The sequence below is a fragment of the Calypte anna genome, chromosome 6, assembly GCF_003957555.1.
Source record: "Calypte anna isolate BGI_N300 chromosome 6, bCalAnn1_v1.p, whole genome shotgun sequence".
NCBI classification, from domain to species: Eukaryota; Metazoa; Chordata; class Aves; order Apodiformes; family Trochilidae; genus Calypte; species Calypte anna.
Window position 1 is genome coordinate 5,653,695 of NC_044252.1, and position 61,255 is coordinate 5,714,949.

A 61,255-nucleotide genomic window follows, 5' to 3' on the forward strand; every position below is an offset into this window, starting at 1 on the left:
CACAGAGCAAAAATTAATGCTAGTAAAGCACAGATAGGCAGTGTTGAAACAAAGTGTGATAGTGAAATGTTTGTGTTTTGCTCTAGCAGAAGAAAGTTGCGCAGACAAATAGTTCAATGTAGTAAGAGGATTAAGAGCTTAACACTAAGGCCCTGATTAGAGTGTGGCTGTAGCTCTCCTAGATAAAGTTTACTCTCTGCCCAGCTACTTAATTGCCACCTGAAGTTGCAACTGAGGTTTGCTGGCATATGGATTTGATTCCTAGCCAAGTTCTGTCAACCTGACCCAGATTGGCATCACCACTTTTAACAGCAGGGTTCTTCTGGTTTTCTACCCTGCATGTTCTTTTAGCAAATGAGGTCATGGAATTTTTCTTTCAGATTTCAAATGTTAAGAGCATCTTACCAGCTGTTGGAGATGTATAAATTTGTTAGAGAAAACCAATTTCTTTTCCTTAGTGCTTAAACAAATAATTCTTAGAAACAGCTGAATCAATCACTAAATCAAGTTATTTTAAACCCTACAGATTGGTCACCCCCAAGCTTTACATACTTATATATAAAAAATACACCAGTTTTTATAGCTTCATACAACCAGCTTGGCAAGATATGTTACCTGACTTAATTATAGAATTGAGGTGTCTTGAGGCCAATGTGGTACCCTTTAGTTGTATTACTAACACAAATAGTCTTCTCTTCACTTCAATAAAGACTTGTATAGATTACAAAATCTGTAACTACCATTGAAGCTCATAGTAAGGAGTTAAATGTGTTAGTTTTACCCCAAAAACTTAACACAAAATAGCCTAGAAGCATGCTGAGTGCCTAGATTTTGATAGAAATGATGCTGTAATTGTAAGTGATTAATGAGGACCAGTGCAGACTGACTGTTCTCCTCTGATGTCCTGATCTTGCAGAGTTACAGCTACTACCTTTTTGGAGATAGGAGTTTGGGTATTCTGGGATGTCAAAGAGCCTGTATTTTTTAGATTGTGAACCTTGATCACTTGTTCTGGTGGTTTCAGTTGTAATTAAAAACTTTTAACTAGGCCTCAGTGTACTAAGAGGTATGAGAGAAACTAAGAAATAAGAATAGAATAACAGTGTAGGTAGCAGTGCAGTGAGCAGGACAAAAAACCCCAAACTTGTCCATGGAGATTGTTGAAGACTGAAGAACAAACAAAAGGACTAAAGACATCATCTTGTCTTACCAAACACTTTCATTATCTGTTGTATTGATGTAAATGGTAGGGTTTTCTGTGATTCAGTGTTTATTAGGCTGTTGCTGAAAGAGTTCTCTATTAGCATCTGTATACCCATTAAAAAGATGCTTACTAACTCTTCCTGCTCTTGTCCAGATGGAGAGTGTTGCAACAATATCTTCTATGGGTTCCACTGTGTATCACTCAGGCTGGTGAAACGATTTCCAGAGACCTGTAGGTCCTCTGGTTTCTTCAGTGACTGCTGCACCCTGATCTCATTTAAGATAAACCAAAGGTCCAGGCTGCAACTTTTCTTTCCTGAGGATTAGGATGAGGTTGGAAACACCACCATATGAGTACTTATCACCATACAGCCTCCAAAGAGGAGATGGCTTTTGTCTGGTCTAGCTGAGACCAATGTCACTCTGCATCTGTGTGGATATCCCTTTAGAAGCACATGTTAAGAGTTCAAGCTGTATTTTTTTGTATCTGCATCCAATCTTACTGACTTAATATAAAAAAACTTTATTAGTCTGGAAACTCTCTGCAGACATGGGGCACAGATCCTGCCTTAGCCCACCACTTTCAATTGCCTTGTTGCTTTTGAGGTCTCCCATTTCCTGATAGAAAAGGCAGTTTGTTTAGTATAAGGCATTTGTCTAACAATGCCCTTGGTCTAAAACTGATCTATAGAAGCATGAACCAACAAGAAATAGAAGTAATTAACTTCTAAAATAACACACAGATTTGTCATTCTTTACATGAATCGAAAGTTTTGTAATTGTAGATCATGTTTTAGCATAGGTTCTGATACAGTGCATGTTGGGTGACTTATGCACAGGCATGTTAGGGAAATTTAATTAACTGATACACAGCAGTTTGCAGAATGATATTCTTCATTAACTGCTGTACAACTGAGTTATGAAAGCAGGAACAGAAGGACTCAATGTGTTTGTAAGAGCGCTACTAAAATCCTGAGAATTAAAAGATTAAATCTTGGTGTATGTTGCTCTGTGAAATGCTTTTTGTGTGTGTGTGTGTGTGTGTTAGGGACCTCGTTATTCTCTCTTTTAACAGGAAAATATGTGGAAAACATCTGAATAGGTGTTTGGAAAAGCTTAGCTGTTATGGATCAACAACATGATTTTTATCAAGAGAGACAAACAAAACCAAAGCACTCAAATTTTCATTTAGCTTCCCTTTCAAAATCTCATTACTATTCTAAAGCAATGAAGGCAAAAGTAGTCTAATGTGGACAAAGTAATTGTTGCTGCAACTTCTCTACAGCAACATAGTTGATTTTCATGAAAAGAAGCTTTTCTAGAGACATACAGAAGATTAGGTACTAGTATTTTAATGTGTACATTCAAGGATTTCACTGCACTGTAAAGTAGGAAAATATTCTTGGGTGGAATCCAGATGTGTGGGCTCTGATTTTTTTGTGTTTTTCCTTTTTACAATAGGGATGGTGAAGCCAGAGTCACTTCTGTGATTAACTGCTAAATATTCTTGTCTGGTGCATTGTCATGGGCTCAGAACAAAGAATAAATAGAAAGATTATTTCATCTTGTGATAGGTCATGTGGGCTTTTTTCCACAGGAATACTTGCTACCTATGAATTGTGAAGGCAAACTGGCACTGTTGGCAGTGTAAGGTGCTGAAGTATCATCAAAAAGTTGTTTGGTTTTTTTTTTTTGTGTACTTACCACAGCAACTAAAATAATGGAACTACAGTCCTGCCTTTGCCATTTGTTACAGGCAAACGCTGACAGGACAACCATTACAAAATTCAGAAGAAAGGAATGCTGACAGCCTGTAGAAATAAGGATTTAATTAAGTGATGATGGCTGATTAAATTCTTCAATAACTTTTTTTCATAATTATGTTTTTCTGAAGATTGCTGTGTTAACATGGCAAAGATGCATACATTCTAATGCTGATTGTGTTTCAAAAACAGCAAGAAAGCCACTTCAGCATTTTAAGTTTGGTGTTGACAGAGACCCTTACTGGGGTCTCTGAAGGTTAAGAAGGAAAAGTAAAGATGTTATTTGGTTCCATGTATTTCCAAGGAGAAAATGCAACCCTGAACCCTGCAGCCCTCCTGGATTCCCCAGCTCTTTCAGGTATTGCAGTTAACATCTGCTCTGAAAGTTCCTTAAGTTATTTTTTTACTGCTGCTAAGTCTGAGTGACTCCAGTGCTTTTTATAGTCTGATTTCTGAAAGACCCAGAATCTTTTCCCTGCAACTACCAGAGACCCTGCAATTCTGACATGTATTAAGTGACACAATGCCATGGGGCTCTCTTCCAAAGCTGCTGCTGGGTGTTTTGTCCTGCAGCAGCACGGGGGTGCTGGGTGCTCCTGTCAGAGCAGGGAAGTGTGACAGGGAGCACCCAGGCTAGGGGAAGTGGTGTGGTCCGGAGCTCCCAAAGGGGTCTGTCAGCCTGCTGGAGTGCCCAGACAGGCTTCCAGGGCATATTTTCTGGTGCATCCCAGCACTCATGTTGCCTGCAGTTTGATCTGCATTAGATCAGAATAGTGCTGTTGCCTTCAGTTAGTGGAGACCTTGATTTGTGGCGAGATTCCTCAAAAAACAAACAAACAACCCCCCCAAAAAAACCCAAGCTCTGTACTGAACATCAACAGACACTGCAAATAATGGGCAAACAGCATGGGTCTAACCAGAGGGGCTGGCGTGTCCCAGCTGAGAGATAGGAAAAGGCCATTTGGCGTAGATAAGTTTGGGACATGCTGAAGAGCAGTAGCTCTGAGTTACTTGGGATGTAGACAGTCCTGTACCAGCAAAGAGGTTGTGTTACTGACCAGACCCTGCTGTCGTTGCTGCTACCTTGTTTGTGTGTTTGGTTTGGTTGGGTTTTGGTATTGAAAGTATCAGGTTAACTCAGGAAATAGTTTCAAGGTAGAGTAGACATGAGTTTCTGGCTGGAGCAGCGCCTCATGACCATGAGCAAGTGAAGGGCGCGTTCGGTAAGCGATGTTGTGACATGTTACTGGCTGGCTTATCTGAGCAAGTAAATTCTTGAATGTCGTATGTATGTAAGCATCTAAAGTGCCCCATTAATCAGACTACTTTAATGATAATGTCACTACACTCTCGAACTAAAATAGTTATGTTGGGGTTTCTTGGTTGCGTTTTTGTTGGTTTTTTTTTTCCTTAAATATATTTAAGTACTGTATATTATAAACATTTATTTCTTCGCTTAGCCAGAGGCTAAAAAAAAAAATCCCAGTGAGAGGAAAATGGGTGACGGGAGTGAGCCGAGGGTTTTTATTCATTCCAGTCCCTCCCTGTGTTGAGCCTCGGCACAGCCCTGGGGCCGGCGGTCCGAAGGGCACCCGGTGCCGCCGATCCCGGCTGCGCTGCGGGGCGCGGTGCCTGCGCGGAGCGCACTGGGGGCGGTGCCTGCCCGCGGAACGCGGTCCGGGAGCGGCGGGACGGCAGCGTGAGTGCGGGGCGGTGCGAGGGCAGGGTAGCGGGGAGGGGGGTGCGGTGGGGCCGGGGCTGTGCCCGCTGGGCCTGCGGTCTCTCCTCCGCCTCTCAGCCCAGCCCGGACCCGGCCTGCCCGGCGTTTCGCCCCCCGCAGCGGGGAGGAGGCGGCGGCGATTGCGGAGTTGTGAGAAACGAGGGGCTGGGGCGGCCCTGCGGGGTCAGGTCCCCTCCCGCCCCCCGCAGAACGGCCTTGGCGGCCTTATAGCCGGAGGGTAAATGTCCTTCTGCTGCCCCCGGCGTTCTGAGGTGTGGAGTTGTGCCTACGCTTGTCCTTGTGGTTTAATGTTGTCACTTGATCCCGGCTTGCTTACCGAACCGAACCCGGGAGCTAGTGGGCAGTGTAAGATGAGTGAGTGGAGGAGCGGTCTGTGTGTGCATCGTTCCTCCCGGCATTCCGAGTGTGCTGGTTTGGGAACACACAAACTTCAGAGCTCCACTGAGAGCACCTTCAGGCTGGTGAAATAACCAGCGTGGAGTCCTGCCAGCCTGGAACCACAGGGACAATCTTCCCCCAGACCTGGTTCCCAGCAGACAATAAAAAGCATAAACTAGGTTGGAGGAAAATTGTTTTTAGCTGGGAGTATCTGCTGAGAACTTACAGCTCATTTTATGCATTGAGCCACCCCTGCTGAATGGGTTGGCATTGAAGCTTAAATTGATTGTGTTGTACTTTAAGTAATGAACAATTTTGCTGTTAGGAACTATATAATGCAAGGAATTTGAAAGGTAAAATACAAGCAAGGCCTAAGAATCCAAAAAGTTGGAAAAATAATTTTCAATTTAAGATGAAATTTTCAGGAGTTATGGCTAGGTTGGAACAGGAGGGGCTATTTGCTGCCTAGCTGGTCCCTGTGTTTTTTGTGAACACTTATTTGCACTGATTTTTGTTTCTGTTTATACTCTTGCTTCTCCCACCTCTGTAGACTGCCACAGCATGCAGCTTTCTTGCTCTGGATCTCCAGCAGACCCAGCAATGAATTTAGCCTGTTACATCTTCACAGAAGTACTTTTTTGCAGTTCTGTGCTCCAGTACTTCCTCCCATCTCTATGGTATCTCGATTTAGTTGATTGAGGAGAGATTTGACTTTTCCCATACATGTATCTAGCTTCCTACTCCCTTTGAATGCACCTAGAGAGTTGGAAGATTCTCAGTGTTGTGCCAGAGTTCTTTGCTCTTCCTTGCTCAAAAGAAAAGGGATATTGGTTTTCTTTGGAACGTTCTTAGAATAGGAGGGAATTATCTGGTCTAACAACTAACTTCTTTTCAAAGGAAGGAGTATAATTTGCTTGCTTGATGCAGCAGCTTTCTCTTAGCTAGAGCCAAGCACAGCGTTGTACTAGATTCAGCAGTGAAACATGCACAGACTGGGAAATAACCTAAAAAGATGACTGTTGTTGTTGACACAAGGAGTGGTTTGTTACAGGAACTTGACAGTCGTTGAAAGACAATTAAAAAATCCCTCACGTTGTTAAAATTCCTTACATTCATGACATCAGAGATGTTAGGAGGCTTCTTAGTGCCTTAATTTTACCATTTAAGTGACAGTTTAGGTTGGAAGTGACCTCAGAAGTTTTTCCAGTCAGATCCCCACTTAAAGCAGGGCTAATTTTGAGGATCAGTCAGTATGCTGTGTTTTGTAATCCTTAGTGGTATTTAAAAGTTCACAAAATCTTGATGAGCGTGTTACCAGGCCATTGTGAGTTGTAAATGTTTTTTATAGGAGTTAGATTACAAAGATATTTGTAATCATATGATGCATTTCTGGGGAGAATGTCTCATAAAAAAATCGTCAGCTGAGCTTAGGTTTGAGATACGCAAGTTGTGACAAAGCTCTGAGTGATTTTTAGGCTCAATATGGAACGTCTTGGGGGAACTGGAAGTGGGGGAAAAAAAGGAATATAAGTTATGGTCAAAACCATTTCAGAGTAGGTCTATGGGCTGATGCTGTCCAGTTTGTGAGAGTGCCCACTGAGTGTTTCCCACTTTTGCTCAAATGCCTTATGAAAAGCACGTAAGTAAATCTGTGTGCTAGCCTGAGCTTTACAGACAACTTGAAAACACAGACACTAGCAGTTTTCTTTTTTGACACAGCTGCAGTGGGTCCTGTTTACACTGCTAAAGTAAATGTTTAAGGGTAGCTATCCTCTTAATGACAATTTTTTTCTCTGATTGTGGGTGGGATGGAAATGAGACATCTAGAAAACCATGTTTTAAGTGCTCTTCTTGGCACAGAGTAAAGTCCGTCAGCTGGCACTTAGAACAGGATTAAGACTAATCTTGTTTAAATTCAGTTTGGCTAATTACTGACAGACCATAAAATTACTCACTGTTACTTTGGAGATCTCTTGTGGTCACCACAAAAAAACCACAAAAAGGTCTTTTTCCATTTTTTTCCTTTTGCCTCTGCTCTCTGTAAAGAGAAGTGCTAATTTCCTTCTGGAGATTTTAGCAAGAAGTGTGAGCTTGAAGATCTGAAGAGTTTTAGAAAAAATGATGCTCTTTAGTGAAGGGATGTTGCCACTAAGGCAGGTAACCTAGCAAAGAAACACAGCTTAATATTGAAGGTTTATTTCTAACACTGTGCAGTTTGATGGATTTTTAATTGTTTCCAGGGTTGCTTAATTTGTTCTGGTGTGCTCTGTGTGTGTGTGGGGGGGGTGTTAGAAATAGAATAATAGGCTGAACTAGGGAAAATGTTAGTTGTAAAAATGGCATGGTTCTTCAGAAAGGCACAGTTTAGCATGCAGATCCCAGCTTCATAAAAGCTTTCTGTAATTCCCCTGTACCCAGCCACCCACCTCATAAAGAGACCGTGTGTTTAATTTAAAAAAGTAAAAAAAAAAAAAGCTGAATGATTAAGATACCTTGCCATCAATCTTGCTGTGGATTGGACAGCTGTTCTTTCGTAACTGCTGTGGGGGAGTGGGTCACACATTGCTCAAAGACTCTGGGAGCCAGGTCCTGGCCTCAAGGCAAAGGCTGCAGAGTTGGACTTCTGCCTAGTCCTGCCCACTGGCCACTGGTGGGAGCCCATTTGGTCTTTTCTCCTGCCCGTGTTCAGTGTCTGGGGGAGCTGGTGGTGGCTGATGCACAGGCAGGCTGCATGGGATCTGGTGAGTGTGTGCACAGCAATGCTTCAGGTTTATGGGATGCTCTCTCGGATCTTCTCCTTGTGGACTATGGTTTATGGGCTGCTTTGCTGTTTCTTCTTATTATGGTTTGACGTTTAAAAATGCATAGTTTGATCACAAAGCAGTAGCATTTGTATTTTAGTGGGGAGGGCAGAGGGTTACGAAGTTATTCTGAGCTTCAGATTTCCCTAATAAGCAGCAGCTAAACAGAAATGAAACTGCTAGTTGCAAACACTCAGCTGCTTTCCATGTAGGCGTTTCACTTAGGGTTCATTGGCACGTATGTGATAGGGCTCAGCCTCTTTTGTTAGCAAATGTTTTAATAATCCTGGCTGCTGTTCCCCACGTGTTATTTTTTGGAGTGGCCCACTATGGAGTTTGCTTATCAGGGGAGGAATTTCAGTAGCACCACACAGACCTGCTTCTTCCATTCCTCTGTTTATGTAAATAGCAAAAGATGTGCATATTTGAGTAGAGGTTTTTTTTGTCACCAAGGGGAGACCAGTGTTGGTTTTTTTGGATCCTAATAATCCTAACAGTAACGATAATGCTAATAAAAAGCTCTGTGAGAATTATTCATTAATCGGTTGCCACAAATTAGGCAATATTTTTGTATTCAAGGGATTAATACTTGTTTTTTATAACCCCCTCTCGTAACTAAGAATTAAGAGAAAAACAGCTCTTGACCAGACAAGATTCAAGTCCAGAGAACAGTTGGGTAACCAGACCCTGAGGGGGAGCAGGGCTATAACCTTTGGGTACACCACAGTTGGGTACACGCAGCTAGTTTTAAGAATGGAAAGGGATTTTCTCCCAGAAAATTCTGGGCACCGTGGCTCTGATGCAAAATCGAGGAGCTCCCTCTAGTTCTTCCTTTCAGAATTCTGGCAACAACTAGCTGTGGGGATAAAGATTGTGTGTGTCTTTGTTGTGTTGGTTTGTTTGTTTTTACAGTTACAGTTCAAAGTGTTAGTATTTTCCTATATTTATGAGGGGAAGAAAAACCATCCCAGACAGAAGTATATAAAGATGGCAATATTTACCAAAACAGTCTATTGGGGAATAGAGTTTTGTAGATGTCTCTGGAAAAAAAATTGATTCTCCGTATTGTGTAATACTAATGTTGGGTGACTGCAAATCTACAGCCCTTTGTAACACATAACTGTTGTGTTGTAAGTGTACAGTGACTTCTTATGCTGCCAAAACTCCACTGACTCTTGTTCCAGTTATTGCTCAGAGCTGGGTCTGGATTCTTGTCCATGAGGTATGGCAGAGTGTGCTGTCCTGCCTCCTCAGAACTCAGTTTTTCACTGGGAGGTGACTGTCAGCCCTTTCCAGGCTTATAAAACACGTGTGACAGTCAAGATTGGGCTGTGATGGGGTTTGTGGATAGATGGTGGTTAAATAAAATTGCCAACAAACCAGAGTTTCTGGTAACAGCAGGCAGTGTTTGTACTTCAAGACTCAAGCATGTGCATTGGCTTCCACTGCAATGTTATCAGTTCTAAGTGCTGGGTGTGAGTTTAAGTTGTTTGTTCCTGATGTTGTTTCTGCTTTAGCAAGAGTGGTAGTTGGTTAGCATATAGGAGGTACTGTCCAGGGCATGTTTGTCATGTGGGACTGCTGGGTCTAATAAAATGGTTGCAAGTCTGCATATTTCTGTCTGCAAACATGATTGATGAGCTCTGATTTTGGCTTGATGCCTGCTTTGGTTTTAGTGTGGAACTACAAGGAGCAAGAAAGGTTACCAGTTATGATGCACCACATTGAGATTTATTTGTTTTTAAAAAGTCTTCTGTGATACCTTTATGAATTTCATTGTTTAATATAGATCGGGGGGGGGGGGAACTAAACTTCAAAGTTCTCTTTTTGAAAGAAATCACTGTCTTAATGTAATCATTTAGGTTCCTGGCTACCCTGTAATCATTTAGGTTCCTGTAGGTCATCTTATTAGAGACTCTGTATTACCCACACACTTAAATAATCTTTCTCCCCAGTGCATCTGAGAACTTTAGTTGTGAATGCTTTTGTCAGCCCAGTAGCAGGCAAAGGTAAGAGTATTTTGTTAATAGTGTTGAGGTGAGTCAAGCGCACAACTGGGATGTAATCCAGATCTTCTAAAACACAGTACATTAATACTTATACCATAAAAATACCCCTGTAAGCTTTTAATTCTTTTAATCCAGTTCTTCCTTGTGTGGCATCAGTGATATCCAGTGTTAGAGCTGCTTTCTCTTTCCAGAAATGTCCTTCCTGCCTGACTTCGGGATCTTTACCATGGGCATGTGGTCTGTTGGCCTTGGAGCCATCGGTGCAGCTGTGACAGGGATCGTCCTTGCTAACACTGACTTATTTTTGTCCAAGCCAGAAAAGGCCACGCTGGAGTTTTTAGAGGAGATAGAGCTGAAAACTTTGGGAACAGGTAAGATTCTGGATGTCTCAACCCACATTCTTTGAGAACTGGGTTTTTATAAGAACCTTCAACCTTGGGTGGAAGAGCTTTTCTTTCCTCAGGCTTTCCCAGTGACAGTGTGTACTCGGGTGTCCTTGTGAACCTTCTGCTGAAAGCAAAGCAACCAAACCTGCTATTTCTGGCTGAAACATGACACACTTTTAAAAATCAATAAAGCAATAATACCCTGTTATGCATATAGAAGTGTTTTCTGACTGGATGTGGGTTTCTCTGCAATGCTTCATGTTGGTTCTCAAAGCATTAAGCACGATGAACTCTTAAGAATGGCTGATATTATTGTTGATGCTCTTTCTCCTGTATAAGCAGAACAAAGAACATTCAAAGCAAGTGAACTATGGAAGAAAAATGGTGCAGTGATCATGGCTGTGCGGAGACCTGGATGATTTTTGTGCAGAGAGGTACTTGCTGGGCTTGGGGATTAATTTGGAAGAGTTGAGTTCTACTTGCTTAGATTATTTTTAGATTAATTTTTTAAAGAGGGAGGGAGTGAATAGGACAGTCATCAGATACATCTGAAGTATCTGAAGGGTCTTGTTTCTTAGTCCAAACTGGATGCCAGCTAACTGCATAGGTAGTTTTATGGCAGCTGGTTTGTATTGTCTATGTCCTGAGCATTTTCCTTCTGAAGGTGATGGTTACACTATTTTTACATCTGCCAGGGACCTAGCCCATGGTAATTAGAAAGGGAAATTACACAAACTCCATTTGGTAATGTGTCTGATGAGCTAGTTCTATTATGTATGCCCAAAACAAATCTCTCTGAGCCAGGCAGTCAAAAGTAGCCCAAGACTGGACTGGCAGAAAGCCATCAGATAAAACACATCAGCAAAAAATAGAAATGTGCATGAAGGAGAGTCCCTCACTGTTCTGGAGCATGAGCATGAGGCAGGAAGGTAAGGAGTCTGAAGACAAGGAGTTATTGTTCCATAACAGTGGGTTGGGAAACAAAATTTGATCCTTAATAAGCTGGCATTAGGTTCCTTGGGTGGAGGAGAAACTTAAAATAAGATTTGAATATACCACATGCCTGGGAACAGCCATAACTTACACCTTGGCCATTATTTTTCTCATAGCTATGGGGAAAAATAACTATTATGTTGTTACTCACTACACCATAACATGGAGCAACTTATTTTGCAAACACTTAATTAAGGGATCTGCTCCCATCATTAGTAACTGCTCAAGTATGTGTAGAATTCGTGGAAGGTTTAATAATAAAGGGCTTTGGTCTCTGAACATGTGTAGTATAGGCAGGAGAAGAGTGCATTGCCTGACTAACTTTGTGACTTTCATATGTAGTTAAGAAAGGAATTGGTTATTTTTTTTTCTTGTTAGCTTTCTAAGTAGAAACGAAGGGCCCAATTCAAAGAATTGTGGGTTGGTGGTTTTTTTTTCAAAGAAAAAAAAAATTAATTTTCTAATTCATATTTTTGGTTCCAAACTTTAAAATTTTAAGAGAGACAGTCACACTACTGATCAGTCAAACAGGGCAAAGAATTGTTTTGTATTTTAACTGTGAAAGTGTTTGAAAGAGCTCTTAAATTTTCTAACCTGAAGATATCTTTGATTGCTGTATACTCAAAGTATTTCTGTGAGTTGACTCTTGGCCTCTTTCCTAACAACAGTTAAGTTGCTGGGATTTTTTTTCTCCACTAATGTTTCTCCATTGCCTGAAAGCTGCTTCTTTCCCCACTATCTCTGGAATGGTTCAGTAGGGTGCCCTGCCATATCTGTTAGCTGCAGGCTGTAGGTTTGCTTTTGTTTCTTTTATCTAGAGACAAAATACACTTGGTTCCCACTATCTTAACACCTTGGAAGGGATGCTGAACTTTGTCCTTGTTGACAGCACCAAGCTGTAAGCACAGCACTACCCTGGAACATCAGTTTTCAGACATGTTAGGTCACAATACAAATATGTTTTGTTTCGTTCATGATGAGATTTTGAACCATATAAAAAAAAAAGCCAGATAAAACTGTTATTAACCCCTCTTTCAGGAAGATCATGAGGCATTTTGTTGACAGAAAACAGACAGTAATTATGGGAACTCTAAGAACAAAAAGAGGGGAATGACCTAACAAGTGTAAGCTATGATCCTTTAACTCTCATGCTCCCTACTTGCTATTTGCTTGTGTTGCTGCTTCTTCCTTTTTTATTTCATCTCAAAAAGACAGAGCAGTAAACTGGAAAGCTGCTCTTACCCTTTCACCTGCTGATGCCTTTATCCAATGTCTTAGAGATTAGAGAAATGTCTTTTATATTGTCTGTTCACCCAGATCTGCCTTCTACTTGATAACTTGATGAATTCTGGATGCCCTGCAGTTTTGAGCTGAGGTGTTCCAGTTAGGTTGCTGAGGGTGTTCACACAAACTGTGTCAGTTTTTTCAAGTGTGGAGCTCTTTGTGGGAGTTTTATCAAGTAAAAGTGGCATTTTTCCATTTGAGGTGTTAAGAAACGTATTTGTAGTGTGCACTCTGATCTGCTGGAAACCTTCAGAGGTCTTTGTGCAAACTGTGGGAGCTGGGATTTCTTCAGCACAAACAAAAAACCCAGCAGATGAGTGGTGACACCTTACACTCTTAGACACCAGAAAAAGCAGTATTGCTTCTGGGATACTAAAGGTGTATGAAGAAATTCCCTGATTATTTTCACTGGGGGATCTAGGAAGGAGAGTGCATCTTCATTCTACTACTTATTCTGGACTTGTATAGCCTGGTCCTGCACAGAGTCCTCAGAATACTTCTCAAAAGGGCTGCTAAAGATGTATTTCTAGTTGGAGAAAAAGTATTGGAATTCCTGGCCTGGGAAAGTTAACTGATGTGCAGGCAGTATCTTTTCATTGTTCTGTAAAGCCTTGAAGTGTTTAAAGATAGTTGAAACCCTAGGCCCAGCAAAGTTTATCTACATCTTTGAGTTAAAAAATGTTTTCTCCAGGATTTTAATCCAGTAAATGCTCAAAAAAATCTTCCACGCTAAATGAAGAAAATTTTAGTAAAAGAAAATTTAGTAAAAATGAAGACCTGCTTAGGATCAGAGTTATCTTAGATATCTTTTTCTTTTTTGTACCTAAAACTAGAATTTACATGTGTTTCTGACATCTGTGAAATTCAAGGTGACCTCCATTTACTGCCTGAAATATTTGGTTTTGTGTTTGGTTTGTTTGGTTTTTTCCTATTCTTAGGAGGCTTCCGAGCTCTCCTCTCTGAAGCCTCAGCTGTCCAAGCTGGGGGTCCCTCTCTATGCTGTTGTGAAAGAGAAGATAAGGACTGAAGTGGAGGATTTTCAGCATTACTTCAAAGGAGAAATCTTTCTGGATGAAAAGGTACAGTGAAATTGGTGTTCTCCTTTTGTTGAAAAACAAGCTTATGAATGTCTCTTTCAAGAACTTGTATAAATAACATAGAATGTGATCTAAATGAAAAAGGATGTAGTAGCATTGTAGTTTAAGAAGTTAATTAGCTTTGGTTTTCTATATATATATCCTGCTCCACGTACAAACTGCTCTGTAGCTATGCACTGATAATATGTTGTTGCAGGATTATTCCCTCCCCTTTAACAGGTAAACATATGGCCTATAAATATTTATTCCTTTCTTCCACCGTGTGTGTGACTTGCTGCTGTTTATGATAAATGGATCAAGGCCTGAAGGTGACAAATGTAATTCATAGTGTACTGGTACCAAACTGCAGTGATGTGAATTGCCAGTCTTATGTCTTAAAAAAACCACAACTCTCCTTACTCTTTGAGCCAGAAGATGCTTCTCAAAATCATCTGGCTTCTGAGGGAAAAAGAGTATTTAATACTCAAACTAGAAGACGTCTTTGTTTTCCCTCCCCACTGTGCCTGTATGAAAGAATCTTGCTGATTTAAAACCAAACCAAACCAAAAACCACCACCACAGAGCCAAGAGAAAACCAAACTGATAAAATTTCAGGGCTTGTCAGCAGTCTTATCTCCTCACCAGCATTTTTATTGCCATACTTCAAAACTAAGAAAAAAGATGTTTATCACAAAGCAGCCTTGTTGTCAGTACTGTGTATGTGGCAGTACCACTAGCTGGCTGTTGTCATGCAGTGTATTAAACAGAGGTTTCGTTCAGGTGCAATTATTTTTAAGCTCTGCCTGGTCAGCTTTTGTGAGTTGTGACCTTTCTTGGATACAGGGTTGGCTGATTTCCTGAATTTCTTTTGGAAGGAAAAATCCTTTTCACTTTGTTTGCTGAGGTATTTTTTGTTACCCTGCAGAAAGGCTTCTATGGTCCACGCAGACGGAAAATGATGTTGTCGGGTTTCTTCCGCTTGGGGGTTTGGCAAAACTTCTTCCGTGCTTGGAAAAGTGGATACAGTGGTAACCTGGAAGGAGAAGGATTCACCCTGGGAGGAGTATATGTGATTGGGGCAGGAAGACAGGTACTGCTTTCCAGGAGGCTTTTATGTCTCCTGAGAGACCAAAATGTTATTTTGTGGAATTTTTCATCTGCTGTTCAGTTGATCTCCCATGAGAACACTAGTGCATAAATTCCTGCCTTTTGTCTTTTACTAGGGTGTTTTACTGGAGCATCGTGAGAAAGAATTTGGAGACAAAGTTAGCCTTCCAGCTGTCCTTGAAGCTGCAGAGAAGATACAACCACAAGCTTCCTAAGTGGCAAAAGAGTTGCACGTGTTTCTGACCACAGCTTGAATCTCTTTCTTGAACATCCAGTTTAATTGCTTCTTAACTGTGTAGTGATCAATGTAGATTGTCCATTCCAACACAGTGAATGATGAAAACCCTCCTGTTGTTTTGGTTTTGTTTTGCAGCCTTTTCAGATGGTCAGGATTTCTACTGATCTTTTGTATCTGACTGTATTAATGAAAGGCTGGGTCTAAAATTTGACCTAGCCTAGATGTCTTCAGTCAGAGACAGTCAGATGAGAACCTGTCCACCTAGGGGAGCAAAACTCTGCCAAGGCTATAGGTTAATAAAATTTTATGTAAATGAAATACCTTTGCATTTTGCTTTTTATTAATATGTGAACACATTTGTGTTTCTAGAAGATTAAAATCCCAAAATCCCATCAGTCTCAATCATTCTGAGGTCTGCATTCAAGACATGCCACTATGTCTAGCCTGTAAGTTTCCTTTTGGTTAACTACTGGCTGTAGATCTTCCAGCTCTTTGTGTGACCCTCTGCAAGGAAAAAAAAAAGACATCCAGTGTTTACTTCAGAGGGTAACTGTGGCACAAGGGCAAGTTCCTTTTTGTGTTTAAAAATCTAAAATAAATACATAAAAAATTAGAGAGCAGATTAGGTAGAATTTCCATCCTGCCTTGAGCTCTGCAATAAGAAAGGCTGAGCTGTTCATTCTAAAAATAGATGTAGTGTGTGTTGCACAGTATGATTCATGAGAGCCAGTACCAGACAGAGCCAGATATATGTACCTAGACTGAAACTTTAACATTGCAATTAAAGAGGATTATCAAGTGTTGGGTATTCATCATGAGCTGCTGTGTATAAAAAGCTCAATCACTTTGGAAAAATGTGTGGGCTAGAACATCCTAAGCTAGCAGATGAACTAAAGGGAAGGATTGTTTTGTCCTGGCTGCAGGTCAGTCTGAACTGCAATTCTGCTTTCTTCTGACCTTAAAATTAATGAAACCTCCATGGTTTGGTACTAAGGGCAGGGGTACTTTGCATCTCTGAAACCTCAGTACCATGCTGATCTACACTGTGTGTTCCAGCACATAATGATCTGTATTGCTTAGCTGTGTGCAAAATAATGCTTGTACATGGAGGCTGACTGTATGGAACTTAAATGCCATAAACTAAAAAACTTCAAAACACTGAGGCCTGGCCTTGGTCAGCATTAAATTAGCTATGCAGGCTTTAAAGTGGCATCATTATGGATGAAATTCTGACCCTTTTTCCCTTTCCTTTTCCCTTTTCCCTTTTCCCTTTTCCCTTTTCCCTTTTCCCTTTTCCCTTTTCCCTTTTCCCTTTTCCCTTTCCCTTTTCCCTTTTCCCTTTTCCCTTTTCCCTTTTCCCTTTCCCTTTCTTCTTTTTTAACGCTTCTGTCCAGGTAGAAGTTGTTAACTAAAAATATCTGTATACTCCTACTAGCCTGTTACTCATAGTTCCCTGAAACAACACTAGCAGTGAGGATTTTGAATGATTTGTATGTTCACCAGGATGTTTCATTTGAAGACTAAGTGGAAATCAGACTTGTCTGCTGAAATTTGTGTTTGGGGGTGATGGAGGAAGGAACAAGAGTTTGGAGGGTAGAGCAGCACATTGTACAGCAAATTGACTTCATGATATGGACTTTCTCTATAAAGGCTTTCCTAATATTCATGGACAGGTCCAGAGAGTCATTTGTTTTCTCTGTCCATGCTCAGAGCTGCCTGGGTAAGTATGCCTGAAGATGGTGTTAAAAAGGGGGTGCTCAGAGACATAAAATGACAGACAGGAGATGGGCTCCTTTGAACAGCATCCAGAGCATCCCGAGAGGTGCTGAGTTTGCTCCATGAAATAAAGCCTTGTGCCTGAGGGCTTTTTGTCCTAGGTTTTAGCATTGAAAGGAAGTACCTGTATCCTGAGTGCTTGCCTGACACAAGGCACCCAAAAATCTCTCCACAAACCTTCAGAAGTTCAGAGCATTGTGTAAGTGGCCACTTGTCAGCTTAGGCTGTTGTTACTTTGGAGTGCAAATGATAGGAAACACAAAGGCTCTGCTACTAATAAGAAAGCTCTTAAATTAGGAGGAAAAAACCTAGATCATGGCTCCTATTGAGTTTCATGTTTTGTGGGAAGTGAAAAGCTTTGCCAGTTGCAGAGGACAGATCTTCCACTAAGAGACAGGCAAAGAAGGTGCTGATCTTAGACCTGGATTCCCGGCCTTGTCCCAAGGGCTGTTTATGACTGTCACATAAACATGAAATGTGAAAGGCATAAACAGTCCTTGGAGAATGGGATGGAAGCCAGATAAATTCCACGAAATTTTAGATAAAGTGAACTGCCCGCAGAACCCACTAGATGTGGAAAGCATCTAATTAATTTTGTGCATGCAAAATTGAATTTATTCCACTCCAAAAGACCTGGCTGCTGGTTCTTTCAGAGAGATTGCAGAGAATCCTAGATAATGACAAGGCAATCCAAGATGATGCAGCCCTGCTATTAGTTCCTGGAAGGGACTGTATTTTGTGATCTTGGAAATAGAACCAGCAACTCATTGTGTTGAGCATTTAGAATGCTTAGCTGAAGTATAACGGCTGTATATAAATATATATATAAAATACATATGTGTGTGTATATATGTATATAGTAACACAAATCACTAATGCTATAAGCATGAAATGTTCCTTGTGTGCAGAAACATTTTTAGAAAGACCCATGAAGTCTTTTTGAGGGTGTTTTTTTAAATACTCCTGGAGTCTAAACAGTTCTCAGTTCTGTCAGACACATCAGACCTGGGAGAGTGTTTTCATACTGTTAACAGGGATGGTTCCTGTAAACAGCAAGCAGGACCAGTCTGCTTCTTGATTTGAAACCTTTGAAACCTTGATTTGAAAGTTTATCCCCATTTCAGAGTTTTCTAATCCTCTGCCAGAGTTCAGGTCAAAGAAAGTTGAGGAGCCACAAAAAGTCCAAATGATACTTGAAAATGTTCTGAAGACTTCGTATTGATAAATCTGATTTTTTTTTTTTAAGCCAACTGTGGTTATTTGGAGTTGACTCGTCCTTTCTGAATTCGCTGTTTGCAAAATACAAACAGGATAGAAATTTGTGGTGTTGAGGAGCTAAGAACAGTTAATAGGAGTTGGAAAATGGCCATCTCAAAGAAATAAAAATGACACCAAAGTAGTAAAGGAGGAACAAATTACTTCTAAGTGAATTTGCAATCCTGAAGATGGCAAGGTCCGAATATCTTGTATAAAAAATGTTATTAAATGTAGAATGTTCATTGAGAAAGAATCATAGAATTGGCTGGGTTGGAAGGGACCTCAGAGATCATCAAGTCCAACCCTTGATCCACCGTTGTGGTTGCTAGACCATGGCACTTTTTGAAATATCTCCAGGGACAGAGAATCCACTACTTCCCTGGGCAGCCCATTCCAATGTCTGATCATCCTCTCCGTAAAGAAATTCTTTCTAATATCCAATCTAAACCTCCCCTGGCACAACTTGAGACCCTGCCCTCTTGTCTTGTTGAGAGTTGCCTGGGAAAAGAGCCCAACCCCCCCCTGGCCCCAACCTCCTTTCAGGGAGTTGTAGAGAGTGATGAGGTCTCCCCTGAGCCTCCTCTTCTTCAGGCTGAACACCCCCAGCTCCCTCAGCTGTATCAACTTTTCATAGTTGTTGATTTTCTTGTACCAACAGCTACCTCTGCTGGCCCAGTTCCCTGTATGCATGTAGTGGATTTTTTGGGTTTTTTTTGCATTTAATACAGCATACAAAATCGAAGTCACTTCTCAGTGCATCACATTTCACATCACAGTTCAACACTCTGCTAGTTGCTGAAAACTCTAATAATCAAAAGTTTATTCTGGGCTTGAGAAACAAGGCTTCCCTGTAGTAATTTATCCTCAACCACCTTCCCCTTGTTTGTAAGCCTGTTCCTTTTTTTTTTTTTCAGTACAAATACAGGATTAATTAAAAAAATTAAAGAGACTGCTGTGAAGCCAATGGGATATCTGTAATACTGGAAGGTTCTTTTTACTTGTATTTTTAGAAATACCATTTGTATTTTCTATCTGCTGTCCTTTTAAAGCCACTAGAAAGATGGTCTGCCTCAGAGGGTGGCTTCTGTTTCTTTCTTTTTGTGCATTTCTGCCTCAGGGTGTGGGTTATCCCTTCCTAGGCTGTCACACTGTCTGCATTTGTGCCATTTGCAAATATCCACACAGAGAAGGAAAGGCCAAGGGGTCCCTGCCCATGGTCTGATGCACTTTGGTGGAAAGAAAGAGCACTTTTCCTCTGTGCACCGCTGGATGTCACTGCTAGCCCAGCCGAAATGAAGGTCAGCAGCAAACCCAACCTTTTTTTTTTTCTTTTTTTTTTTTTTTTTTTTAATTGCAGTAAAGGCTTTGCATAACAAAAAGAGGCCAGAAACACCACAGTAGATTCCGATTAGGCTTGAAGAAAGCTATTCAGAAAAGACGTCTGCTCCTGAGATCTTTTTAAATGTGGATGTTTTCCTTTTAAAAAGAAGAAAATGAAGGATACACTGTGCTGAATGGTAGTGTGTGTTATAGTGGTATTTCTAAATGAGTGTGGAGGGAATGAAGTATTAGCAGACTCACTGTAAGCCTTACTAGTGTCTTATGTTTTAGTTGTATTAATTTGAGATGTTGCCGGTGTGTGAGTGGCTTCCATTATCCCATAGGCTGCTGCCAGAGGCTGATTTAGTGGAAATGGAGCAGAGAAGTGTGACAGCCACTTGGGTAACAGCAGAGGGAGCCAGGGAAACGATGAACAATGTGACATCACTGATTCAGTGTAATCCGCTCTAATTTGGGTACCTGAATAGTTCCATCCATTTCTTTTCTTCTTCTAATTCACAGAATCATAGAATCGGCTGGGTTGGAAGGGACCTCAGAGATCATCAAGTCCAACCCTTGATCCACTCCCGCTGCAGTTCCCAGCCCATGGCACTGAGTGCCACATCCAGTCTCTTTTGAAATATCTCCAGGGATGGAGAATCCACTACTTCCCTGGGCAGCCCATTCCAATGTCTGATCACCCTCTCCGTAAAGAAATTCTTTCTAATATCCAACCTAAACTTCCCCTGGCACAACTTGAGACCCTGCCCTCTTGTCTTGCTGAGAGTTGCCTGGGAAAAGAACCCAACCCCCCCCTGGCTCCAACCTCCTTTCAGGGAGTTGTAGAGAGTGATGAGGTCTCCCCTGAGCCTCCTCTTCTCCAGGCTGAACAACCCCAGCTCCCTCAGCCTCTCCTCATAGGATCTGTGCTTAAGTCCCTGCACCAGCCTGGTTGCCCTCCTTTGGACCTACTCCAGGACCTCGATATCCTTCCTAAACTGAGGGTCCCAGAACTGGACACAGGACTCAAGCTGTGGCCTCACCAGGGCTGAGTTGCTCTCCAAAATGTTACAAAAGTTTTTCCTAAACTAATTCTACTTTCTCTTTTATGTCCAGCTACTGTTTTCTTAGTATCTGAAGTTTTTTTTAAAGTCTCTCTGTTGTGTTTTTCCTGCATATCCTCCTCCCTTTTAACCTCTTAAGTATCAAAGCCACATAATAATTGCAACACTCTGATTTCCAGAAATCTCCCTCAAAATTCTCCAGAAATTACCACTGAAAAGTTGTGTTTGGTGATGATTTTGAGCAGATACAAAGGAATTGGTGAACAGTTCTGGTCATCCCATTTTGCACCAGCTACTCCTCATAATGAATCAGTCATGAATTTCGGGAAAGGTTTTGTTGTGGCCAGAGAAAATAGCATTGACAAACAACCCATGAACATCTGCTTGCACAAGTTCACTAACAAACCAGATCTCCCATTTTCATTCCTGCAGTATTATTACACCCTTTTACTGCTGATGTGACTGTCTTTTAAAAGTCTTCCAGTTTACCCCAGCTCTTAGATAATGTTTCTGTGATGGATGAGATTTTTACCCTAATTTCCTTGGCAACACAGTGAAACACACAGAATGGAGATACTGTCCAAGGCAAATAAATGGGATAAAGACATCTTGCTCAAACTACCCCCATGCCAACAGTGAAGACAGTCAGTTCGACTACTCTGCAAATGGCTAACACCATTTTACAAGATTATTTATAACTGCAAGGGGGCCTTATTTTACTGATGAACACCCTTCCTAATTGCACACTCATTACATCCTAGAGCTGCTGAATTCCTCTGAAATTTCCCATTTCCCCTGCTAAATCTTAGCAGTTACTACTGAACTATCCATCTTCTGAACAGCACATTGGAGTTTTCTGCCTTGGCTCTGGACTTTCTGGAGATGCAACTCAGAGCTCCATGAGATGACTTAACTAAGGATTTCTTGTAGTTATTTTTACCACCTTGTAATCCAATGACCTTCCTAGCTCCTCTTCCTCATTTAGATCTTCCCTAAAATTCAGGTGATTCTTCTTCTAGCATCTTTTTTCAGCTTTACCAGTGAATTCAATTTTACTTTGGTTTTGAAGAAGTCTCAAGCAAGCTTGGGGAGGCCTGTAAAACCTCCCCTTTTAAAATTTTGTTTTATTTTTATAATTAATGTTTCTTCGAGCAACTGCATGTAAGGGATGAGAAGGAATGTTGATAACACCACCAGTGGGTTAGTGACACACTGGTGCCTATCTGCTTTTTCTGACCTGGGATGAGCACAGGCAAAGGGAACAGTGCATTTATGCTGTGTTAATTCTAGGATGCTTTTGGTTGCAAGCCTTGACCTAGCAGAGAATTATAACACAAGAGAAGCATTAAACTCACCCTATTTCATTGCTCAAACCTTTCCTTTCACCCTTTAGCTGAGCACTTGGTGGGATTGCTGCCGGTTTTGTTCCTGATGTAGGGGTTGTAAGAAGTACCCCAAGTCCAAGCCGTGGAGTAGATGGAGTGTAAAGAATACGAGAGAGGCTCTGGCATAGAACTCTTTTCCTCGCCTTGCCTTCCTGCACAGAAGTGTATTTTTACAGTGAGGCACCGAAGAAAATACTTTTGCTCTCTATATAAGGAAGAGAATGAAGGTGACAGAACAGTTCCTTTGGGTCAAGAGGCAACGAAAAGAAGGGAAGATCAGTGCATGGAAGTTAGGAGCTAAGGTGGGCAGGGAGAGGGACCGAGCTCTTCCCCTCCTGGCAGGCGGTGACAGCCTCAGGTCTGAGCTATCACTTGTTCACCGCATGGCTTTAAAATCTACAAGTCTTACTTCCCCTCCAACCTTCCTTCCCAGCATTTCGAGAGACAGATTTAAAAGCCCTGCCTGATGACTCACAACAAATTTCAAGGTAAGGTATTTTATCAGTTGGTTTGTTTGGGGTTTTTTTGTTGTTGTTTTTTTTTTTTAATCTTTTTTTCCTTCGCCTCCTGGCTTTCCAAGTAAAGCTCATCCACCGCCCCTTCCTCGCCCCAAAAGCCCCCGAAGGGAAAGGAAAAGGCCGTGCAGAGGCTGGGGCGGAGCCGCGCACCGAGCTCCCTCAGCCCAGCCCGGGGGCGGAGCGGGGGGCAGTCCGCTTGGCTGAGCCTCTTCCGCAGGGCGGCCATCTCCGTCAGAAAACTAGTTTGAAATAAAAAAAACCCGAGAGCTTTACTGAGCGCTCACGGGCTTCCTTCAGCTGAGCCGCCAAGGGGGGGCTGTGAGGAGGAGTCCCCCTGCTGGGAAGCGGCGCCCGTTCCCGCCGCTGACGCTCGCAGCCGCCGCCCGGCCTCACGGCTGTCGGTGCTGCCGGTGTTTGTGCCGCCCCGCCGCCTCAGGGGACGGCTGTGAGGGTTACAGCGGGCGAAGCCGCCCCGAAACCTCGTGGTTGCTGCGGGATCCGGAGGGAGAGTTGGGCCTCCTGCCCGTCCCCTTTGTGTGGAGCACGGCTGCGTGTGGGGAGCGGGCGTGGCCGGAGGAACGGGCGTGCATTTCCGCGCTGCTTGGGCCCCGGTGGAGAGCGCGGTAGCGGCGGAGCGGCTCGGCGGAAAGGCACCCCTGGCGCTGGTGGCCGGCGGCGCTGAGGCGGGGGGAAGGTCGGGGACTGCCGCCGTGCCCATGGACTAGCCGAGGCAGCGGAGAGACGCCCGAGTACGCCGACTGCCGCCTCGCCTTCCGCCCAACTTGGCGAAACTTTGCGAGCCGGCTGTTGCCCCCGGTGAGTCCTTGCCCGACCCGCCTGTCAAGCCCGGGCACCTCCCCGCCGTACGAAATGCCTCTTTTCCCTTCCCGTCTTAAAGCACCGGCGTTTGGACCCTCTTCCGGAGCACAGCTCTGCCCTGCCACATCCCCAGGGAGCTGGCAGCCATTGGAACGGGCGTGGAGCAGTCGCTGCCCGGCTGCCCGCCCTCGGGCTTCTTAAGTTTCCCGAAAACGCGGGGCAGGGGCGAGATTCTGTCATTGTCCTTGTCCTTTAGTGGAAGCTGGAGAGGCCGGGCGAGGCTTCCTTTGGAAGTTCATGCTGAGTTGTTTCGTTGAGTGAGGTGCCACAAGGGAGTAATTTTTTTTTTTTTTTTTTTTTTAAAGCAGCCTCTCTGGGTGCTGCAGCTGCTGGGTGTCTGCCTCCTTTCTGTCACCGGCTTCAGCCAGCCCCTGCCCTCTGTCCAGGTGTTGATGTTAGCAGAAGCGACTGCTCCGGGAGTGTGAGGATTGAGTCCTGTTGATCTGTCGCTTGTTTGTTTGAGGTTTTTTTCTCTAATTTTAGCTTTATTTACTTGTCAGCTCTGTTTGCAAGGGTCCTCTCTGTCACTCTTACAGCCTCCCGCCAAAACTGGCCCGGTCGTTGAGGGTGGCATCACCTGAGGTGACGCCGTGGTGAACAGCCGGGCCTGTTTTGGCTCTTGTGAGGTCCCATGGTGAGTGGTTGGATAATTAACACATCACCAGTTCCCCGGTTGCTCATTTACCTTCCACCTTTGTGGCTGCCTTTGTAGTTTCAAGTGAATGTTTTATTTCTGGTCTCTGAGAGCTACAGGGCGCTGTGAAGAAGCTGCTGCATACAGACGCTATGAGGAGAGTTCATGTAAAATGTATTATGCTCATGAGGGTTCATGAGGGGAAAGTTGGGTTTTTTCCCCTATGTGAACTTTTTTTTTTTGTAAGGAAGGGAATGACCGTTGTATATCTCAAAGGAGAGGGTTTATGCTAAGCTGAGAAGGCTTGAATTCATACAGCCTGGTTTCAGTACTGGCTTTTTTTTTGAGTGTGTGTAAAACAAACCACAGTCTTAAACTTTCAGAGCAGCTGCATATGGCTGTTACCTTATGTCTGACTTTACCTCCCACACTCAAAGTAGACTTAGCAGTTTGGCTCTTGAGCCTTTCTGAATATATCTATATATGTATAAAATCTGTTACTTGTGTTGCATTTTCACTTAGTAGATCTTCAAAGGTGGTGCTGAAGGGAAGGATATTTTAAGATAACTGGCATAAGTTTTTTCCAGCGCGGTGTGTGATTTGTTTGGGTTTTTTTACAGGAACATAAAGTTTGCGACTTAGAGCTCTGGATAAAATGGAAGGAAACCAGCTCCTAGAGAATGGAAGTACAGAGTCTATTGGTACTCGCATGCTCTTACAACTTCCTGAGCTGATACATACTTAAAATAACTGTGCAAAACCTTAAATGCACGGGTGCTAGATGGTTGAGATGCTTGATGCCATCTGCTTAACACAGAGGAATTGTGTGGGGAGAGAAGAGGTCGGTTGGGAATTCAAGTCTAGTCATTGGTGTGAAGTAGGAATGAGCTGTGGGGGACAATATCTTTCAGCTGTTGTTTTCTGGTTTTTCATTAAACAAATCCAGGACACCTGTGCTGTTGCAGTTGTGCTTTATTCTCTGGCTAATGACAATGGAATAAGGTACTTAAAGGGTGCGATTCATATCCTTCTAGCTCTGCTCTTCCCTGGTGGGAGGAAAAAAATAGAGATGTTGCCTGTCCTTGGAAAATTTTAGTGTTTAAAATTACAATGCCATTGAGGCAGCAGTTTTTTACGAACAGCTTCCTAAATGTTCAGAAATCAATTTCTCATAGTCTTGGAAAACAGCAAGCAGGTAAGTTATGTGGTTGGCAATTTGTTTTATTTTTGTTGATGACCAAATTAGAAGAAGCCTCATTTGAATCCTAAGATTTATTCTTGTCTGTGGGTTTAGGCTTTGCCTGACATTTAGTGCTTTGTACTCTTTTGCTCCTTTCCTGTTTAAAGCCTCTCTTCCCCCTGCCTCTTGCAAGGGTGTGGGGTAGGAGGGTGCTGGAAAAGAAAAAAACTTTTTTGGGACACTGTATTAGGAGTGATGTGTGTACAAAGACCTTCCTATACATAGCATACTTGATAGGAATGAAATGCTGTGGGTCCTGAGCCTTTTGCTAGATTTAGGCCTTGTAATACTTAATGAAATCATCACAGAGTCAGAATGCTTTTGGTTGGAAAAAACCTTTAAGATCGAGTCTGTCAGCTGAACACTGCTAAGTCTGCCCTTGAAGCACATCCCTGTGAAGCACATCTCCATATCTTTTAAATATATCTAGTGATCGTGACTCCACCATTTCCATGGGCAGTCTATTCCAATGCTTGACAACCCTTTTTTGTGAAGAATTTTTTCCTAATATCTAACCTAAATCTCCTTTGTAACTTGAGGTTATTTCCTTGGGAACCTTATTTGTTACCTGGGAGAAGAGACCAACCCCCACCTCGCTGCAGCCACCTTTCAGGTCGGTGTAGACAATGATAAGGCCTCTCCTCAGCCTTCTTTTTTCTGGTGACTAAATACCCCCAGCTGTTTCTCTTACCACTTGTGCTCTAGACCCTTTACCAGCTTTGCTGCTTTTCCTTGGACATGCTCCAGTGCCTAAATGTCTGTCTTACAGTGAGAGGCTGAACACAATTTGTGATATTGAACCCATCATAAGAAGCCTTTTCTCTGAGCTCTGAAATGCTGTCTAATCGGGGTACTTTCTTTAGCATCAAAGATGCAACATTTTGCTCTTAAAAGTAGCAAGAAGATTGTTGATGTGGTGTGTTATGAATTTGGTCGGGTCTGAATGCAAAGGTGTGGATGGATGAAGAAGTTTTTTAGGTTAACTTATAATGAATAACTAGGAATATGTTTTTTGATCCCTAGTAGATTTTTTGGGGGGGTTTTTTGTTTGTTTTTTTGTTTTGTCTTGCGTCTGACTTCTGATTTTTCTTAGAGGGTACTTATATTTAGTTTATGGTTTTGGTGCATAGCTACTAGTTGGTCATTACCTGGAAAAGAATGTTGGGGAGGAAAAGGGAGGGGGACTTTTCTGCTTATGAACTTCTACAATTAATTTTCAATCTTCTATCATCATTCATTCCCAAATGTAATGAGTGTGGTGCACTGTGAGCATTGCTGAGTGCAAATAAATTAAACTCTTGTCCCACTATCACTGTATTAGATTAGAAATCTTGTTGGGGGTGGATGGGTGAGCAGAGTTCACAGAGTTATTATCAAAACTGTTATTACCCATCCTGCCTTTATGTAATTTTCTGCTTTTACCAGAAAAAAAAAATCCACTTGAGTGTAGTGTGTTAAAATATGCTGGTTTCAGGCACTACACAAAGAAGATGCTCAAGCTTTACGTGTGAATCAAGAAGGTTTTTACTTTGTTTTTTTGTGCTGTACTGCTTTGCACTGTGGCTTCCTGGGTTAAAACTTTCTGGTAGAATGGGCATAGAATAGAATGCATTTGTGGTGCATTTCCAAGGCTGTAATTCACAAAATCCATGAACATGCTATGAGAATGCTATGGTTCTCAAATTTCTGTAAGGTCTTTCACTGAAATACCCAAGATAAACTAAATCAGACCCTCAAACAAGAACTTTCATTACTTTTGGAGTAAATGTTGAAGGTTATTGCTAAGGAAGAATTAAGAAAAGTTTGTATTTCACATGTCTTATGATTGTATGACTGAAGGATGGTCTTCCTCACTGGTACTACACAGGCATAAAATCTGTGGGAGCTGTTATGTTTATGGTATTGATCCAACCTTTCAGTCCCTACAGGGTCTCAGGCAGGAACAGTCTCCCCATTGACTCTTTGGCTCATGCTCAGCCAAAGGCATCTGATAAAGGAAAGGTTAATGTTGGAGGTGATCAGTGTAAAATTCCTCAGCATTAGGTATGTGTGGGTTTTAAAGTTTAATAGTTTGTGCCCCCCCAAAAGGCTGAGATCAGATTTTTTATCTAGCAATCAAAAAGAAAGATGGGGAAAAAAAAGGAAGCATCTAGGTTCAGATGACTTAATTTTGAAAACAGCCACAATTTAATTACTTAAATATAGTTGTACATTTTAATTTTTTTTTTTTTCATTGTAAAACAGCTCCTCTTCATTCTGGATCACTGAACAAAACCTGTTTTAAGAATGGTCAGTGAGCTGAAAAATTATTCTAGGGTAAATTCTTCTATTTTGGGCATGTCAGAGGTGAGGATTACAGTAATGGATTTAACCTGAAGAAAATGGTGATCCTGAAATAATGACAGGATTGCCACGTTTACAGTTGAAACCACTGACTTGAATGGCCAGGCTTTTGCTGACCTTTTACGAATCTGACGTGAATCTTGGAATTAAAACCTTTTTAGAGAGAAGTATCATTCTGCTGAATTATTCACGCTTGAACTCTGTTACCACTTATGCAGAGGACTTTTAGGAAGTGAAAATAAAATACACTGACCACAAGAGTATCCAAACCCAGAGATCTTAGCATGACTTAAAATAAGTTTATTTTCCTTTCTGATTCAAAGTGTTCCTCAGCTCCTGTTTGGAAGGGGTGGATCACTTCTTTTACTTCAGTGTTTCCTGTCCGTCTTCCTTTTTGAGAGGAAAGCAGCAGTGTTTTATCCTTTTCCTTGCACTAAAGCTCAAGCATGTGATGTGTAAATGAATGCATTTCTATTCTCATCCAGAGTGCCTGCTTAAATGTGTTTCTTCTGAGAGCTGTCTGTGCCCTGTCTTTAGGAATATATGGAAACCTGAAAATCTTAGAGCTCTCTTAATCTGAACCTGAATGTGAAAGGCAGGGGTGTAATAAACATAGGACTCTGCTTCCTCTTGGTCTTCACTCTAAGTGTTGTTGAACGTTTTCTTGGTACTACAAAAGAGCTTTTCTCTTTTATACCCCCAGCCTAGAGAATAGGAATTTATAAAAAATGGATAAAAGTTTCCCATATGAAGACCTATGCTGAAGCCCCCTGATCTAGCTGGGACTCTTCTGTTGGCACTGATAGGCTCAAGCACTTGCTGGGCTTGTGAGTGCATTCAGCTTTTGGCTCTTTGTATTGGTTGTTTTACTTCAGCTTTTTCATTCGCTTTCACTCGGGTTACTAGTGTACAAACCCAAATTTGTTCATGTGGCTCAACAGCCCTTTAAAAAATTTCTTTTTTCTGTTTTAAACGTTTTTGTTTCCTTCTCAGAGTATAAATAATTGATGCTTGAGTGTCTCTGGAAAGGTGTTTTCTCTAAATAATTGATGGACTTGGAGATAACAAGGCAGCTTCCAGTTGCTTCAGTTGCAGCTACAAGAAGCAGTACGAAGCACAGTATTCAGAGGCAGCTGAATGCTGTGAATTTTAATATTTCAAAAGAGTGTGATTTGTTCTGTTTGGAGACAGCTGTCTGTTCTTCTTTGGGGTAGATAATCGGTGCTGAAGCATGTAAACTGATATCTAAAACCTCTTGGAGTAGAAAACAAAGGGAATAGCCTTAAGTAACTTGAATCAGAAGGAAGACACCCGGGATGTTGGACTTTGGTCTCTATGCAACAGCAGGTTTCTGACTGCTAGGATATGGAGCTGGTGCTCTTGATGCACAGTTCTTTCCTCTCAGCGATTTGTTGTTAACTGGTGCTTGGGGACCTACTTAATGCTGTGTGGAATATGAATGCAGTGGTGTATAATAAAGGGTACAAAACAGCAAAGCTTTCTGATCTGCCCTGAGTATTCAGTTACTTCAGTTTGTCTCTGACAAACTTAAACTGATCTCCTCTGTGGAGGAGGAAGGTTCATCTAAAAAGTTGTCTTACTTGAAATTTATGGATGGGCAATTAGTGGGAAGACAACAGCCTGACTTGCTTCACAATGCTCAGCAAGCTGAGGCTGCAAAGGATATTTTGGTGGTCATAGCAGTGGCCTGGTTCTGTAAAGCAGAAGGGAGTTAACTGCAAGACCTTGTCTAGCTGGAACAAGTGAGAAGTGAGGGTGGTTTTCAACACCGGTGTTTTTCTGACCTGTGCTGCCATGTTAACCTGTCACATGTCAGCCTGTTGAGATGGCAGTTTCCTGTGTTCTCACTTTTGCTTTTTTTTCCCCCTCTTTACTTTCCTCTGAAGGTATTAAAGTACAGATTCCAAAATGTTCCTGACTTCCACACCTTCTAATTCTGATGGTGGATTTGCTGTTAGCTGTTAGCTAACTTTTGCACTGGGAGGAGTTCTGGTAGTGTCACTTCACAGCCTTTGCTGCCCTTAGTGACACCGTGTTGTTCTTGGCATACTCCTGAGAGGTGGAAAGCCTGTTTTTCTTCCTTTCCCTGGGGCGGATGCAGTTTTCCAGTGAGGCAGTTGAGGGTTTCTCACGACCCGCCTCAGCACTGGCTCTTGGAGGAAGGGCTGGTGCTGTTCAAGCATGGTCTTGGCAGCCTGGAACGGCTTTGGTCTTTGCCTTGTTCTTTTTTTCCTTGTGTTGTGGTAGGATGTGCAGGGTGCTCTGCTAACCTACTCGCTACATATCCTGCAAGCGTGAGCTTATTTCTGTGTCTTTGTCCAAGACCAGCTCTTCAACTGGTGGTTAGGACTGTGAGGTGTTTGGAGACTGCTATTTTGTCACGTACCTGATGTTTTCCAGTTAGAGGTTTACCCACTGGTTTTTTTTCAAAGTTTCACAAGTGCACTTCTTTACTAGAAAGTCAGTGGGTAGGGAGAATAATTACATGGCTGTTGAGCAGTCTATGTGGCTACAAAGGGCCACGTATTTTCTCTTCTGGCTTGTGAGCTGGCACTCCTTCTGGTCAGCATCTAAAATAAGGATCTTGTGGGTGTGTTGTGAATGTGATTGGTGCATGAGGCAGAGGGCAGCAAAAGAGAGCAAGCTTTGAAGGCATCACCCCCAAACCCAATGCACATTAACACCTCATCCCCCCCCTGTAAGTATGATCCTGTGGTGCTGGGAGGGTGCTCCATTTGGGGAATGAGTGTTCCTCTGATGGCTGAAATCATGGGTCCTGTTACTTGGAGTGGTAGGGGAGAAAAATGTGATACTTTAATGAATTCAGCCCTACATCGTGTCTCTGTGACATGAAGACATCATTGTGTAATCAGAACAAGTGATGAATGTGACTAGTATTGTACAGATAACATGCAGTTGTTTATTCCCATGCTTATTACCAGAGAGATGTCAGTGCTGAAGCTGTTTGACTTAGTGTCCTTAATCTGGTTTAAATTGTTAAAATGTTTATTATACATATCTCTATATTATATAAATACATATATAGGAACATTCAGTGCAAAGGGCAAAGAATATGGTGTGAATCTGGACACACTATGTTAATACCCAAAGCAAGAAACATTGTTAAGGGGGGGAGGAGAGGAAACCAAACAAAAAAACCACAACAAAAACCAAAGCAAACTATATATGCTCAACATTTTTCCAGTATATCTTGTTATATTCAGTCTCCTGTTTTTCTCATTTCTGAGAAAAGAAAATGAAAGGGTATCCTTTTTGGCTGAAATGTAGCCTGGACATTGAGGAAAGGCACAAAATGAATAAAAATTAGGATGTTCCCTGAAGAAAGAGTAGATTTGTTAGCAAAGAAAGTTGGTGGCTTTTTGCCCCCTAAGTTGTGACTTACTTTTGTGATATAAAGTGGTATAGCAAATGGAGGACCCATTTTGTTCCTGAAACATTTTGGTCTGTATGGTGGTATGAGAGGGAGCAAACAATTTATATGGACTAACTTCAACTCATGTTGATTTACTAAGCAGAAGTAAAATTAGTCCCTCGACTGGAAGTTCTGGCTTCTCAAATAAGATATTTACTTTGTAAGGGTTCCAAAACCTTCCTTTGGAAGGAAGAAGTCAAATTACACACTTGCTTTAATTTGAGATCTCAGCTACTGTGGATGTTACAGGGGGTGAGTATGTATCTGCTCTCATGCGAGGTTATAGAAAGCAACTGAGGAGTTTTGATCAGCTAAAATTATTCAGGCTACTTGTTTTAACAGGCTTTGCTCCCTGGAGTGACTAATCTGCAGGTCAGAATCACTGACACACTTTAGGGTTTCACAATACCTGAACTTTCCACGAAGTAAGAGGTAATCATAGCTTGTGGGCTGTTGTGTGAACTAAATAAATTACAACCCAAACTTCTGTTCAGGTGAACATGGTCAATAGCTTTGTTAAAGGACATTTTCATAGGCATGAAATATTTCTTTGCAAACTCCCCCCAGGATGTTAGTGAGACATCCAATGAACTGTAGTTATGGTGTCTAATGTCAGTTTCAGTTATCCTGGGGTAATTCAACTGGGTTTTAACTCATATGAGGTCAAAAAGTCAGTGAAGGCTGTACATCCTATATGGAGTATGCACTTCATTTCCAGTCAGCTACTTCGGACAGATTTCCCTTCAACTAGGGAAGACATCTGTGCCTCAGTTGCATCCTTTGTCAAGCATTGGTGTATGTTGGAGCAGAAAGTCTCTCTCTATTTAGGCAGTGGAACAAAAGTAGTGTAAACCTTGTAAAATTCAGTGATAACCTCAGCAGAGATGTAACTCAGTGTCTGTAATTAAGAAATATTTGCAGTTTGAATTTACAATGATCAATACTTGTGTTCTGCCATGTCATTGGTCTTCATTCTGACCAGCTTGTGTAAAGGAAAATATGAAGGGGTTTGGAGTTGATTTTTTTGATTTTTGGAGTTGATTTGGAGTTTGTTTTTTAGCATTACTAGTAGCTTTTATAGCGAGGTAGGAATAAAAACTTAAATGTGAAAGCGTGGCCAACCAACTCTATCTTTTGATGGCTTCTGTGAAGAAGTGGTGAAAAGTGAAATTTCTAAAACTGCTGTTGTCCTCTGTTACTGTTTTTTAAATGTTGTGTGGATGTGTCCCTCATTCTGTTAACTTTTTTCAAGTCCTCCTTTAGTGTTAAGTGGAGCTGAAAATAACCCATAAATGATAGCTTGAAAAGCTTCTCGAATTACAATTGAGCAGTGTAGAGGTTCTACCACAAAGTATTGGTGGTGTCAAGTGGGCAGTTCAGAAGAGGTTGAGAGATTATGCTTGTTAGATGGTCTTTCAGAGTTTAAGGTGTCTACATTCTGAATGTTAATCCAAGTTCAGAGTACTTTTACGTGGTATTTCAGATGCTACTCATCCATATAAAAGCAGTGGTATGGCCAAAAGCACAGGCCATACATTTATTGTGAGCTGTCTGGAGAGCATGAGCTCTACTGAACTGCTGCCTCCTTGTTTTGGCAACACTGGTGCATGTTCCGTATTAGTTTTTCTAAGTTGCTGTTTGTGCTGCAGTGAATAAAGCCTTGTCACTGCAACCTTAGGTTTTTCCCATGTGTGGGGCATTGGATGTCCTCTCAGAGGTTGCTTTGTAGCGTGTGTATTGGAGAGAGTGTTTGAAATATTTTTCAAATAGTTTGAGGTCTTTGAGCCTTTAGCGTACTACAAAAATACATCTTAAGAACACAAAAAGTGACATCTAAAGAAATCTTTCTGTCTTTGGTCATGCTTTCCTTTGAGTTCAGAGATCTGTTATCTGCTGTTATTTTTTTGCTAGTAAAATAGGGATAACTATCTGCTTTGTATCAGGAGTCTTTTGGGTTAAAAAGTACTTTTTAATTAAACAAGCCTCAGGTTTCCTCTAGGACTTAGCAAATATTTTTGGTCTTCTGGACTGCAGCAGAAGTAAATACTCTTATTCCTTAAAAGAAGCTTTTATTTTTCTTTGTGATGCCCCAGAATTCCTTGCAGACAAAATCACAAAAATAAAGATGATACATGCTTGAAGGGAGTTCCCGAATCTTCTGCAGGGCTATTATTTGTTTCCAGGAACAGATTAGCCTGCAAGAACTATAAATCCTGTCAGTTTTTCTTCTCTCTGTGTTGAACTAGCCTCAGTCATTTGGTGTGGAGTTTTGATGCCCAGCACCCAGTTACCATACTGAACATTAAGGCTCTTGGTCAGCTTCTCTCTGCCATGGGTATGGAGCAGGCTTTAGGTGCCTCTTAGTTGCTCTGTTTTCAGAAGGTCCTACAAAAATCTCTGAACTTTCTCTGGTCAGTGACAAGTCTGTCCTTCCCTCTATTTTCTGGGGGAAAAAAGTCTCTTTTGAGCTCCTCCAAAGAATATGATGATTATTTTTAATGACACTGTCTTGAATGAAAGAACTGATGCTTTTGACGTAGACTTGGTGTTGAAATAGTGAATGTTTATGGAATTAAGTAGCCATATCAAAACAAAGGATAGACCTTTCTCCTCTGTGTGTTCTTTTAACTTGGATTTGCTTCACCAGCTTCATGTGGACTTGATGCTTTGTATTGTTGAATGGTGAGGGGAGCAGCCAGCAGCTTACAAAATTAATTTTTTTTCTTTTTTCTCATGCTTCATTTCTTCCCTGCTTCCCCAGCTTCTTCCATTTCAGTGTCCTGGCTTCAAGTGTGGTGTATCCTGTGGTTCTGGTTTAGGCTGGCATTTCAGGGGTGCTGTATTTTCAGGAGCATTCTCAGAAGCTAGCAGTGCTTCTGCCCTCCCAATCCTTATTTTCCTGCCACCTCCTGACTGCTCCCACACTGGCGTTTGGGCTTTGGAGACGTAAACTGGAAGACTTAAAAAATCTTTCCTTAACTCCTAGTAGAAGATCACAGGATCAATCTATTTGTTACATTATTTGCTGTGTGATTGTTTAACTGTGAAGGATGATTAATGGTTATGGATTGTAGGAGGGAGAAGGGAAGAGTGTCATGGCTGCTACGTATGATGATAGTACTGGCTGAACCTGCAACTTCAGTGTGCCTTAAGTCTGCCCAGTCTCTTGATGAATGACTAAATTTTTTTTTCCCCTCACTAAACTTGTAAACACCACGACAAAATTATATATTCTACCAAAGCAGCAGTGCTCTGTAGTTAATTTTCAGAAATTCCTGCTATTGTGGGTGATAAGTGTCAGCTGACATTATGTGACTTGCTTTGTCTGAAACACAGTAGAGAAAGCTCCTACTCTGTGCTGCCCACATACTACTTTAATCTTGCAAATGTTTTGTAGTATTGCCCAGCCATAATTATGTAGCCTGTGATGTAAATTAAATGAACTACTGATGTAGCAGATTTCTAGATTGGTAACAGATGCCTCTTATGTTAGGAAAAATAACTGCTTTTAGTATAAACGTGGGGAAGGTGGCTGCGGGGCCTTGCTTGGTCTGTTTGTTTGTCAGGTTAGCTGAAAAAGTCAGACACACCTACACTTTAGATTTATTAAGTCCCACACCACAAGTGATTATACTGCTTCATGTAGTGTTTTTGGTCTGGCAAGAAGAACCAAAAGACTGATGAGGATAAGCAAAGAGAGTAAAATCTGCTCTTAGAATTGGCAGATGCTTCAGAAGGTAACATCTGTCTGGGGAGCTGTGTTATTTTATAGCAACAAGGAACCAGTACTGATAGCAAGAGGCTTCTTGTCACTTGAGTGTTAAAAAATAAAGTGTATTAAAAAAACCCTGCTTTTTCTTTCTGTGAAAATACTGTGATTGGTATTGACTTGGAACATCTTGCTCCTTGTAAAGGGAAGTGAGGAGAAATGTTTGACAAACTGGTGGTGAAAACAATGAGGTAGGTCAGGAATGGTGCTTATCAGTAAGGGTTCCTTCAATCCTCTTATTCATGTGAATAGTCTCACTGAAGTTGGGACTTGAATAGTTTGATGTAAGTCCCACTGTCAGGGAGGGCAGGCTAACAAAAGTAAGACTTCAGACTCTTTTGTATTTTAGGCTCTGAAATGGTGCACTTCCCTTTCTGCTTCAGATTATATTTAAAGTCTCTTCGTTTTGTAGAACCCAATTTTTATGGATTTTTAATTATGTGCTAGTTAAATGCCACCTGCTGCCTCCTCTTTTGTAGTGGCAACAGCAGCAAAAGCAATGTTTCATCTCTAGTAGCATGCTCATTTTACAGTTGCTGCTTGTGTCTTTTGCCAGGATGCTGATTTTCATGGGGAGGGAGGGAGGCAGAATGGTGGCCAAGACCTTCGCGTGCCTGCACCCAGAGAATGTTTGCACTGGCAGCCAATGCATTGCTTCACTACAGGCTTCAACTGATGCAGATGGAGTCTTGAACTCCGCTCAGATTAGTGGGTTCTACTGCTGTCCTCTTTTCCCTCTCTTTCCCAGAGTCATCAGATTTACTGTCTTGGACAGGTGTATGACTACTGATTATTGAAATACTGATTGCCATTTAGAGTTAGAGACTGAAATGAAGACACTGGGAAAGCCAGGTTTTCATTCCTTCTGTATTTTTTCAACTGCAGGCTCAGAAAAGCATGGCAGGAGAGTGATGTTTAAACAAGTTTTCTTCATTATGGCTTGTAATAAGATTTCTAAATGTTGTCTGTGAAGCTGGATTGGTTGAAAAGGTCAAAAACTAAAGCTGAACCAGGCTTGAGGAAACTGTCTACATCTTAGGAATGTATATTGCAAAACAGAGTTTATGTATATGATTGGGTCACATCTTTGGAAGTCCTTTCTAGTCACTGCCTGCACTGCCAAAAAGCTTCCATTTTTTTTCTTTTTTTTTTTTTTTTTTTTTTAAACCAAGGGTTAAGTGTATTTTGCTATACCCGAACTGTGATAATTAGAACCTTGTTATAAGGTGAGGCAAACAACTTGGTTTTAGTATTTGGTTAAAACTGTATGGGAATCAGCATCTGAACTATGGAATTAATGAGCTGAGGTGTTAATGGTGAATGTTCACCCCCCTCAAGCCTGACAAATTTTGCAGGTATTGTTTCTGTAAGAATGGGCAATATAACCTTTAATCATTTATTGCAATGAATGGGAGTCTCAAGGCTGACAGGTGTTTGTTTCTCTTCCTTCTTTCAGTGCAGCTTTTTTTACACTCAGGTGCAGATTGCCTTTTAAAAAGTTATTTTCCCTTCTCATAGCTGTGGGTGTGGTGGAGATCTTCAGTTCTCCATTCCATGGCACACGTTTGCAGACTTTCCTGGGTGGGCTTGGTTTTTGTATTCTGTCTGAATGTTCAGATCAGCGTAGTCCTTTTGGGTCTTTTTCTTAGTTTTGAGCTTCTGCAAGTTCTCTAATTGTTTCCCTGTTTCAAACCTTTCACTGACAGCTTACAGGAGGAAAACATTTACCTCCAGCGGGAGAGAGCTGACATGTGGAACTGTTTGTTGTCTGTAATAGGCAGCACTCATGCCCTCAGCTCTCCAGAATGCGAGGGCTGTGCTTGTGCTTTGTCTTCTCTGCTCCAATATTTGATTTAACAGCTTATCCTTTGTTTTTTGGTTTTTTTTTCCTATGCATGGCATTTCTGCAGAGGTGGTTTAGGTATGATACTCTAAAAAGCTGTAGCTCTCTGAAATATTTGAGCAACAGTGGCAGTTGAATCTTACCTCTAGTGTTATGTAAGGAAGGAAGAAAACTGAACTCTGGGGAGCAGATCAGCTGTTTAATGGTGGAGCTGGTGCTCTTGAGAATGGAACTCCATAGAGGGTGCTGATTTGGTAAAGAAAGAATACAGCCTATTTATCACTCTGTAGACACAGAGGTTTTCCTGGTAGGCACTCCTAACATCTTGCCAGCTGGGTTGTTGGATGTGCAATCCACAGGGTGGGTGTTTAGAATTTTGCTTGAGTCCAAGTGGCCATCTCTAAGTGAAATGGTTTTGGTGGAGTGAGAAAGTGGATCAATGTCAGCTTGCTGGTGCAGATCTAGGCTACCAGTATAGCTTGCTTCCTTTTTGGGTGTCCCTCCCTGTTGCCACATAAGGGTGCTTAAAGAAGATAGGATCTAAGCAACATATACTTAGAGGGAGTTTAAAATCTGCAGAAGTTTGAGCTGGCTTTGAACATTTCTTTTTCTCTGAGTAGCACACAAGACAGTTACAGTCCTCAACAGAGATCTGGGAAAGAAATCTTTTGTTCTTAATACCTTTCACTGCCTAATTATTTTTACCTTTTCTCTTCTTTGCAGAGGCTGTGCTACAGAAGATGCACTATTACCGCTATTCTAACGCAGAGGTCAGCTGTTGGTACAAGTACCTACTCTTCAGCTACAACATTATCTTCTGGGTGAGTACTAAACAGAGTGAAACAGTTTGGGCTTACTTACTCCAATTTTAATAACTTGCTGTATCTGTCTTTGAGAGGGCAGGCTGAAATATTAAACTGAAATAGCTGATGTGTGCTATGTTTTGAGTGTTTTGGAACTGAAGAAGCTTAACCTATAGGAGAAAGTAATTATTTTTCAAAACTATATAGATAATGATTCCTCACAATCTGTCCCTTGCTTTGCCCCTTCCTCTTATCTTACATTCTGAGTGACGATAAATGGGTGAAGCAGATAAAATGTCTCTCTTTTTAATGGAAAAAAGATCTGCTTAAAGGATTTGTCAGAAGAAAATAGTGTAATCTTGTGTTGCTGACAAGGCCTCTCTCTTTTGAATCATGGAGACCATTTAACACTCATTGGACAAAGGTTAAAGCTGTCTTTCGTAAGTGCACTTAAGTGGTGTGTTAAGTTTCTTCTCTGTTAAGAGAGGTCTCTTAAACCTCCTTTCAGATAGTACTTGATCCTTGTGTTGAGGTGGTGTAGCTGCAAAAAACACTATGCATGAGAGAAAAAAACCTGCTCCATCGATGTGTCAGCAGCTGACATTACAGCATAGTCAAGATCTTAAATGTTATGCTCTGTGGGCCTCAAAATTGTCATGATACTGCCTTAAAATACTGAACTAGGTACTAGTTTGCCTATAGTGTTTGTTTAGAATGGTGAATGTGAAGAGGGTTCTAAAACAGGTTTTAGATGTATATGATGGTCAAGATCCCTGAAACAGCTAACCTTGGAAAAAGGTTATTCAAAGGTTAGTGCATAGCATTGCATTAGAAGTAGTTAACACGTCTGGGGAGGAGGTGAAAGTAAGGATACAGTTCAGTTAAACTAACTTCAGAATGTGCCATGGAATGACCTGAGCAGTCATGGAGAACTGCAGATATGGGGACTTGGTGGTACCAGAAGCTTGGATTAATGTTCTGATTCAGAGTTGAAATATTTCTTAGTGTGCATAGCTGCCTTGAAAGATACTTAAATTTTTTCAAAGCCAAAAGGATCAGATAGTAAGAATGAAAATATGGTATCTGATTAAAGCAGCTTGCTTAACCTAAGGGTAAAAATTTATTCTCCCAATTCTGACATATCTGAGATTAGTAGAAATGCAAGAGAAGACTATCTTAATTCCATTTGTTAATGGTGATTCTTTAAACCATGTAAATTTTTTTTACAAATTTAATTTTAGGTAGTAAAGAAGAATTATTAACAAAATCTGTATTTAACTTTGGTGAAAAACAGGACTTACTGTCTGAACCTGAATTGCAGGCTGCAGACTCTTTTTACTTCTTAGTAATGACTTGGTATTTTGCTTGGTTAAGCAAACAAACTCACAAACTTCTGGTAAACTAGATTGGGATTTCTGCACATTTTGACTGTTGTGTCAGTACTCAATGTAGAAAATCTTTTTTTAAAAGCTGCATGTGTGATAGACAAGAGAATGAATTCAGAATCGGAGAAAAATCTAGGCTTGAAGAACTTCTGGAGGTCATCTGGCCCAATTTTATGTTGAAAGAAAGACCTATAAGTAGGAAATGACTGCTCAAAGAGAAGACCTGGGAGTCTTATGAGCTACTTATGAATTTTCTGTTGTTTTCAGCCTAATAAACATTTTAGAAGGCCAATTATTACTTAGACTGCAGTGTCTGGGTATTGCTGCTGAAAACCACAGAACTTATGCAACTCTCACCACCTTTTGTTTACTAGTGCAATGTTTTCACATGATACTGTAACATTAAGCCAGAGGGGAGTTTATACCTGTGTGGAGAACAGGGCAGAAAACTGTGTGTGGTTAGTGTAGAAACTTTTTTCCAGTAAGAGTTAATTTGCCATAATATTTGCCATATTGTAAATGTTGTTCAATGGTGATTTTTTTCCTCCCTTTGCAATTTCCTAACATGGCCTCATGTTAAAGAATGTGCTTGAAGGCCACCAGCTCTGTAGTTATTTTTCTTCCATGTGTACCTGTAGTGGGGTGTGGTATAATAAGTTATAATAATAAGTCTGGTTTTCAGAGAAATCACTGTGTGGATGCTGTTCAGCATCAGAGAGTGTGTGGGATATATGAGAAATTTTTTGACTCTTGTTCATGAATAAATTAAGACTGTTCTAGACCTCTGTTTTCTTCATAGTGAGTGCTTCATGAGGTGAGGCTGCTTACTGTTTTTGATGGGTGAACAGCCTTTGAAGAACTGACAGTTTTGTCTTTATTGGAAAGTCTATCTTTTTTCTACAGTATTTCATTTTGTATCTTTTTGTTTTATATTCCTGCAGAGTCATTACATTTCACTTTTTTTTTTACTGTATTCTTGAAATTAATGAAAATCCAAGGATTTTTTTTTGTTTGTTTCCTGAAATAATAATTTTTAAAGAAGAGTTGTAAAAAATTTGAGGAGAATTTGAAAAGCAGCTTGTGTGTTTCACCTGATCTGTTGGCTGGAGGAATTTATTTCCTGAACAGGTGCTGGTAGTCTTGGTAGCTTGCTCAGGGAATGGGCTAATGGTTCTGCTGAGGACTTATCAGGGTGATCTGGTGAGTTATGTGTAACTGCAGCTCTTTGATAAGGATTTGGCACTTTTAGTTGTAGAACAAGCTATGTAAATGTTGAGTGGGAGGTTGGAGGCTTCTAGAGCCAATGCATGAATCATTTAGCTGACACTTATTCCAGAGCCTATGACATTCAGCTGGCTGGGAGGACTAGTCCAGCAATCTCTTTAATTGGATAAATCCATCGTGTGTAGAACAAATTAATTTTTTTTACATGCCTTAAAAGAACTGAAGGGACTACAAAATCAAAAGGGAAATGTAACCGTGACTCAGACAAGCAGCATTTAAGGAGGGGGTTGTTAGTCTTAATTCACTTTGCTTGACTTGCAGGACAGGTGCTTGTAGGAGCTTGTTTGGTGTTTCTGTCAATGAGGGTGGCCACTATATAATGGTTCTGAGAGATAGGATTTAGGGAGGTGCTTGGAAAACTTTGGCCAATTAAAGCTGCTACGAGCTGTTGATGGTAGCTCCTCTGTGTCTCCAATCCCAATTTATTCACAAGCCAGGTAATTTGCATATAAAAAGAGTTACATTTGTTCTTCTGTCACACTAAGGATGCATTTTGACTTCCCCGTTGTAGCTCTACAGATGGTATCAGGCAATGTAGAAACTTGGAAGTTAAGCATATGGTGACTTAGTGAATAGTTTACAAAATATTTCAACATTTTAGTGGGTGGTTACTTCTGTTTGTCATGTTTTGAACACAGTTCACATAGATTGGATGGAACAAAATACTGAATTTAAAGAGGATAAATACGACTCTCTTAATAATGACAAACTCAGTTCAATCAGCCTTTAGAAATTTGTAAATCTTAAACAAATCTTCCACGGAATTTTTTTTCTAGTGGGTAACTTGGCAATACAAGGTTCAGTTCTGCTGCCTTTGAGTTAGTTGAACATGTGCTTGGCTTTGCCATGGAAGAAAGGGAATGGAGGTTGTAGGAAGACTTCTGTCCTCCAAGGCGATATTCTAATGTGGGACTACTTTACTTTCATCTTGTTTTTTAAGCCTGCTAATAAGGTTTAAGTTCTCCAAGTGTACTGGTTTAATGAGTAGTGATGTGGCAGTATTGCAGCCATTAGGATAGCCCTGCAGGGAGTGCTCAGAAGTTTCAGTGAAATTACCCTATTACAGCAAAGCTGGACCTCTTTTAAAGCTGCCTCTTTTTTGTTTATTTGTGTTTTGCTTTGGTTGTGTTTTTGTTTTCTGGGTAGTTTTTTTTTTTTCTTCTGTATTTATAGGGTTTTATTGTTTTTCTGGGTTTTTTGCTTTGTTTTTTTCTGATAGCTTTATTTGTCATAGTGAAATTAAAACACTGCAGTAATACAAGGACAAGAGCTTGGTTCTGGAACCTTTCTGTTCTGAGTAATTTTGCAATTGAGTGAATCCTTCTGTGAAAAAGTTCCAGAGGAGGGAGGAGGCAGGAGGCAATGGGTGGACTGCTACACTTATGGGCATTGTGGGGTTGCCCTGTCTTGGGGTGAAACACTGCTGTCTGCCTTCTAGCCTGCACTTGGGAATGCCCGGGGAGTAAAAGGAGGTGACTCAGTCACTCTCTCTAGTGCTTGCTTCTTTGCCTCCACTTTAAGGGATTCTTTTTTGGGTAGTCCAAGAATTGCACCACAGCCAGCCAGGACAGGGCTATTTCAGTGAAGTGAAGGATTGCAGATGTTCTCTGCCAAGGCATTTTCAGTTGCATGTGAGCTCAGCTGTCTCAGATGAAGTGAGGGAGGGTAAGTAGCTTTCAGCTGCTGTCATCTTGATTCATCTTCACATTCTTTATAGCTTTGTGTGTGGCTCTTAAAGGTTTTTGGAGGAATAAAAAAAATAAAACCTTTCACTCCTGCTATAGGAGATGTGGCATTTTTGCCCTGGACATGATGATAAAGGACAAACATTCTCTTAAGCTCTGGGAGACAATTTTGAGCTTGTTTTTGAAAAATAAAAAGTCCCAGGCTAGCATTAGATTTTCTTGGCTTTTGCAGCATGTGATGTTTTTCAGGAACCTCTAAACCAGCAACGGTGTGGCAGGAAGAGGAAAGGGTCTACCACCAGGTGGTTTCCTGACCCTGAGAGGAAAAGTCTGGGAAGAGACGGAAGGGCTGGAGGGTGCTGATTGCTGCTCTAGCGTGGGTGGAGCTACAGTGTAAAATAGGATTGTCCAGAGGGTGGAAAAAGCTAATATTTTGTGCTTACAAAAACTGAGCTCAACAGGAATGCATTCCCATTGCTTCTAATCAGACCTTGAGGCAGGCTAGGCTGACCCCAAATCAGTTTGTGTGCAAAGGTTGTCATGCAAGATTTATATTTAGCTGCAACCTGGTTTTGAGAAACAGATTAAACCCGTTTTCTCAACAAAATTACTCTATTAGCATAGTCAAAGAATTCCAAGTGTGGTTGGCAATGATAGTGCTGAAGCTCAGTGGTCTTGTGCATGGTACTGTGAGTTGCTGTCACTATTTCTGGGCCCCTGAGCAGAGCTTAGAGCTCAATGCAGCATGTTAATAGTGTGGATTTTGAAGTCTTTAGCAGGAAATGAGCAAGTGCTGGTTACTAGTTTTAGTTTCCTGTTCAAAGGGTGCAGTTGGGTGCTTTGTGTGTGTTTCCATCCAGCCTTTGGTGCTGTATGCCGATTAAATGACACTGTGGCATAGCAGCAAGTTTGGTTGTCCAGTTTATTCTTGCTTACGTGTCAGCCAGGTTATGATGAAAACTGAATTTCAAAATGTTGCTCTTTTGAAAATAGCTCCCTTGCTCACTCACCCTGGGAGCACTTTTGGTTAGCATTGTTATTTGTCTGTCCTCCTGTTCCCATGGCCAGGTAGTTCAGTGAGCTGATGAAGATTAAAACTTTTTTCTTTCAGCTCAGGCTGGATCAGTTTGCTGCTCTGCCTCCTAGCAGCCTCCTGAATACCTCAATGCAAGAGTGATAGAGCAGAGCTGTTCTCCTGGTGCTTATTTTCTGTAGAACTCTGCACTGGATATGCTCAATTATGCTGAATTCAGAGGTAGTTTTATCTCTACGGTTTTCGAGTAGTTTTCAGTGAGATATTTCAAAGTATCTTACACATGGTATTTAAAGAAAATAAATCTCAATTGATTAAATAACTACTGGTTTACTTCCTTGCAAACTGCTTGTGGTTAACTGTGCATGTACATGTCATGGCTGATGGCTTTTTCTTCTGCAAGTGCATTATACTTCACTGGTTTTGTGCTAAAGAAGCCTAGCATGTGGCTTGGCTGCTTCTAGAGAGACTTAGGAATTAATCACTTGGAGTTGGATTTGATCTTCAGAGGTCCCTTCCAGCCCCTGACATTCTGTGATTCTGTGACTTGTGTTTTATCTCAATTAAGTTTTAGATTTAGCCATGTTGATTCTGCCAAACATAAGTTTATTTTCTGCTTGATAAACTCTGGCTTGCTAGCAGATAGTTTCTATAGGTGCTTATGGAAATAGTTTTGCAAAAATAACATAGTTTTGTTAAACTAAACACTTTACAGAGAGAGCAGTGTTTGTGTTCTGAGGTGAGAGTGAAGCATGATGGTAAAAAATCTACAGAATAGTTTGTTACAATTTAATTAAGATGGCAATTGTCATGAAAAGCTGCTAGTCTGAAGAGGACACCCTCTTTGTTTATTCAGTAGCACAGTATTAATGTTACACTAAGTCTGTATGCAGAGTGCAAGATTTCTTCCCCATTCTTTTTTTCCTCATTTATTCAAAAAGGTTCCCAAATATTTAGCTGTGTCTGCTGTGTTACTTTACCTGATTACTGCAAATTATGCTGTCTTCACCTCTCCCTGGGCAGTTGTAGAGCATTTGGAATGGGAAAGGCTGCAGGATGCATAAATTGCATGCACATTGTGAGCTATGCTTTGATCCAGATCATCACTTTAGATGTTCTCAGCTTCAGAGTCTGAGACTTAGTTGTGCTGTTGCTTTCTAAGCAACATCCAGAAATTTATTTAACTTGGCACTGCTTTTGCCCAGTTGTAATTTTTTTCATGTTTTAGTAGTTGATTTGGTTGGTTAATCTGTGTGCTTAAGCCCTAAAATATGACAAAATACTTTATGCCTACACAGAACATGTAGCATAATTTGAGTAATTTTTACAGAATGACCTGAATGACACTTGCAGCCTTTTTTGGCTTTCCTTTCCCTCACTCCTTTCCCAGGAGAGCAAACCCAGAACTTCATTTGTCCTGAGTGCAGTTTCTGGTCAGCAGGCAGTGAACCCAGCAGTACCTAAAAGCCACATGGATACTTTGTGTAGCTTAGAGAGTCCCATTTCTGTTTCTTGTCTGTGCTGTTGGGCATTTCCTGTCTTGCCCATTTAGTTCATGGGAGATGCTGCATTTCCTAGAGGAAAGCCCTCCTTTTCAAGCTGTTTTTTCAGTTATTGGGTTTTATTTGTAGAAGTGTGTAAGTTTAGGGGCAAGGAGCAACCTCAGTCCTCCTTATGCCCATGAACACCACATCTACATGTCTTTTGACAACCTCCGGAGACCATGGCTCCACCACTTCCCTGGGCAGCCTGTTCCAGTGCTTGACAGCCCTTTTAATGAGGAAACTTCCTAATAGCCAAAAGCAGTATGAGGTGGTTTCCTCTTGTCCTGTTGCTTGTTTCTTGGGAGAACAAACCAACATCCACCTTGCTCCAACCTTCTTTCAGGTAGTTATAGAGTGTGATGAGGTCTCCCCGGAGCCTCCTTTTCTCCAAGACCCCAATTCACTCAGTTGCTCTTCACAGAACTTGTTCTCCAGGCCCTTCACCAGCTTCTTTGCTCCTCTTTGTACATGCTCCAGCACCTCAGTCTTTGAAAGTTACATGAACATAGCAGGGGAAATTGTCATTTTATGTAATGAGGGAGAGCTGCCCTCAGTTTGTAGAGAGGTTATTGAAACTGGGTGTTAAAGACAAACTGCTGGAGAATGGAGTAAGGAAATAAAAGACTAGAACAAAAAAAAAAGGGCTTTTGCTTCATTTGGATGGATATAATTAGGAGTACTTTATATATAGACATACGAATTGGCATAGTGTTTTCCACGTTGTCAGTTTGATTTGTTGTTTATTTAAAGTATGTGGATGTTCCATTACTTCAGCTTAATTCAAAAGAGCTTAAACAAGGTAAGGATTCAGAAGACAAACTATCTAATTAGAGACTAATGAGCGTTGACACTAAGAAGAAACAAGCGTGGCTGCTGTCTGGGGGTGGTGCTATATATACAATGACTAAATAGGGAATAACCTCAAAATGCATCAAATATTCTGAAATCTTCATTAGTGTGCAGGCAAAAGGTTTAGAGCAAGTCACTGGGACAAAGATAACTCCCACTTGAATGCTACTGTGGGGAATAGTAAATTTATTACTGTGTCCTCTTGAGTAATCACGAACAATCAAATCGAAATACTTTTTAAAAGCACTTTACAACATGCAGGAATGCTATGGAGTAAAAGCACTCGAAATCTTTTTGCATGAGGTTGACTGAGGAGGAGGAATGTCCCGCTATTGTTTGAGATTACAGGCAGTGTTTGTTTCACTTGAGCAAATCCAAGTGCTCAAGTGCTGGCTAAGTGTTTGATAATGTGTTGATTAGTGTATCTAATTAATTGTTTTCTTTCTCTTTTAGCTGGCTGGGGTGGCCTTCCTTGCGGCTGGTCTGTGGGCATGGAGTGAAAAGGTAAGGGTCTGATATTGGTCTTTGTTTGGTGGCTGCCCTCTCCTGCCCCAATAAAACTGTTCTCTCAGGAAGCAGCAAAGATCAAATGTAGCAACTGAGCTCAGGACTGTATCCAAATGGTCTAAATGGAGTTCACTTGGAGTTCCATTCTTGTCCCGGATCAGGCGTTAAGCTTTAGCCCTTGATGTTGAGACTGTTTTTGTAAACTTGTAAGAGCAGGGTGCTGGGGAGAGTTTAAACTCGAATTTTCTTTATGAACTGGTTCCATTTTGCAAAAATGTTGTCTAAAATGCACGCACCTACCCACTTCTCTGCTAAAAACAAGAAGCATTTTGAAGGAATGTAAACGGTCTTTTTTTGTATCTAAAAATGAAAGTATCTTTGGGACACTTTTTTCTTCTGATGTGTTCTTTCTCAGGTATTGTAATCCTCAAGCCATCAGTTGTCTTCCACTTTACTCCCCGTAGAATTGCCTAAGTGATTGTGTTACCTTGTAGAGGAAAAAAATCGGGGAACACTTTATTTTTGGCAAAGGTTTCTTTCAGCTGAGCGACTTCCTCTAATTGAGGAAGTCTGTGTGGGCACTTAACTGCAGAGCTCTTCTGGCATAGGTATGGAAATGAGAATGCTTCACCCTCTTGTTAGGAATGTAAAAGCATGGCTCTAATATGACTGCAAACAGTGGGAAAAAGCACAATTGCCAGCAGATTTACTGATTTGCATCTCATTTAACGGTGGAGGGCAGGTGCCCTCACTGTTCAGTTGTGCTGGAACACTTTAGGAACACTTTAATTACCATTGTAGTGTAACATTTCCTTAATCAGTGTTTCTGTGCAGCAACTAACTGCCCACATACAGAGATTTCTGGGATTCCTTCACTTTTTGGAAGTGAAAGAGTTTTATTATGATCGTAATGCTGAGTTATTTATTCTCCTCTCTGTTCCCTGTATTCTCCCAGATAGATTAGAGGTATCATTGGTATGTAGTAAGCAGCCTGTCAGCACACACAGATCTGTTCTATTGTTAGATTTCTTTTTCAGCCCTTTAGGGAGGGTGTTAAACTTGTCTTGAATTTGTATTCTCTCATGTTCAGACATTATCTTCTCTAAAGAAGAACATGGGATCTGTTGGGTTGGAAATCACTAGCTCACAACTACCTCCACTTCTGGTACTCTGAAATTACTTTCAATAAAGAGTCAAAACCAGGCCCTTCCAGTCTTTATTTCTTAGATTTTGCTGCAGCTATTTCTGTTCTCTGTCCTAATTTGCTTGAGAGCTTTTCCTGTGGTTTTGATGAGCTCATGAAATGTCTACATTATTTTTCATGTCTGTTTTGTGTTATGTGGCTGATCTTTCATACTAGTGCCACTCTTCAGCCATAGTGCCTGTTTGCATCTGTCTGTTTACAGATAAACATTTTGGTGTACAATAAGCAGGAAGTAAGAGGAAAACTTTCCAGTAGCTGTGCTGCAGTGGTAAACCCAAAGATAAACTCAGGTGGTGGAAGAGTTTTGAACATCCTGTCTCTGCAGCATGAAGTTCACTGGGTCCCTTTAACCTTTGTGGGATTTTTCTTGTCTGTTTTTTTCCATTAGGACTGCACTTCAGATTGATTCCTCAGCAGTTTTGGTTTTTTGTTTCCTTGGCGTTTTTTTGGTCTTTTTTTCTGTGTGTATATAAATCCTGTGCATGTCTTTTATCTGATAATATATCAAAATGAGAATGCTGAATAGTGAGAAATGGTGAAAATACTACTATATAAACAATGTTACCCATCCAGATTTGCATTACCTGCTTGGGTCAAATTCTGTCTCTAACTGCTGTGTCTAATTGGCCTATCCATATGAACTTACAATTGGATTTTGTTCTTCTGAACAGTCATGTAAAAGTTAAATTGCTTAAAATTTTGAAATTCTACACAATAAAAACTGGATAGAAAGATCACTAAGAGGATGAGAATTGTTATAAATGTTAATAGAAGTGGGGTGAGTAACAGTGAGCCCTCTCATCAGGAAAACCAGTTTTATTAGCAAAACCCTCTCAAGGAGGACACAAAGGAAGGTCTGGGAAACTGGAAGCTAATCAGCTTAACTTCATTTCAACAAGTTCACACCTAATAAGAAATAGAGAGGAAGCAGTCAAGTTGTCTTCAAGGCAAGAGTTGTTTAGGGGGCTTTAAGAGCTTGGAAAAATGGGCTGACAGAAAACTTCTGAAAGTTGATTAAAAAAAAGGGGGGGAGGGGGGAAGGGGGAGTGTGTGCACAGGGAAACAATGAAAAAACAAAAACAAATGCAAATTCCTGTGCCTGAGATGGAGTAACCCCATGCATCAGTATCACCTGGGAGATGGCTGCCTAGGAAGCATTTTTCAGAGGAAAAAACTCTGGAGCCCCTCTGGATCAATAAGTTGAGTCTCAGTTGTGCCCTCGTGTAAAGACCAACAGCATCCTGGGCTCTGTTAGCACCAGTGTGGGCACTGGTCAAAGGAGGAGCTTGTTCCAACAAGACTCATCATAGTTGAGGTTGCTTTAGGAGTACCATGTCCATTTTTGGGCTTCCTTGTGTCAGGCAGTTCTTTTCCAACCTTAACTCACTCTATGATTGAGTGTACTTATTCTTCTGTCTGCTGATCTTCAAATTTGTACACAGGGGTATGTAAAATGTCTTATTAAAGTATGTGCATGTAACTTGTGTTATTATCAGTGGCAGTGTGATACTGTGACACTCGGCACCCACTTGATAGAACTTCACTATAAGATGTCCTTATTGTATTTTGTATTTTCTATACTAGCTCATCTCAAAACAGTAACTGATTTGGAATTTGTTAGTGGGCTGTAGTTTATTTTTCTAAAGACAGTCCCTGTTTCCCTTTTCTCAACACAGTTGAGTTGAGATGGTGGCACACTGCTGACAAACATTACAAGTCAGTGGAAAACAAGGAAAGCAGTACAGTTAAACTATTAATTCACTAAGTGACTGAAGACTTAAAAACTGAGTTTTATTCTTGAATTTTTAACACTGACCACATGTATCAGCCTTCATTTCTGTATACCTGTAGGAATCTGGGGCAGCCTGTGCTTCAAAGAGCTTTTAGTGTGCTATCCTGCAGGTGGCCCAGGAAGAAGCATCTTTAGAGAGATGGGTAAGGTGAAATGAGAGAGTGCCCTGAATAATTCTCTTGTTTACTTCCTTCCTTGGTATTTTTTTACTTAGCCTTTTGTTAGGCAGCCCTCCCACTCCCTCATCCCCCATTCTTTTAAGAAAAACAATGTTGTTAACAGCAAACATTTACATGAAGAAACTGCTGTGAACCAGCAACATCTGACTGTGCATAATAGAGCTTTGTTCCTGCCAACTCCTCTGTGTAACATGCTTTGATCAGAGGAAGTTTTCTTCCAAAAGATGTTGCTTGAGCAAGTGAGATTGTCTGGAAAAAAAAACAAAACCAACTTGAGTTTGAGTGTGGGAAGGAGATGGCTGGAAATAGCCATGCAAGTTTCAACATCCTGGTCACAGTGTTAGATTTCTGAGCCAACTCTTGATTAGGTGGGACTTTCATAGTTAACCCAGTACACCAAGTCTGATAGTTAGATGTCAGTCTTGTGGTTTGTAGAAATGGAAAGTATCACTGGTAACACTAACTAGAGAAGTCTTTGCTTCCCAAGGCTTTCTGAATGGTAGGAAATCTATAAACCATGACCCCTTTTTTAATAGGCTATTAGTCACTAGCTATTGCAAGGCAATTCTGAGTTCTACAGTTGAATTAATTTTTTTTCTTTTGCTCCTTTCAACTAGTTTTGGTAAAAACAACTCTGTCTTGCTGTTGCCAGATTAATAGCTCTAACAAGATCTGTTATGGAGCACATCATGGAAGATGTACTCATGCCTGTCACTCTAGTACTTTCAGTGTCTTTTTACCAGTTCAAGTGTCTCCACATACACATTTTCCTCTGTATTTTGAAGACATTATTTTTCTCAATCACTTTGTATTTAAAGGCTTACTTTTTTTTTTTTTTTTTTCTGTAAGGTATTCTCCTAGGATGTATATTCTTTGCACTTAACTATCACAAATACCTGAGTAGCAAGATGAGAATTGACATTCCCTTGGCACAATTAGACTGTTTATGTGAATTACTTTGAGTCTCTTTGACATATTTTCCTTACCACTAAACATAGTTAGCTTGAGAATATAGTCTGTAAAGAAAAACAAAAACAAAAAAAACCCCAAACCAAAATAACCAAACCCAAAACCAACCAACCAAAAACCAACCAGAAAACCAAAAAGAAAACAGTAAACATGTAATTACAGGGTATTTTCCTGTGTTGGTTTTGGTCATTTCTGTTTTAAAGGGAAAATACTTCCTCATTTAAGAAGTTCTATGTGTTGCTGGTAAGTGTATAATGAACACTTGGAATATTGCAAAGCTGCCTGGATGTCCCTGCAAATTGTTCTTGTTGACTTGAAGAGTTTCAGATGTTTACCCCTTCATCTTGTTCTTGCACATTAATGGTAGCTGGTATTTAAGCATAGGCTTTATATTTAAGCATAGGTTCTTTAAAAGTGAGCGTAGAGGATGTAAGGACTTTACTGTGTTAGCAATACATTTTCATAGCCTTGGAAATTCTGTCCTCAGATGGAGGCAGAAAGGCTTAATGAGGAAGATTATTGACAAGATAAGTGGTCTCTGTGGAGAGTTAATAAAATATTGCTGCTAAATAAGGCAAATTGCAAGTATCTTAAAATTCTTGAACTAGTAGTTATCTATTCCCTTCATCTGGGGTGAAAGGGGATTATTTAGGCTGTACTTCTGTTTTTTTGCAAGATACTGGAGAAGCATTCCTGGAACTATTTGGCAGTAGAAGGGATATAGTTATCATGTGGAGGGGAAAAATCTGCTTCCCTTGAAAACCAAAATAAGATTTTTTTCCACTCCCTTAAAATGTCATACATTAACGTGCTTTGTAGTTAGAATGTGTCTCCCTTTCTGCCACCTAAACAGTAGGATTGCAAGAAATAATTTTCTTAATTTTTTTAAGGAAAAAAAGGAAATTAGGATGACTTCTCAATTGCTCTATTTCAAGTTAGTGCCCTATGCATTAATTCTTTTGCCTTGAAACTAAATGAATATTCATTTATGGTATTGAGCTTCTGGCACCATCTTGTGGAAGCTTGTTTGGCAAATAGACCTAGGAGAATGTAGTCTGAGAAACTGACTGCACTGGAATTACTTACTAAAAGAATTAACAGCTCTAACTTTGCATTAATACTTCCTCTGCTGAGTGAAGAAAATTGGTGTCATCAATAACCATTACACAGCAGGACTTTTCCATGTGGGTTGTTGTTGTTGGCAAGCTCAAGGGTTTGCAGCCATTTCATGTGGAATTTTATAGAAGTCTGGACACAAGAAGGAATGCTGGATGAAAAATATGCTTATAGTGATCATCTTTTTCTTCTGTTTTTCAGGGTGTATTGTCTGATCTAACAAAGGTGACTGGTCTTCATGGGCTGGACCCAGTGGTGCTTGTCTTGATGGTGGGGATAGTGATGTTTACTTTGGGATTTGCTGGTTGTGTAGGAGCACTGAGAGAAAACATCTGCCTTCTGAAGTTTGTAAGTAACATTGTGATACGAGTGGATTATTATCTGTGTGAAAGCTGGGAATGGTGGGTGAAGAGCTAGTAGCAAACTCAGATAATCTACATAATTTGGTTTGTAGCAATGTATGTGGTAAGCTGATGCCCCTAGTGAGCCTCTGAGAAATGATGGTAAAAGCAATTGGGGTTCAAACCTATGTAAATTTTTCCTTCTCTGGAAAATATTCCTTCTCTTTTTCATTCTTTCTGCTTCAGTGATGTTAGAGTATCTCTCTGAGATACCCATCACCTGAGATGTGTATCTCAGAATGTGTTTAATAGCACAGGAGAAGATGTTCTGGAACATATGTAGTCAGTTTGGAATTACTGAGAAGAGATGATGGTATAGTGGCTTAGAGAAAACAAAATACCTTAAAAACCTGGAAAATTTCTTGTAACTGTTTGGTGAGCAAAACTTGGAGTCTTGGTGACTAATGGGGAATCTGTAACTGTTGTTTTTACATTGGGGCTTCTTTGCTTTAGATAGGAATACAGTTAAGATGGAGAAAAAAATAATATAAAACTGGGAATAATTAAAAAAGTAACATTGAATCTACTTGAGCCCTGTACTTTGCAGATTGTCCTTTACTAATATTTTCACTGCTGTGCATATAATGCCTGTGGTATGGTGTTCATTTTACTAATTCAGGTGATGAAAACAAAAAATTTTACCTGTTGGGGGTTTCTTTACATTGTATTCTCATTTAACAGGCTGTGTTATCACAGTATCTCTACTGAGTGAGAATTTTAATCTAATTCTATGTCTGTTTCTGGTGAAGCTGAATGATGCATTTTGATGTATTCAAAAAGAATATGTATCTTCTCATTTGGGTTTTTATTTTTTTTTTTTTTTCCATAGTTCTGTGGAGCAATTGTGTGTATATTCCTGTTGGAGCTGGCAATAGCAGTTCTGGCTTTCCTGTTCCAGGACTGGGTAAGGGACAAGGTCAAGGAATTCTTTGAGAATAATATTAAATCCTACCGAGACGATATTGACCTCCAGAACCTCATTGATTTCCTGCAGAAAATCGTAAGTTCCTATCCTGTCACTTCCTTAATGTGCATTCTTAGAGAATGAGTAGGTTTGGAAGTTTTCCTTTTTGTTAGATTTATAGTGGTCTGTAGCTGATAGTGCTGTGTTACAGATGTGATGTTTTGCTCTTTCTGAAATGCACCTCATCTTGAAGCGAAAAAGGATTTTTAAGTGGGAAAGGCTAATCTCTAGTCAGGCAGTTGTCAAGGAAGGTTGAAACAATTTTACACTCCTGTGGTCCTAAAATCTTCAGTTGCCAGAAGACAGTGATGTACACCAGGAGATGATGAGGCCTGTGCTGGCTTTCCTTCAGTCATCTGATCTTGTAATCATGCCCAGCAGGCAATCAGTGAGGGTGATGTTTGTTTAGTTGTGTGTGGTTAAAATTGTTACATGTGCAGGTATTTCACGAACAGATAACATGGTTGTCTCCTTTCTATATGCTTTTCCCCCCTTATGAAATTGTTTTTGTCAGTCTGCCATCTTCTAGGCAATCACGTTTAGAAATCTGTGTTCAGAGCTCAGTTTCACAGCAAAACACAAACTGGATACCAGTTTGGTCAGCTGTGTACTACCAGCAGCTTGCCTGTCCTGTCCATTCACTCTTGTGTGCACAGATAAGGAAACATCCTCTGAATAAGGTGCCTGCATGGATTTCAGTGCTGCTTTGCTTTAGTTTTTAGTACTAAGGGCACCTTGTGTAAGGTGGGGGCTCATCCTGACCATGAACAATACCATAATTGTCTCAGTGTTGTCCACTCTGTTGTTGCTCTCTGTTTGTCTGGTTCAGTGCAGTTAACCAGGCTAATACACTAAGCTGATTTACAGTTGAACTCCAGTTAAATACTTTTCAAAGATGATAAAAGGCTGAGCTTAGTAGATGGAGTTCACTGGTCAGATTAACAAGCTAATAAGCCTTCAAAAGGAAAGACCAGAAAAATCTGACTGATCCATACCTGAAAGTACTGAAGGAGGGGAAGTGCACGATGCAGATCAGTGAGGGTTGGACGAGGAGGTGCAGCAGTGTCTTCAAATGCCTCACTGGAGCCCATCTTATATGGAGCCTCCTCCACAGGCTGCCTTGCTCTGTTCTCAGTATGTGCCTTGGGACCCAGAGAGCTTTTTGTAGGCAGCTTCATGCTGTGGGTAGTTACAGGTCTTTCAGGCATGTGGGTGACCTTGGAGCCTGTACCTTGCTAAGGTAGATTAATGTGCTTAGTGGTTGTGTAGCTTTTTACAAAGGTGTAGATGTGTGAGGGAGGAGGGACTAGAAAGGAAAAAAAGAACTTCATATAATTTCTTTATGGTAAATGTATTGGTATCATAAAATACTTTTTTCTTAAGTGTTTAATCTGACCATTCTGTTCAGCTCTGTTTAGTCCTGTTTCCTGTGAAAACTGCAAACAATTCTTCTCTTATCTGTCTTGTCACAACTTGGTAACTTCTGTATCCATTTACTGACTTGCATGTACAATTTTGTTTCCCCATTTATAGATGTACACTGACTAGCAATTACATCTAAAGTGATAGCTTCTGTTACTTTGCTTGTCACACTGAGACCTGTTTCCAGGAGCAGTATGCCAAATGTATTGCTTTGGCTTGATAAGGCCACAGTGCTGGTTACTCATTCTGATGTTGCTGTTGATTCAGCACAGCCCTAAAGAAAGTGATGCTGATGAACAATTACCATTCCAGAGAGTTCATTTGCTGTACAAGTAGTCTCTAAAATACCCCCAAGTGCTAAGTGTTGGTTTCTGTGTTGCAGAACCATTGCTGTGGTGCTCAAGGTCCAGATGACTGGGACTTCAACATCTACTTCAACTGCAGCAGTGAAAGCAAAAGTCGTGAGAAGTGTGGTGTTCCTTTTTCCTGTTGTATACCTGATCCTGCTGTAAGTGGTTTCCTGGCTTTGTATTGCTCTTGAGGTGTTGAAGAATTATGGGAGGGAGTACTTCCTGAATAAGATGTCATGACTAGGCCTTTAAAAGGTCTTCTAAATTATCCAAAATTACTCTTGCACAAACTCTTTTTCATGTTTCTGCTCCATCCTTTTCGTTGTCCAAACGTGGCAACGTGTAATATTGCTGAAAATGAATTGCCACCAGGAATTCAACGTATTTTTATGTCTTGAGACTGCAAGTATTGGCAGCTGATATTTTTCCAGTCCTGATGAACTGTTTTCTTGAGTTCCACTGTTATCTCACCTGTAAGGACCTAAGAGCTCTGTCTAAGCAGTGTGTTTGTTCCTGTTAGAACTGAAGTTACACCACTGTCTGCCAGACAAGTAGGAGCACCTCCACTTGCTGATTGCTTTTGAGCAACTATTAAATTTAGTTTAAAGCATTTGAGTCAATTTACTATTTTTCATAGACTTAGATGCCTATTGGTTAGATCTGTTTACTGAACGTTAGGAATATGAACAGGAATGTTAGGAATATGTTAAAAAGTCCTTGAGGGTTGAAAGCCAAGTAATGGGAGAGGATGGGATTTGGGATGGGGGATGTTTTCCTGCTAGTTATACACGTTTGCTTTGTCACTGCTTTCTTTATGTTCTGCTAGTGCTTCACTTATTTTTGCTAAAAATGCTTCATTAAAGGATTGGTGCTGACATTCCTGATTTGTTTGTGAATCTAAAAGGCAAAAACATTTGAAGTGAGTAGAATGAATTCAACTGATTTATTTTAAATCTTTTTTTTGCTTTGCAGCAAAAAGTTGTAAATACACAGTGTGGCTATGATGTCAGAAAGAAGGTAAGGTGCTGGGATCTTGTTGACTTACATTCTGTGCCTGTATAGGCAAAACCATAAAACCAGTGGAATTGCTGATGGTTATGTCAGCTTAAAAATTCTGGGAACTAACTGCCTGTGCTGTATCACAAGCAGAGTGTGGAGGAGACTTTTCTTTTTTTAAAGTAAACTTGTACAGTGGGAGGGTGGAAAAAAACAAGTGATGGAAGAGGAAAAGGGAAAGGTGGGCTTAGGACTTGCATGTCAAATGTGCATTTTGATTATTAGTTCCAAACAGTCTAACTCTGAATTCAGTGATCTGCTGGTTCTAAAGTATCCCAACAACAGGATTGGCTGGAAGATACTGACATAAATATCCAGCATTCCCTTATTTAATCTGAGCATATATGTGTTAATGCCTGGTTATAAAAACATTGCTGCATAAGTGACAATTCATTAGATCAGCTGTATGATGTGGTTGACTCATTTTATAAAAAAAATATGCAGAAAAGTAATATTCTTTCTCTCTACATTCAGAGCAAGAATGAATGGGATGACCAGATTTTTGTCAAAGGATGTATTCTTGCTCTTGAAGCTTGGCTACCCAGAAATATCTACATGGTTGCAGGTGTCTTCATAGCTATTTCACTGCTCCAGGTTAGTTGTTTCTGTTATGCTACTTCAAAAAAAGTTTTGAGGTTTCAGTTCCAGATCTGTTGAAGGTAAAAGAGGAGAAAGGTTAATGTCTTGACATGGTAGATTTTTTTTTTTTAGGCATAATACTAAGAATACTAAGGCAAAAAAAAATAATTACAGGGGCAGGGGACTTAGAGTGAAAATATCTGGTAACAATTAATTGAATTATGTTGAAATTATGTTCCTCAAAACAATTGAGGCAATTATAAAAATACAGTGCAATTGTAATATGTACAGAATAAGATGATTGTGATAGTGTAGTATGTTAATACAGTAAGTTGTTAACATATTACTATGTAGGTTAATGTGATACAGTAATATTTCTTCCAATATACCATGAGGGAGGGGAAATCTGGTCAGATCTATCAGATCTGAGCTACAGCCTTCTATCACAAATGTGAAATGACTAAAATACAGTTCTGTCCTTCATGCTAGGATTACTGCTCAGCTGGCTCTGACATGTAGCACACCTCTCCAAAAAGCTGAGAGCAGAAAAGCAGGGAAGTGGGTGAGCAGGTTGCAAAGTTTTGGCTGCTTGAGTACAGTGTAATAGGAACACATAAGAAGTAGGTTCTCATTTTGAAATAATGACTGATGATAATAGGCTTTAATTTTGAGACATCTTTAAGACTGGAACAATGCAAGTGTTTTATCTCACAAATGGTTTGGTTTTTTCTGTCTTTCTAGATTTTTGGGATTTTCCTAGCCAGGACATTGATTTCTGATATTGAAGCTGTAAAGGCAGGTAATGCCTTCTGAATATAAAAACAGACACTTGTTGCAGAAAAAGTGTATTTTACAGTTACTGAGAGGACACCAAGGTGGAAGAGACACACAGACCATGAAACTCCTTTTATTAAAAGCCTTACGTGGGTTTTTCCCCACTCATGCTTTCTGTTAAAAGCTGGTACAAAAAAAAAAAATCTGAACCTGTCTACCTACCTTTTTTCTAACAAGACAACTCTGTGCACCAGCATTGATTTCTGAGGAAGAAATGGAATTTTCCAAGACATCAATGGAACAAATTTTAAAGATCGTGGCAAGGAGACATGAAACTGCTGTAAGCTCTTTCCTTGAAGGATTACCATGAAGATTGTTCTGTTTTCACTCCCAGCTGTCATCAGCCTCAAAGTGTAATCTGTTCTGAAGGTGTGCTGATTTCTTCAGAATCTTGAAATAATTTTCATCTCTACAGTACACTCGTGCATTAATTTTTTTGCAAGATACCCAGCAATTATAATCATCGTGGTATTGGAAACGGGAGAAAAAAAGCCACCAATTGTCTAGTTCTTTAACTGATTTTCAGTTGTGCACAAGTAGGGATATTTGTTACTGGGAGTAACATATTTCAGGAGCAGGAATGAGTGCTCAGCATCAGAGCTTGAGTAGCCCAGGCCATTTATGAAAATGCATGCCTTTTCTGAAGATGGCCAAAATCTTATGCAAAGAGGGCAAAAATTATGTTAGAAATCAGCATTTCAGGTGAGGGCGTGAATCCCTGATGTTGTTTCCTGTCTGGAAAAAGTGTAAATATTCTTTATTTATAGAAGAAAAGACCTCTTAAAATGCTTAGCTTTCTATTGATTACTAATACCTTTAAAAATGCTGTCTGCAGAAATTGCAAAGTGCTGTTCATTTCAGTAGATAGCAAGCATGTTGTGCTATCTGTTGATGATTTTTGCCTTTCCTCTGCTTTCTCTCACATCTGCTATATTGATCTCCAAGTCCTAATGTCAGGACTGATGAAAAAACATTTAAATTCAGCATTGCTCCCTTCTGAAATCTGTTTTTAATGAGGAAATACACATGTGAAAGAATGGAATTCTTGAATTTTTAAATACACTGCAAAGCTATTCAATCATCAGTTCTGCTTGTATTTTGAGACATGGTTCAAGTAGTGGTCTCATGATATGGTGAACCAGAATGATTATTTCACAGCAGTTTTCTTCATCAAGCTGAACTACTTCTGCTGAAGTTTTTTTTTTAATTTTTATTTTATCAGAAGACAACTAAACTCTTCTTGCCATCCTTCCTTCTTGGGGGCTCAATGGGTGGATCTCTAGTTCAGTAAGAGTTCCACTCTTCTCTAAAAGACTTTGGCATAGTATTTTAAACTTCTAAGACAGAAGTATGTGACTGCAGAGTTCTTGGAAGTAGCTGTAGTTGTCAGCTTTACTGCAGGCCATATAACTAACATTGTTTACTGCTTCCAGTGACACCCGTTTTTTCAGGGAGAGCAGGTTTATTTACAGTGCCTAACATAGTGTAAATTTTAGAAAAGTATATTTTTATAATGATATTTTACTACATGTAGTCTGCCTGAGGGATTTAATACTTGTATTTCCAAAGTGACTTTTATAGGAAGGCAAATCTCTCTAATGTCCTTTTTTTTTTTCTTGTTATGCATGTGTTAATGAACATTTCAGTGGCAAAAGCTGATGAACACTAAGAGTCTTTGTGTCTCTATTGAATGTCCAGACATGCCTCTGGCTTTTAATCTGTGAAGCACTTCACAGACAGTGCTGTATTTCTCAAGTGTACTTCAGTTCAGCTTGCTTGTTCTTTTTTTCTGGGCAGAAACTGAGACACAACAGGAAAAGGAAGCCTGTCTGAGGATGGCTGATTTCCTTACAGTAGCTGAGAACAGTTTGCTTGTACTCATCTGAAAAACCTCAAAGTAAAATCACTAGAAGTGCTCTGTGATCTTTATTTTTTTCCTTTGATAGACAGCAATGAAATAAAAGCAGTAGATCACCGAGGTGTTGAGCAGGAGGCATTTCCTCTGTAAAGCCTTGAATTTGAGGTCTGTATTTACATATTTGTTGAACCTAATTCATTAGGAGCAGCCAAAAATTTGCTGATGTTCCTGCTACTTTGCAAGCAGCAAAGCAGTGTTCAGCAGCCTTGGATTTAAACTGGTGCTTGGAACTTTACGATGCCTCATTAACCAACTTACTCTGTTACGTGTACTACTCAGCTGTATGTACAATTGGAGAGTGGTGCCTCCTATTTGTAACTTTCTATTTGTAACTTCCTATTTGTAAAACATTGCATTGAAATTTGCATTTGGGGAGCATCTTTCCCTTTGCCACGTCTTGACACAGAAACCTCCTAGTGGTAGGAAGTCATTTCAGCAGCTGGTGAAAAGTCATCGTGGTGTCAAAGATACCTGTGGAGTTCATGCACTGAAGTTATCTGCCAACAGACCAGAATTCCACTGTCTGTAAATCATGCCAATTTGCCTGTAGACAAATGAATACTTGGTTTCTTTTTGAAGTACTGCAAAACAGAATTGAATTGAACTGCTGTCTTTCCACAGTCTGTTCTTATTGGTTTTGGCCATATTAGCACCAGCTTTTTATTAATGCTCCAGTGATTTGGAACTGAATTCAAGGGAGCTCGTTCAGCCTGTTTGAGGACCTTTAAATTCATGGATGGATTTGTTTTCACTGTGGATAAACTTCTCTGGGCTTAGTCAGTGTCACTTTTGAAACCTTGGGGCTTTTGCCTGTTGTTTTTTTTTTTACCCCTAGACATTTTGAAGTGCACCCTCATTAGTGGTACACGAGTAGTGTCATTTCAGACTTGGAATGGGAATGCTTTCTTACCAATTTCTACTTCATTCTATTTAGCACCTTCTCTGCAGATCTGCAGTGATTTCGTGGACAAAGATTTAGGTTGTGGTTTAAAAGTCTTTTCAGCAAAGAAAATTGGGTGTGAGTCTGCCTCTAAAGCCTTGAAGAAGCAATTCAACCATCTCACCAAGAAGTTTGGTAAATTGTTGATGCTGAGATGTCAGTGCTTGCATTTCGAGCCATTGCACAAACACTGCAACAGATACAAAGTTCTTCATGAAGATGTCAAATGAGAGAGATCAGACTTGAGTAACTGGACTGAGAAACTTTTCAATGTGATGATGGCTTTTACTTCTCAGAGATGAGCACAACTTATTTCTGTGAAACAATGTATTTATTTGTCAGTATGTTTGACAGTGCAGCTGCCCTTTTGTTACTATGAATATACTTGCATTTGGACACAGTTTTCCTGTATGTGGAGGATCAATATAAGCACTGAAAAAAAGTGCAGTGACCAAAGGAACTTCAGTCACTTCCTGAAAACCTGAATATTTCTTCCCAAGGGGTCTTTGGTTTTGGTGACCTTGATACAATGCCATGTGGATAGACTTGTGCTTCCAGTCAGTGGAGATTGATGTGACAGTTGGCTCTTATGTAAAATTGCCTTTTTTTCTGTCTCCCCTTTCCATCCTTTCCTCTTCCTTCTCCCTGCTGCCAGTTGGGTTATCAAGCAGCTTAAGCATTGTTTAGCCAGTGGAAGGGGAGCTTCTGTCTCTTCTCCTGAGATGGCTTTTCTGGGTGACTTTCAATATATATTTTTTTTTCCTCAAGCCTTAAATTTGATTAAATAAAATTTAATGTTTTGTACACCTGGAGTTTGATTTCTGAGATTTGTCTACAGATCTATTTGATCCAGTCTCTAGTATTTCCCTCTTTAAGGTTTGTACTGCCTCCTGAGGCTGCAATTTCTGGATCAGTACAGAAATACTAAAGGTCTGCTGGTGTTTGTGTATATTTTGCTAAAACTAATTCTTGTTAATTTTTTTTCAGTCTGGGCTGCTGAGTAGTAGAATAACACTGGTGCCTTTCTCTCCTGTGTTAATGGAAAGCTGTGAACAAGTGAAGAGCTGCAGAAGGATGTAGAGAAATAATTAAATCTCTGGACAACCAAAAAGCTAAAACTGCTGTTTGCACTTTGGCTGCCATTATCCACAGTTATTGCTCTTGTGATTTGTACAGTCTGGGGTTTGTCCTGTCTGAGCAGTATTCCTGAAACTACTTTTAAGAGAGCAGAGTGGAAGTAACTTCCAGGCTTGAAGACAAGACTTGCAGGAATAGGTTTGTGTCTGTTTCTTTGACCATTTTAACATCTCTTTAGTGCATTAAAACCTGACTTTAATTTTAATAAGGTCAGAGAAACATCTAGCCAATAGGTCATGGCTATAGCAGAATAATGCAATTTCTTGGAATTAGATACTCTGAATATTAAGGCTGGATCCTTTCTGGTAAGGTGGCTTAACTTGAATGTGGCTCTTTGGTGTGTATATACAGAACTATTAATAGATCCTGATATTTCTAGCACTAAAGCCTGGTTTAGGGACAACTTCAGATCTCACTCTCAGCCTGTTTCTCTTTTTAACTTGGAAGTGTGTAGGATGCTCCTATCACTGTGTGCTTTATGCTAAAGGGAACTCCTTGTGATTCAGCTCTTTTTCATTTCTCATATTACATGGTCAAAACCTGCTTGTGTGTTATTCACCAAGTGACTTGTCTGGAGTAGTTTTATTAATTTCCCTTTCTTAATACTTTCATGTGTTACTTGGTGGGTGAATGTAGGGAGTTAAAGAGTGTTAACAAGTTTTGGAAGTGGAAAAGATTTTGCAAGAAGGAAGTTACCATTATTGTTTGCAGACATATGCCAGTTATACACCAGTTGTTTAGGGCCTTTTTGACTTCTAAACATTCACTGCTTTATAACCAATTCCAGAGACTGGTACTTTTCTCAGGGGTGAGGGGGTGGGTGTTTGGTATTTTTCCTGAAAA

At 40.5% G+C, this 61,255-nt stretch overlaps 2 protein-coding genes across 6 annotated transcripts; both read left to right on the forward strand.

The window, feature by feature from the left end:
• The first annotated feature begins 4,580 nt into the window (after nt 1-4,580).
• On the forward strand, nt 4,581-15,297 carry PRXL2A (peroxiredoxin like 2A). Of its 4 annotated transcripts, none has more exons than XM_030453441.1 (6): nt 4,581-4,665; nt 10,087-10,266; nt 10,624-10,715; nt 13,497-13,637; nt 14,560-14,724; nt 14,858-15,297. In XM_030453441.1, the coding sequence occupies exons 2-6, from the start codon at nt 10,089-10,091 to the stop codon at nt 14,954-14,956; spliced, it is 675 nt and encodes a 224-aa protein (XP_030309301.1). In that variant the 5' UTR covers nt 4,581-4,665; nt 10,087-10,088; the 3' UTR covers nt 14,957-15,297. The 4 variants fall into 4 exon arrangements, with proteins under 4 accessions (XP_030309301.1, XP_030309302.1, XP_030309300.1 ...); XM_030453442.1 differs by lacking the exon at nt 4,581-4,665 and adding an exon at nt 7,693-7,826 and having other exon boundaries at nt 10,209-10,266; XM_030453440.1 differs by lacking the exon at nt 4,581-4,665 and adding an exon at nt 7,697-7,826.
• A 7,203-nt stretch (nt 15,298-22,500) lies between these two features.
• TSPAN14 (tetraspanin 14) lies at nt 22,501-60,079 on the forward strand. 2 transcript variants are annotated; one of them, XM_030453488.1, is made up of 9 exons: nt 22,501-23,115; nt 37,185-37,282; nt 45,498-45,548; nt 51,013-51,159; nt 52,042-52,212; nt 53,981-54,106; nt 54,921-54,965; nt 55,479-55,598; nt 56,325-60,079. In XM_030453488.1, the coding sequence occupies exons 2-9, from the start codon at nt 37,202-37,204 to the stop codon at nt 56,394-56,396; spliced, it is 813 nt and encodes a 270-aa protein (XP_030309348.1). In that variant the 5' UTR covers nt 22,501-23,115; nt 37,185-37,201; the 3' UTR covers nt 56,397-60,079. The 2 variants fall into 2 exon arrangements, with proteins under 2 accessions (XP_030309348.1, XP_030309349.1); XM_030453489.1 differs by lacking the exon at nt 22,501-23,115 and adding an exon at nt 23,221-23,440.
• The last annotated feature ends 1,176 nt before the right edge of the window (nt 60,080-61,255 follow it).

Bases quoted from the DNA above. Each gene is read 5' to 3' on its own strand.
- TSPAN14 (XM_030453488.1), top strand. From the start codon at position 37,202: ATGCACTATTACCGCTATTCTAACGCAGAGGTCAGCTGTTGGTACAAG. The intron at 52,213-53,980 runs GTAAGTTCCTAT...TCTGTGTTGCAG, and splicing joins TTGATTTCCTGCAGAAAATC to AACCATTGCTGTGGTGCTCA. The intron at 54,966-55,478 runs GTAAGGTGCTGG...CTCTACATTCAG, and splicing joins GCTATGATGTCAGAAAGAAG to AGCAAGAATGAATGGGATGA.